The sequence below is a fragment of the Bufo gargarizans genome, chromosome 1 (assembly GCF_014858855.1).
Source record: "Bufo gargarizans isolate SCDJY-AF-19 chromosome 1, ASM1485885v1, whole genome shotgun sequence".
Lineage (NCBI taxonomy): Eukaryota > Metazoa > Chordata > Amphibia > Anura > Bufonidae > Bufo > Bufo gargarizans.
The window spans coordinates 667,778,866-667,850,954 of NC_058080.1; the positions used below are offsets into that span (position 1 = coordinate 667,778,866).

Below are 72,089 nucleotides of genomic sequence, written 5' to 3' on the forward strand. Positions count from 1 at the left end.
CGTGACGCCAGTGTCAATTAAACGGTGACACGCCGTGTATACTAATGTAGAAGAATGAAGCAACCACGGGTTAGCCAACCAAAACGGGAACTTTTTACTGAACGTCAGTGAGAATCATACATGGACGCAGTTGGAAGCGCAGTTCCAAGGAAGACAGTTGGTTTCTATTTGAATACAGCTGGTTCTTAGAAGTACAGAATGGCCGGTTTTAGCAATGTTCTTTACAGAGTGTTAATTACAGGAGATGCAGTACAGGCGGCTTGCACACTATTCCTGACTGGTCCTGAAACATGTGACTTATCCTCCAAGGTCCAATGCCCTATAGCTGGCGTACCCTTGAAGCTGTCTTTATCTAGTACCTCCTCTGTTATCTTGAGTACCTCTTGCTTTATCAGATTGGCCTCTGTGGTATTCTGTGTCTTCAGGCTGTTTAGCTATACCCTTCTGACTTCTATGCATACGGACTCAGGAGGGGAACCCTCTCTGCACTGAGTCTGGAAACTTCTCAACTTCCTGAGCTAGGCCCTAGCCTATTTATACTGAACTGGGGGCTCCCTCTGCTGGCTGTGATAAGGATTGCCGGTAACCGGCCTGACTGGCTTAAAGGGAACTACACACTCAAATCTAGCAGTGTCGGGTAGCCTACCCGTATGCTGCACAAACAGCTCTCCGCCTGGGGCCCAGCTGCCACTACATTTACCCAGTGTGCAGTTAGGGAGATATAGCGTCCCTGGCCGTGCTTACTGGTCCACGTATCTGTGGTTAGGTGGACCTTGCTACAGATGGCGTTGCGCAGTGCACACTTGATTTTATCGGATACTTGGTTGTGCAGGGAAGGCACGGCTCTCTTGGAGAAGTAGTGGCGGCTGGGAACAACATACTGTGGGACAGCAAGCGACATGAGCTGTTTGAAGCTGTCTGTGTCCACCAGCCTAAATGACAGCATTTCATAGGCCAGTAGTTTAGAAATGCTGGCATTCAGGGCCAGGGATCGAGGGTGGCTAGGTGGGAATTTACGCTTTCTCTCAAATGTTTGTGAGATGGAGAGCTGAACACTGCCGTGTGACATGGTTGAGACGCTTGGTGACGGAGGTGGTGGTGGTGTTGGTGGTACATCCCCTGTTTGCTGGGCGGCAGGTGCCAACGTTCCTCCAGAGGCAGAGGAAGAGGCCGAGGCGGCAGCAGCAGAAGAGGTAGCAGGGGGAGCCTGAGTGACTTCCTTGGTTTTAAGGTGTTTACTCCACTGCAGTTCATGCTTTGCATGCAGGTGCCTGGTCATGCAGGTTGTGCTCAGGTTCAGAACGTTAATGCCTTGCTTCAGGCTCTGATGGCACAGCGTGCAAACCACTCGGGTCTTGTCGTCAGCACATTGTTTGAAGAAGTGCCATGCCAGGGAACTCCTTGAAGCTGCCTTTGGGGTGCTCAGTCCCAGATGGCGGCGGTCAGTAGCAGGCGGAGTCTCTTGGCGGCGGGTGTTCTGCTTTTGCCCACTGCTCCCTCTTTTGCTACGCTGTTGGCTCGGTCTCACCACTGCCTCTTCCTCCGAACTGTGAAAAGTCAGTGGCACGACCTTCATTCCATGTGGGGTCTAGGACCTCATCGTCCCCTGCATCGTCTTCCACCCAGTCTTGATCCCTGACCTCCTGTTCAGTCTGCACACTGCAGAAAGACGCAGCAGTTGGCACCTGTGTTTTGTCATCATCAGAGACATGCTGAGGTGGTATTCCCATGTCCTCATCATCAGGAAACATAAGTGGTTGTGCGTCAGTGCAGTCTATGTCTTCCACCGCTGGGGAAGGGCTAGGTGGATGCCCTTAGGAAACCCTGCCAGCGGAGTCTTCAAACAGCATAAGAGACTGCTGCATAACTTGAGGCTCAGACAGTTTCCCTGATATGCATGGGGGTGATGTGACAGACTGATGGGGTTGGTTTTCAGGCGCCATCTGTGCGCTTTCTGCAGAAGACTGGGTGGGAGATAATGTGAACGTGCTGGATCCACTGTCGGCCACCCAATTGACTAATGCCTGTACCTGCTCAGGCCTTACCATCCTTAGAACGGCATTGGGCCCCACCATATATCGCAGTAAATTCTGGCGGCTACTGGGACCTGAGGTAGTTGGTACACTAGGACGTGTGGATGTGGCAGAACGGCCACGTCCTCTCCCAGCACCAGAGGATCCACTAACACCACCACGACCATGTCCACGTCCGCGTCCCTTCCTAGATGTTTTCCTCATTGTTATGGTTCACCACAACAACAAAAATATTATTTGGCCCAATGTATTGTATTCAAATTCAGCGGGATATAAATTTGAGGCCTAGTATTTAGGCGCTGGGTGACCGGTATGGATTTACTAACAGAATTAGACTTGGAAATGCACAGTAGCGTGTGTGTGAAGTTATTCTGAATGACCCTATGTGCACCTTGAATATTATATACCCTTTTAGGGATAGATTTCAAATAGCTCTGATACAGCAGAAACCACTAAATTATGAAATTGCTAAATTGGGAATTGTATTTCAACCCTGAACAAAAAATGTGCTTTGACGGACACTAAATAACTTGCCCAGCCACAACAGTACAGCGGTAATGACAGATTTAGCGGGATATAAATTTGAGGCCTAGTATTTAGGCGCTGGGTGACCGGTATGGATTTAGTGACAGAATTAGACTGGGATATGGCCAAAAAATAACCACACTATTGCTGGTTAAATGCACTTGGTGACGGGCGCAGCTTGCCCCTGATGTAGTATATGGCCAAAAAATGAACAGACTATTGCTGGTTAAATGCACTTGGTGACGGGCGCAGCTTGCCCCTGATTTAGTATATGGCCAAAAAATGAACAGACTATTGCTGGTTAAATGCACTTGGTGTGATAGCTTGACCAACCACACTACTGAGGGTTAAATGCACTTGGTGACGGGTGCAGCTTGCCCCTGATGTAGTATATGGCCAAAAAATAAACAGACTATTGCTGGTTAAATGCACTTGGTGTGACAGCTTCACCCTGATGTAGGCTTTAGCCAAAAAACAACCACACCATTGAGGGTTAAATGCACTTGGTCGCAGCTTGTGCTGGCGCACCACAAGACACAAAATGGTCGCCGATCACCCCAGAAAAATGTGACTGACAAACGGTCTGGGCAGCCTAAAAACAGTGAGCAATTGAGTATCAGCAGCTCAATGACCCACAGCTGCAGATCGATCAATAATGAAGTCCTTTGGAGGAGTTAATCTGCCTAATCTCGCCCTACTGTCGCAGCCGCAACCTCTCCCTACGCTAATCAGAGCAGAGTGACGGGCGGCGCTATGTGACTCCAGCTTAAATAGAGGCTGGGTCACATGGTGCTCTGGCCAATCACAGCCATGCCAATAGTAGGCATGGCTGTGATGGCCTCTTGGGGCAAGTAGTATGACGCTTGTTGATTGGCTACTTTGCAGCCTTTCAAAAAGTGCCAAGAAAGCGTCACAAAAGCGCCAAGAAAGCGACGAACACCGAACCCGGACTTTTACAAAAATGTCCGGGTTCGGGTCCGTGTCACGGACACCCCAAAATACCGTACGAACCCAAACTATACAGTTCGAGTTCGCTCATCCCTACATATAAGATATTTTTTAATAGTTCAGACTTTTTCAGATGTGCCGATACCTAATTAGAGTTGAGCGGACACCTGGAAGTTCGGGTTCGACGGCATGGCAAGTGCTCTGCAAATAAATGTGGATAGTGAAATGATTTAAAATAACATAAAATACGTAAAAATAAAAAAATTATAATCTTGATCTAGGAGGAGGAGGAGGAGGTCCATATGGAGTAGGTGGTTGAGGAGGCGGTGGATGTGGCGGTGTAGGTGGAAGCGGTGGTGGAGGAGGAGGTAGCCAACACTGTATTTTGTTTTTCATTTTATTATTATTATTATTATTATTATTATTATTATTGTTTAAATTTGGGTAGACCCCAAAACATTGGGAAATATAAAAAATAAAACAAAGAGAAAGTGCGCTGAAGTACAAAAATGGCTGGGTGAGACCGGTATACATGTCTATTCTGCACAAGGTACAAGTCCTGAGGGATCCATGCCTGGTTAATTTTAATGAACGTGAGCTTGTCCACATTGGCTATGGACAGGCGGCTGCTCTTGTCTGTGATGACGCCCCCTGTCGTGCTAAACAAATGTTCAGACAATACTTTGGCTGCAGGGCAGGCCAGCACCTTCAAGACGTATAGGGCAAGCTCAGGCCATGTGCCCAATTTGAAGACCCAGAAGTTGAAGGGGGCAGACCCGTCATTCAGTACGTGTGGGCGTGTGCACACATATTGCTCCACCATGTTGCTGAAATGTTGCCTCCTGCTAAGACGTTCCATATCAGCTGGTGGTGCTGGTTGTTATGGCGTGCTGACAAAACTTTTCCACATTTCGGCCATGCTAACCCTGCCTTCTGAGGTGCTGGTGGTGCCCCAGCTGCGTTGGCGACCTCTTCCTCCTCAGCCTTCGCCTTGTGCTTCCACTGTGCCCCCGCTGTCAGGTCGGAATGCCATCAGCAGCGCGTCGACCAGCGTGCGCTCGTAGTCGCGCATCTTCCGATCAGTAACAGATGTTTTTACTAAATTTAGTTCCCTGTCAGCAATGCAGAGCAGGGGTTTTTCAATGGCAAAAATGGGTTCACGTCACCCACCAACGGAACAGACGATTTTACAAAAATTAGGTCCCTGTCACCTATGCAGAGCAGGGGTTTGTATACGGCAAAAATTGTAAAATGTCACCCAAGAATGTAACAGATGCTTTTACACCCTGCTCCCTCTTTTGCTGTGCTGGTGCCTCTGTTCGACCACCGCCTCTACCTCCAAACTGCACAGGTCACTCGCATGACCTTGATTCCATTTGGGGTCTAGTACCTCATCATCCTCCACATCATCTATCCACCCAGTCTTTACCCCGCCCTCCTTGTCGGTCTGCACACTGCAGAAAGCCGCAGCAGTTGGCACCTGTGTTTCGTCATCAGAGACGTGCTGTGGTGGTCTTCCCATGTACTCATCCTGAAACATAAGTGGTTGGGCATCGGTGCACTCAATCTCTTCCACTTCTGGGGCAGGGCTATGTGGATGGCCCTGGGAAATCTTGCTAGCAGAGTCATCAAAAAGCAGAAGAGACTGCTGCATGACCTGGGGCTCAGACTGCTTAGATGATTTGCAAGGGGGTGAGGTGAAAGACTGATGGCCATGGGCTGCAGGTGCCAACTCTGATCTTTCAGCAGAGGACTGGGTGGGAGACAATGTGAAGGAACTGGATGCACTGTCAGCAACCCAATCTACTATCACCTGTACTTGTTCTAGCCTCACCATTTGTAGAGCTGCATTCGGCCCTACCAAATAACACTGAAGGTTCTGTCGCCTACTTGCACCTAAGGAAGGTGTTTCACTTGGGCATATAGCTGGCACAGATCGACCATGTCCTCTCCCTGCAACAGGAGCTCCACCAATACCAGCAGCACCACGACCAGGGCCACGTCCCTTGTTTGACTCTCTCCTCATTTTTTGCGGTTAGCCCCCGAAGTAAGACATTTTTACAAAATTAAGTTCCTTGTGAACAATGCAGAGCAGGGTTTTTTTGACAGCCAAAATGGGTTAATGTCAACCAACAATGGAGCAGACGAATTTTAGAAATTTAGGTTCTTGTCACCTAGGCAGAGCAGGGTTTTTTTGATGGGAAAAATGGGTTAATGTCACCCAACAATGGAACAGATGATTTTTTTAAACTTATTGCCCGTCTGCTATGCAGTGCAGGCAGCAAAGGTACTTTTTTGCCCCAAAAAGTTTTTTTTTCTCACACACAATGAAACAGATGGATTTAACTGTATTTATTTAACTACCAGAAATGCAGCTAAGGGCAAAAAGGTACTTTATTGCCCACATTTCTTTTAACCCTAAATGAAACAGATGCATTTAACTGCAATTATATTTCACTCTCACAAATGAAGCACAGGGGTTTTTAAAATACAAAAGGGTGGATATGTCACCCCTACAATGGAACTGATGGATTTCCTGAATTAATGTGCCTGCCTGTCACATGTGCAGGCCTCAGAGGTACTTTACATCCAAAAATGTGAATTTGAAGCCCAAAAATGTAACAGCGGTATTTAATGGTTTTATTTGACTGACAGGAACGTAGCATAGGCCGCAAATGTACTTTATAGCAACAAATTAGATTTTTTTCAGCAAAAAATGTAACTGCAGTATTTGGCGGTTTTATTGGACTGTCAGAAATGCACCCCTACAATGGAACAGATGGATTTGCTGAATTTATGTGCCTGCATGTCACATATTCAGTGCAGGCCTCAGAGGTACTTTACAACAAAAAATGCAAATATGTCACCCCACAATGGAACAGATGGATTTAACTGATTATATATTATTCTCAGAGATGCAGAACAGGGGTACTTTACAGAAAAATAGGGATATGTCACACCCTGGGTCCCTGAACTCACAGACAGTATTATTTTCCCTTCCCCTGGCACATATGCAGTGCAGGTGCACTTTAAAAATGGGTATATGCCGGCCACTGAACTACAAGAACAGGATTAAATGATTGTCTCTGGCACATATGCAGTGCTGGGGCACTGCTGTTGCACAAAATGGCCACCGACGCCCACCTAACTAACAGACAGATTAAAACTTTTTTTTCAGTCTCACTGGGCTCAGGGCAGGCTACTAAAATGTTGCATTGCACCCCCAAAACAAAAAAACACTGTAGATCGCTGACTTCACACCAAGTGCAGATATCAGAGTCTTTTCTAATCTCTCCCTCATAGCAGCAGCATCCTATCCCTACAACTAGTAATAGCTGAGTGACATGCGGCGCTACATGACTCCAGCTTACAGGGAGTGCAGAATTATTAGGCAAATGAGTATTTTGACCACATCATCCTCTTTATGCATGTTGTCTTACTCCAAGCTGTATAGGCTCGAAAGCCTACTACCAATTAAGCATATTAGGTGATGTGCATCTCTGTAATGAGAAGGGGTGTGGTCTAATGACATCAACACCCTATATCAGGTGTGCATAATTATTAGGCAACTTCCTTTCCTTTGGCAAAATGGGTCAAAAGAAGGACTTGACAGGCTCAGAAAAGTCAAAAATAGTGAGATATCTTGCAGAGGGATGCAGCACTCTTAAAATTGCAAAGCTTCTGAAGCGTGATCATCGAACAATCAAGCGTTTCATTCAAAATAGTCAACAGGGTCGCAAGAAGCGTGTGGAAAAACCAAGGCGCAAAATAACTGCCCATGAACTGAGAAAAGTCAAGCGTGCAGCTGCCAAGATGCCACTTGCCACCAGTTTGGCCATATTTCAGAGCTGCAACATCACTGGAGTGCCCAAAAGCACAAGGTGTGCAATACTCAGAGACATGGCCAAGGTAAGAAAGGCTGAAAGACGACCACCACTGAACAAGACACACAAGCTGAAACGTCAAGACTGGGCCAAGAAATATCTCAAGACTGATTTTTCTAAGGTTTTATGGACTGATGAAATGAGAGCGAGTCTTGATGGGCCAGATTGATGGGCCCGTGGCTGGATTGGTAAGGGGCAGAGAGCTCCAGTCCGACTCAGACGCCAGCAAGGTGGAGGTGGAGTACTGGTTTGGGCTGGTATCATCAAAGATGAGCTTGTGGGGCCTTTTCGGGTTGAGGATGGAGTCAAGCTCAACTCACAGTCCTACTGCCAGTTTCTGGAAGACACCTTCTTCAAGCAGTGGTACAGGAAGAAGTCTGCATCCTTCAAGAAAAACATGATTTTCATGCAGGACAATGCTCCATCACACGCGTCCAAGTACTCCACAGCGTGGCTGGCAAGAAAGGGTATACAAGAAGAAAATCTTATGACATGGCCTCCTTGTTCACCTGATCTGAACCCCATTGAGAACCTGTGGTCCATCATCAAATGTGAGATTTACAAGGAGGGAAAACAGTACACCTCTCTGAACAGTGTCTGGGAGGCTGTGGTTGCTGCTGCACGCAATGTTGATGGTGAACAGATCAAAACACTGACAGAATCCATGGATGGCAGGCTTTTGAGTGTCCTTGCAAAGAAAGGTGGCTATATTGGTCACTGATTTGTTTTTGTTTTGTTTTTGAATGTCAGAAATGTATATTTGTGAATGTTGAGATGTTATATTGGTTTCACTGGTAAAAATAAATAATTGAAATGGGTATATATTTGTTTTTTGTTAAGTTGTCTAATAATTATGCACAGTAATAGTCACCTGCACACACAGATATCCCCCTAAAATTGCTAAAACTAAAAACAAACTAAAAACTACTTCCAAAAATATTCAGCTTTGATATTAATGAGTTTTTGGGGTTCATTGAGAACAAGGTTGTTGTTCAATAATAAAATTAATCCTCAAAAATACAACTTGCCTAATAATTCTGCACTCCCTGTATATAGAGGATGGGTCACATGCTGCACTTGGCCAATCACAGCCATGCCATTAGTAGGCATGGCTGTGATGGCTTCTAAGGGCACACTAGTTAAACGCTTTTGTTGATTGGCTGCCCTGCAGCCTTTCAAAAAGCGCCATTAAATTGCTGAACACTGAACTTGAACCAAAACTTTTACAAAAATGTTCGGGTCCAGGTACAAAAAACCCTAGAGGAAGCAAGGCGAAACGCGTGTCAGGGTTGGTGTGTTCGCTCCTGGCCTCTGGTCTGTATTGTTCTCTCATGCTACTTTTTGCACTTATTATTCATTGATGTTTGTTTTGTCCTTACGAGGGTATACTGGATAGTATTCCAACTTATCAGGATAATTCCTGTAGGGATTTCTATCTGTAAGATTACAGTAGCTACTGGTATGGCTACTTATGGGACTTGTGCAATATTATTTGTAGCTAGATGGGTACATAGGTGCACTTTAAGATTTTAAATGATATGTGTATAATAATACTGGCACAGCATACCCTATGTAGATGTGACAATGCGGCCTTAAATGTCCAAGGTAAACTAATACTAGTACCTTCATGTACTGCTGCTATATATTTTATTTTATGATTTGTTCTACTAATAAATTCTTGTGTAATATCATATGTGCGCTTTTGAATTGTTGTTTTGTTATACATTCCCCCCTGATCCTAACTCATAAGTAGGGAAGAGCAAACTCGTGGAAGTCAATGGGGACCCAAGCTTCACTTTATTATTTTCCGTTGTAACATGGTTATAACGGAAAATAATAGCATTCTTAAGACAGAATGCAAAATAAAATGGCCATTTAGGGATAAAAAAAAAAAAAAAACCTCATCCACTTGATCGCGCAGCCGGTATACTCTTCTTTCTTCTTTCTGCAGGACCTGCAAAAGGACCTGCAATGACGTCACCGCGCTCACCATATTGAGCGCGGTGATGTCATTGCAGGTCCTTTTTCAGGTCCTGCAGGAAGAAGAAAGAAGAGGATACCGGCTGCGCGATCAAGTGGATGAGGTTTTTTTTTTTTTTTATCCCTAAATGGCCATTTTATTTAGCATTCTGTCTTAAGAATGCTATTATTTTCTGTTATAGCCATGTCATAATGGAAAATAATAAAATCAGCCGAACGCAGTCTTCAGTGAAAAAGTCAGAGTTCGGGTCCGGGTTTGGGTTCGCTCAACCCTACTCATAAGTTTGGTACATCTTGATGGTGGATGTCTGAATACAGATGATAAAATCTATGAGCTGGTGTACATTTGTGCTAAAATTGCATCATTTTTCTTAATAATTAACCACTTCCCGTCACACTAACGCCGATAGGCAACAGGACGGCGGCGATCTCAGGTCTCAGCAACGCCCATTGGCATCATCTTGTGAGACCCGAGATTTCGCGTGAACGCGCGCATACTCGTGCGTTCACAGCAGCGCGCAGCTCTGAAGTTAAACTACAGCCTGCTGATCATTCGCTGGCAGGCTGTAGATGTTTAAAAAAATAAAATAAAAAAATTGCATCAGAAAGGTATATTAGACGCTGTTTTGTTAACAGCATCTGATATACCTGCTACCTGGTCCTCTGGTGGTTCCTTTTGCTTGGATCCACCACCAGAGGACACAGGAAGCTCTGTAAGTAGCACCAAGCACCACACTACACCCTCCCCTGTCACTTATTAACCCCTGATCACCCAATATACACTCACCTAAAGAATTATTAGGAACACCTGTTCTATTTCTCATTAATGCGATTATCTAATCAGCCAATCACATGGCAGTTGCTTCAATGCATGTAGGGTTGTGGTCCTGGTCAAGACAATCTCCTGAACTCCAAACTGAATGTGAGAATGGGAAAGAAAGGTGATTTAAGCAATTTTGAGAGTGGCATGGTTGTTGGTGCCAGACGAGCCGGTCTGAGTATTTCACAATCTGCTCAGTTACTGGGATTTTCACGCACAACCATTTCTAGGGTTTACAAAGAATGGTGTGAAAAGGGAAAAACATCCAGTATGCAGCAGTCCTGTGGGCGAAAATGCCTTGTTGATGCTAGAGGTCAGAGGAGAATGGGCCGACTGATTCAAGCTGATAGAAGAGCAACGTTGACTGAAATAACCACTCGTTACAACTGAGGTATGCAGCAAAGCATTTGTGAAGCCACAATATGCACAACCTTGAGGCGGATGGGCTACAACAGCAGAAGACCACACGGGTACCACTCATCTCCACTACAAATAGGATAAAGAGGCTACAATTTGCACGAGCTCAACAAAATTGGACTGTTAAAGACTGGAAAAATGTTGCCCGGTCTGATGAGTCTCAATTTCTGTTGAGACATTCAAATGGTAGAGTCCGAATTTGGCGTAAACAGAATGAGAACATGTATCCATCATGCCTTGTTACCACTGTGCAGGCTGGTGGTGGTGGTGGTGTAATGGTGTGGGGGATGTTTTCTGGGCACACTTTAGGCCCCTTAGTGCCAATTGGCCATCGTTTAAATGCCACAGGCTACCTGAGCATTGTTTCTGACCATGTCCATCCCTTCATGGCCACCATGTACCTATCCTCTGATGGCTACTTCCAGCAGGATAATGCACCATGTCACAAAGCTCGAATCATTTCAAATTGGTTTCTTGAACATGACAATGAGTTTACTGTACTAAAATAGCCCCCACAGTCACCAGATCTCAACCCAATAGAGCATCTTTGGGATGTGGTGGAACGGGAGCTTCGTGCCCTGGATGTGCATCCCTCAAATCTCCATCAACTGCAAGATGCTATCCTATCAATATGGGCCAACATTTCTAAAGAATGCTATCAGCACCTTGTTAAATCAATGCCACATAGAATTAAGGCAGTTCTGAAGGCAAAAGGGGGTCCAACACCGTATTAGTATGGTGTTCCTAATAATTCTTTAGGTGAGTGTAGACTCCCTGATCACCCCCCTGTCAGGCTCCATTCAGACGTCCATATGTGTTTTGCGGATCCATGGATCCGCAAAACACGGACACCAGCAATGTGCTTTCCCCATTTTGCGGATCCGCACATTGCCAGAACTTTGCAATTGCGGACAAGAATAGGACATGTTCTATATTTTTGCGGAACGGAAGTGCGGACCCGGAAGTGCAGATCCGCAATTCCGGATCCGAGCGGGACAAAGTCTGCCCCCATAGAAATGAATGGGTCCGCAATTCTGTTCCGCAAAATGCGGAACAGAATTGCGGACGTGTGAATGGGGCCTAAGGGTCCCTTATCACCGCCAGTTAGCTACTTGTTAAGTAGTTAGTGCCCAGCCCACCGCACCGCAGTCACTGATTCGGCATCGCTGTCGCTAATCAGCACTAGTACTATATAGTATCTGTAAGTGATCAAGACTGATCGCAATCAGATCTATATCAGGCCCGTTCAGGCCTGATCTTATGCTCACACTTGCGTTCAGTCTGCCCCACCGCAGTGACATTTTTTGGCAGAGATTTTTTCATCCACATTGATCGATGCGGATGAAGAAATCTGTGCCATTCATTTTTTCTTTCAGCCCAGAGGCTGAACGGAAAAAATAAAATCTGATTACCCGTATGCTCAATATAAGGAGAATAGCAGAAACTCCTAATGCTGTCCATACATGTAATGATTGCGGAGACCCTCAAATGACCCCATTTTAGAAAGAAGACACCCCAAGGTATTCACTGAGAGGCATATTGAGTCCATGAAAAATTTAACTTTTTGTCACAAGTTAGCGGAAAGGGAGACTTTGTGAGAAAAAAAAAAAAATCAATTTCCGCTAACTTGTGCCAAAAAGAATTTATATTATGAACTCGCCATGCCCCTCACGGAATACCTTGGGGTGTCTTCTTTCCAAAATGGGGTCACATGTGGGGTATTTATACTGCCCTGACATTTTAGGGGCCCTAAAGCGTGAGAAGAACCTTGTAAGTTGTCTCTATATATGTAATTTCTCCTAGCTACCAGCCATGTATTGAAATAATAATGTTTCCACTTATCTTGTTGTCATGTGCCAATTAGGGAGATCAAATCCATCATTTTTTCATCTTAGCATGCTAACACTACCCTTTCCTCGTGGGAGGAGATACTGCATGACATTTATATATGTAATTGACCCTAGCAACCAGCCATGTGTGAGAAACATATGGGGTCATTTATCAAACTGGTGTAAAGTAGAACTGGCTTATTTGCCCATAGCAACCAATCAGATTCCAGAATTCATTTTTCAGTGCTCCTTTGGAAAATGAAAGGTGGAATCTGATTGGTTGCTATGGGCCACCAAGTCCCTACTTTACACTAGTTTGATAAATGACTAGAGTTGAGCGAACCCGAACTGTAAAGTTCGGGTTCATACCGAACTTTAGGTTTTTCGGCACCCGGACCCAAACATTTACGTAAAAAATTTCGGGTTCGGTGTTTGGCGATTTTTATGGCGCTTTTTGAAAGGCTGCAAAGCAGCCAATCAACAAGCGTCATAATACTTGCCCCAAAAGGCCATCACAGCCATGCCTACTATTGGCATGGCTGGGATTTGCCAACTGCAGCATGTGACCCAGCCTCTATTTAAGCTGGAGTCACGTAGCTCCGCCCGTCACTCTGCTCGGATTAGTGTAGGGAGAGGATGCAGCTGCTGTGAGGGAGAGATCAGGGAGAAATCTTATGAAGAACTGCTTCTTTACTCAGCGATCTACAGCAAATGTGTTTTGTGGGTGTAGTGCACAATTTTTGTAAGCCTGCCCTGAGCCAACTACTACTGAAAACGATTTTTTTTCCCCTTCAGTTAGTCAATATCAATACATAATCGGCAGCCATTTTATGCAACGATAGTGCACCAGCACAGGATATCTGCATGTCTGCAAGTCCAGAAATACTACTTTGAGACACTGGGGTTAAAAAAAACATTTTTTTTTCATATAGTGCACATCTAGGATTATCGCTGCATAAGTGACTGAAATTTAGGCCACAAATACGGCGTTTTGCTTACTGGAGCATACTGGGGTGAAAAAAAACATCTGTTTCATATAGTGCACATCTAGGATTATAGGTGCATAAGTGAGTGTCACATTTAGGCCAGAAATTCAGCTTTTTGCTTACTGGGGTTAAAAAACCCTCTGATATACTGCACATCTGGGATTAGACATGCATAAGTGACTGTGAAATTTAGGCCACAAACACGGCTTTTTGCTTACTGGGGTTAAAAAACCCTCTGATATACTGCACATCTGGGATTAGACGTGCATAAGTGACTGTGAAATTTAGGCCACAAATACCGCTGTGGAATAGAGTAAAAAAAAAAAATGGAGTGCAATAACCTACATCAGGGTTTTTATTGGAGGTTAATTATTTTTAACAGACTTAACCACTTTTTACTTTGCTTGGTGAACGCTAACTATGAGGCAAACATCTAATAAGGGACGCGGTCGTGGTGGTGGTGTTGGTGGAGCCTCTGGTGCAGGGAGAGGACGTGGCCGTTCTGCCACAGCTACATGTCCTACTGGACATACTACCTCAGGTCCCAGTAGCCGCCAGAATCTACAGCGATATTTGGTCGGGCCTAATGCCGTTCTAAGGATGGCAAGGCCTGAGCAAGTACAGGCGCTAGTCAATTGGGTGTCCGACACGTTCACATTATCTCCCACCCAGTCTTCTGCAGAAAGTGCACAGGTGGCGCCTGAAACCCATGCCTATCAGTCTGTCACATCACCCCCGTGCATATCAGGGAACCTGTCTGAGCCTCAAGTCATTCAGCAGTCTCTTATGCTGTTTGAAGACTCTGGTGGCAGGGTTTCCCAAGGGCATCCACCTAGCCCTTCCCCAGGTGTGGAAGACATAGAATGCACTGACGCACAACCCCTTATGTTTCCTGATGAGGACATGGGAATACCACCTCAGCATGTCTCTGATGATGACGAAACACAGGTGCCAACTGCTGCGTCTTTCTGCAGTGTGCAGACCGAAAAGGAGGTCAGGGAGGAAGACTGGGTGGAAGACGATGCAGGGGACGATGAGGTCCTAGACCCCACATGGAATGAAGGTCGTGCCACTGACTTTCAGAGTTCGGAGGAAGAGGCAGTGGTGAGACCAAGCCAACAGCGTAGCAAAAGAGGGAGCAGGGTGCAAAAGCAGAGCAGCAGTCGCCGAAACAGTTCGCCTGCTACTGGCCACCGTCAACAGGGACCGATCACACCAAAGGCAGCTTCAAGGAGTTCCCTGGCATGGCACTTCTTCACACAATGTGCTGGCGACAAGACCCGAGTGGTTTGCAGGCTGTGCCATCAGAGCCTGAAGCGAGGCATTATGTTCTGAACCTTAGCACAACCTGCATGACCAGGCATACATGCGAGACACGGGCTGCAGTGGAGTAAGCACCTTCAAAACCAAGAAAGGGCTCAGGCCCCTCCTGCTCCCTCTTCTGCTGCTGCCTCGGCCTCTTCCTCCACCTCTGGAGGAACGTTGGCACCTGCCGCCCAGCAAACAGAGGATGTGCCACCAACAACACCACCTCCGTCACTAAGCATCTCCACCATGTCACACGGAAGCGTTCAGCTCTCCATCTCACAAACCTTTGAGAGAAAGCGTAAATTCCCACCTAGCCACCCTCGATCCCTGGCCCTGAATGCCAGCATTTCTAAACTACTGGCCTTTGACATGCTTTCATTCAGGCTGGTGGAGACGGACAGCTTCAAACAGCTCATGTCGCTTGCTGTCCCACAGTACGTCGTTCCCAGCCACCACTACTTCTCCAAAAGAGCCGTGCCCTCCCTGCACAACCAATTATCAGATAAAATCAAGTGTGCACTGCGCAACGCCATCTGTGGCAAGGTCCACCAAACCACACATATGTGGACCAGTAAGCACTGGCAGGGACGCTATATCTCCCTAACTGCACTACTGGGTAAATGTAGTGGCGGCTGGGCCCCAGGCGGAGAGCTGTTTGGCACACGTCCTTCCGACGCCAGGGATCACAGGGCATCATTCTTTGTCTCCTCTTCCTACTCGGCTTCCTCCTCCTCTTCTACCACCTCCTCATCCGGTCAGTGACAGACCTTCACCACCAACTTCAGCACAGCCAGGGGTAAACTTCAGCAGGCCGTTCTGAAACGGATGTGTTTGGGGGACAGGCCCCACGCCGCACAGGAGTTGTGGCGGGGTATAGAACAACAGACCGACAGGTGGTTGCTGCCAGTGAGCCTCAAGCCCGGCCTGGTGGTGTGCGATAATGTGCGAAATCTCGTTGCAGCTCTGAGACTAGACGGTTTGATGCACATCTCTTGCCTGGCGCATGTGCTGAATTTGGTGGTGCAGAAATTCATTCACAACTACCCCGACATGTCAGAGCTGCTGCATAAAGTGCGGGCCGTCTGTGCGCGCTTCCGGCGTTCTCATCCTGCCGCCGCTCGGCTGTCTGCTCTACAGCGTAACTTCAGCCTTCCCGCTCACAGCCTCATATACGAAGTGCCCACCAGGTGGAACTCCACCTTGCACATGCTGGAGAGACTGTGCGAGCAGCAGCAGCCCATAGTGGAGTTTCATCTGCAGCACGCTCGGGTGAGTTGCACTGCGGAACAGCACCACTTCACCACCAATGACTGGGCCTCCATGCGAGACCTGTGTGCCCTGTTGCGCTGTTTCGAGTACTCCACCAACATGGCCAATGGAGATGACGCAGTTATCAGCGTTACAATACCACTTCTATGTCTCATTGAGAAAACACTTAGGGCGATGATGGAAGAGGATGTTGCCCAGGACGAGGAGGAGGAAGAGGGGTCATCTCTAACACTTTCAGGCCAGTCTTTTAGAAGTGTCTCAGAGGGAGGTTTTTTGCAACAGCAGAGGCCAGGTACAAATTTGGCCAGCCAGGGCCCACTACTGGAGGATGAGGAGGAGGAGGATGGGGATGAAGCATGTTCACAGCGAGGTGGCACCCAACGCAGCTCGGGCCCATCACTGGTGCGTGGCTGGGGGATACGGAGGACGCAGACGATACGCCTCCCACAGAGGACAGCTTGTCCTTACCTCTGGGCAGCCTGGCACACATGAGCGACTACATGCTGCAGTGCCCGGCAACGACAGCAGAGTTGCCCACATTTTAACATGTGCTGACTACTGGGTGGCCACCCTGCTGGATCCCCTTTACAAAGACAATGTGCCGTCCTTAATTACCTCACTGGAGCGTGATCGGAGAATGTCCGACTACAGGCGCACGCTGGTAGACGCGCTCCTGAGAGCATTCCCGACTGATGCCGGGGGACAAGTGGAAGCACAAGGCGAAGGCAGGGGAGGAGGAAGAGGTCGCCAACGCAGCTGTGTCAGCGCCAGCACCTCAGAAGGCAGGGTTTGCATGGCCGACATGTGGAAAATCTTTGTCACCTCGCCGCAACAACCGGCCCCAACTGCTGATCTGGAACGTCTTAGCAGGAGGCAGCATTTGAACAACATGGTGGAACAGTACTTGTGCACACGCTTACACGTACTGACTGATGGTTCTGCCCCATTCAACTTCTGAGTCTTCAAATTGTCCACATGGCCAGAGCTTGCCCTGTATGCCTTGGAGGTGCTGGCCTGCCCTGCAGCCAGTGTACTCTCTGAACGTGTATTTAGCATGGCAGGAGGCGTCATCACAGACAGACGCAGCCGCCTGTCCACAGCCAACGTAGACAAGCTCACGTTCATTAAAATGAACCAGGCCTGGGGGGGCGGAGCTATCGCCGGACTGAGTTGGACGCTTAGTTCACTGCTCTGCACAGAAGATCGTCCTTAGCATCAGCTATAATCAGCCCTAACCAGCGAGGATGGTGAAAATTGGGAACCCCAAGCTAGGAGAACTCCCTGCGAACCCCAAAGGCCAGATTCCAAGCGGCGACATGGAAAAATTCCTTAAAAAAGCAGCCGCATTGATCGCGCCACGGGAACCAAAGATGGCGCCGGCTCAACAGCCCAAGGCCCTGAAGCGCGGCCCTGCACAGTCCGAGGGAGACAGCGACTCAGAAAAACACCAACCCAGCTCTGACTTACCGCTCACCAGACGATATTTGGATCAAGCCCATAGCAGAGTCATGGAGCCAATTCTCGCCAAATTCTCTGCCTTCAGACAAGAGGTGAGGCAAATTGGGGAATGGGTGGAAACCCTGGAAACCCACTAGACTGCAGCCTTGAACCATCAATCAGCTGTGTCAGTCTCCCTCCGTCGCTGCACAGCGCACCTAAACGAGCAGCAAAATGCCCTGGAAGACCAGGAGAATAGAGGGCGCCGCAACAATTTAAGGTTCAGGGGGATCCCAGAATCAGTTCCACCGGGTGAGATTACCGCAGCTATCCTCACCATATGCGGCTCTCTGTTGGGGGAAATCGGGCCCCAACAAATCATCATTGAACGCGCTCACAGGGCGTTATGCCCCAAACCTAAGCCGATTGAGCCACCCCGCAATGTCATCTGCAAGTTTCTAAATTTCCCAGTTAAAGCGGCCATCTTGGATGCAGCACGTAATCACTCTGACCTCTCCTATAAGATCTACCAGGATCTGGCCCCTTCTACTCAAGAAACACAGAGCTTTAAAACCACTGACCGATTGGCTCCGGTCCAATAAGGTTCTTTACCGCTGGTCCTACCCATTTGGACTCTCATTCTCATATGCAGGCAAGCGGATTAGTGTCTCGACCTATTCTAAACTAGCGCCTATTTTTGAACATCTGGACGTTTCCCCTATGCAGATAGAAAATTTACCATGACTTAGGAGAATTACCAGACCTACCCAAAGTGGCTCCATTTGAAATCCAGCTAAACCCAAAATCATCGAGATCCAAGAAAAGGGGCCATCAGCTAACTCCCAGGCGCCTTTCTCAGGATCCTTAATTGAAAGTTCCATGCCTCAGTCATCTACTGGTGCTTCCGGACTTGACATATGTGTTTAGCCTATTGGTTTCCCTAACCATAGATTACAAATTGCTAGACCCATCCTTGCTCTTTACCCTATAGCCCTCATTAGGGTGCTATACAGGGACTTGACCCCCATCTCAGTACAATGTGAGATCCCTTGTACTTCGGCCCACATCCAGACTCCGACAGTGGCGTTCCCTACTGTTAGTGCACTCTCCTGGAGGACACTTCAATGGCCACAAGGTACCCCCACACACACCGCTTGCAATGGCTGATTTACACGTAGCCTCTTACAATGTAAAAGGCTTCCACTCTCCTTTAAAACTGAGTCAAATCTTTACAGTCCTAATGAAAATTGGAGCCGATGTTGTGTTTCTCCAGGAGACGCACTTTCGTTTCAATCACTGCCCCAATATGCAATTTTCCCACTACTCCCATTGGTATCACTGTGGGGGAAGTACTTCAGCCTCAGGTGGAGTTAGTATAGGATTTCAGAGGAAAATTCCCTTTAAATATGTAGACCACACTCAAGACCCAGATGGAAGATTTATTTTGGTCAAAAGTACCATAGGCCCACAAACCTACATCTTCATAAATGTATATGCCCCCAACTCTAACTAATCCCTTTGGTTTTCAAAGATTTACCCACTCATCGACTTCTTCAAAGAAGGGATAGTGATTCTGGGAGGAGATTTGAACATTGCCTTAAAGCCGCTAGTAGACACGTCATCCCATAAATCATCCCATTCCTGCAAGTCTCTTAAAGCCATATGTGACAGTTTTTGGAACCTACAGTTGATAGATGTTTGGCGATCTTATCATCCCAATACATTAGACTATACGTTTTATTCCTCAGTGCATGGTACCTATCATCGCCTAGATTATTTGTTTATCTCCAAAGAACACCTACATCTTTGTAGAGAGGCCTCGATTGGTTCCATACACCTCTCTGACCATTCCCCAATTTTCCTTTCAGTAACCCCTCACGCTATAAATGGCGACTAAATGAATTCCTACTGGGACACCAAACCACGATTGATTTAGTCACCAAACACATTAAGGAATATTTCTCCCTGAACGAGTCCCCCGATCTCTCTGCCAACACACTATGGGATGCACACAAACCCTTCCTCAGAGGCCAATTCATTAATATTGGATCTTACCCCCAAAAAGTTGAGGGAAAAAGCAATAGATGAAGCCCTCAAAAACATTCAAAGACTAGAATCCAGCCATAAAAAGAACCCCACCGATTCCCACTTGCAGGAACTCTCGAACCTTAGAGCAGAACTTAAGGTCCTTTTATTAGCTAAAACTGCTAAATACTATATGAACTCCCAGCACAAATTTTTCACCCATGGCGACAAGGCCACCAAATTTCTAATGCACAGGATAAAGGGGAGAAGAGCCGCAAACTACATACATCAGCTGACCTCACCTGAAGGTGAACCAGTTTTCTCTGCCCTCCAGATTGCAGCTCAGTTGCCGCTCCTTTTATGAAAACCTCTACAACCTTCCCTCCAACACAACTCCAGAAACGCGTGCCCCCATTATTTCAGCCTTTCTATACTCATCCAATATACCTTCCATCTCTCCTGACCAAAAGACAAAATTGGAAGCCCCCTTCTCCTTAACAAAGCCTTACGCCAAATGCCCCAAGGGAAGAGCCCAGGTCCAGACGGCCTCCCGGTCTCATGTTATAAAACCTTTCATGAACTCCTCCTCCCACATCTTCTTAAAGTCTGTAACCTTGCTCTTCAAGGAGTCCCGCTATCTAGAGACATGACAGCGGCCCATATCATACTCATCCCTAAAGAAGGGAAAGATTCCAAACAATGCTCCAACTATAGGCCCATATCCCTCCTAAACATAGACCTCAAACTCCTGGCCAAAATGCTGGCTAACAGGCTGGCAAATCTTCCCCCCATCTTGTTCACAGAGATCAGGTTGGCTTTATCTGCAACAGAGAGGGCAAAGATAACACAACTAGAGTGATTAATGCACTTTGTCATGCCAGACATATCTCCTCCCCTCTACTCCTCCTCAGCACAGATGCTGAGAAAGCATTCGATAGGGTCAATTGGACTTATCTGAAACATGTCTTGTTGGGGTTTGGCCTTCCTGGTCCCTTTGTGCAAGCTACCTTTGCCATGTATGAGCAGGCAACAGCCCTGGTTCTAGTCAACGGGAACCTTTTCTCCCCATTTGCTGTAAGCAATGGAACTTGCCAGGGCTGTCCCCTCTCCCCACTTCTATTCATATTAGCTTTGGAACCGCTTTTATCAATTATAAGGATGGATCAAAAGATTGAGGGTCTATGTTTGGGAGGTAGGGAACAGAAAATTGCAGCATTTGCGGATGACATCCTGATGATGACTGTGAACCCGACAGTCTCCCTGCCCCGCATTGAGACTCACCTTGACCTTTACAGCACAGACATTAAAGGGATTCTGTCACCTCCCCTAACCCAAAAAACGATTTTAAAGCAGCCATGCAGCACAGCTTACCTTGATTAGGCTGTGCTCTTTTATCTTGTAATCCGTCCAGCAGTTTCTGCAAAAAACGACTTTTATTGATATGCAAATGTGTCCTGAAGGTGCCCAGAGGGGCGTTTTGTTCCTCTTAGTGAGCCCAGTACCACCCCTCTTACAGTGCCCAGCCCGCCTTCCTTGCACTGTATAACCGCCCCCAGCCTGCCACAGCCTCTCATCCCCCCTCCCTCACGCCGAACGAACTCTCGCACAGGCGCAGTACCCACTGAGGGCTGCGCCTGTGCGATCAGCAGGAGACTGAGGGCAGGAGCTTCATCCTCGTCACTGGGCATGCGCCGAGCCCAGTGACGTCCGATGCTCACTCTTCCTTGCTGACTGAGGGAAGAGCGAGCATCGGACATCACTGGGCTCGGCGCATGCCCAGTGACGAGGATGAAGCTCCTGCCCTCAGTCTCCTGCTGATCGCACAGGCGCAGCCCGCAGTGGGTACTGCGCCTGTGCGAGAGTTCGTTCGGCGTGAGGGAGGGGGAGGAGAGGGGGGAGAGGCTGTGGCAGGCTGGGGGCGGTTAGACAGTGCAAGGAAGGCGGGCTGGGCACTGTGAGGGGCGGTACTGGGCTCTCTAAGAGGAACAAAACGCCCCTCTGGGCAGCTTCAGGACTCATTTGCATAACCATAAAAGTCGTTTTTTGCAGAAACTGCTGGACGGATTACAAGATAAAAGAGCACAGCCAAATCAAGGTAAGCTGTGCTTCATGGCTGCTTTAAAATCGTTTTTTGGGTTAGGGGAGGTGACAGAATCCCTTTAAGATCAATGCCAACAAATCCCTAGTTCTATGCTCCAGAATTTCCCTCTCCACCAAGCGACAGTTAATGGAGAACTCACCCATCATCACCTACCTGGGAGTTAAAATAAGCCCCAAAATAACAGACCTCTTTTCTCTTAACTACATCCCACTAAGATCCTCAATTTTTAATGCTATAGACAACCTTGCCCGATCCAATCCCACATTGTCTTGGTTTGGCCGCAAAAACTTGCTTTCATCTCTAATCCTCCCCCGCCTCACTTACTTACAGCAAGTTCTCCCTATCCCCATACCCAAGCACTATTATGCCTCAATGCAAAAAAAGTTCAGAACCTTTGTCTGGAATGGGAAGAAAGCGAGACTCTCACTCTCTCTTCTCACTAAACCTCAACAAGCTGGGAGTATAGGTCTTCTGAACCCAGAACTTTATGGCAAGGCTATACTCCTTTCCCGAGCTGTAGCCTGGCTACGCCCCTTTCCGCAATATACTGCAGTAGAAATTGAACTGGATATACTTGTAACGGTCACGTACACGCACACACAGGGGGGAGGATTGTGACCACTGCGCTCCACCCTCACCCCTGGCCCTGCCTACTTGCCTCACGAGTCGCGATTACAGGGGACAACTGGACGGCAGTCCCTAACCTAGAATACGTGCGGGAAGGACAGACAAGACAAATAACGGATAGTGAACGGACCGGGTCAAAACCAAGAGGACAACGCAGTACAGAGGGATAAGCAAAGAAAGGTCAAGAGAAGCCGGGGTCATAAATACCAGGAGAGTTGAGAAGTACCAAAGGAGTCCGCAAAGAATAGTCAGGTGGAAGCCAAGGTCAATATACCAGGAAGGATGCGCAGTACAGGAGGAGCAGGCAAAGGATCGTCAGGGAACAGGATCAGGTAAGTACACAGGTATCCAACAACTGCCAGGAACCTAAATTAACAGACAACCTGTGGCCAGCAGGCTGCCTGTATTTGTAGTGGGGAGTGAGGGTCATATGACGTGGCCAGCGTCACATGACCGACAGACCGACCAGTCAAGCACCGAGTGATCAGCTCGGCGCTCAAGGCAGACCTAGGAGCAGGGAGCCTCCCAGCTAGCAAAGCCACCCTGGGAACGAGGTCAAACACAGATCCTCGCTCCCGAAGCTAAGCAGCAGGTCTGCGGCTGATGGGAGACCAAGTGCGCCTTCGGAACCCCGTTACAATACTAAACAGACCAGCCAGAGCACTTTTGCTGGGTCATAAAAACGTTCTGCCTGGTCCGTTAACCCACTATCCAATTGTCAAAGCCACCCTAGATGCATGGAAGTGGCTATCCACGTCTCACTGTTCCACCCCCTTTACTAACAGTAAAAGACGTAATAGGCCCCCCTTACCTTAAGAGCGTCTGCTTCTCAGGGGCTAAAATCCTCATTAACTTCCTCGCTGACGAGCCCTACTGGAGATATCATAGAGTTAGAAGCTACAAACGCTCTACTCAGCCCTAACCAGTGTGACCTCTTTGCAGTTTTTATACCTCAGTGCCTACATAAGACAACATGTCCAACTAGGTGACCTCCAACGTCCCCTGGTTTGGCCCGAGTCCATAATATCCCATCCCACAACCCCTAAAAGACTCATCTCACAAATATATAGCAGTCTACGCCTTCCACCTATTCTAGCCAAACTATCTTTCATAAAACAATGGGAACTTGACTTAAATATTAAAATTCCCTTTGCCTCCTTCCACAGACTCCTTGAATCCCCTCATAGGGCCTCCCGCTGTGTCCGAATCCAAGAGAAGGGATACAAAATCCTCACTCGATGGTATAACACACCGGATAAGACATCTCTTTTCTCTGAGACAGCTTCGGACATTTGCTGGAGGTGCCTAGGGGAGAAAGGGACCTTCCTCCACATCTGGTGGACCTGTCCTCTTATCTCTAAATGGTGGTCCGAGATATTTTTCCTCACTAACAAGATTTGTCACACATCCATCCAACCGTCCCCACAATTGGATCTGTTGTCTCTCACTTCAGAAAAGGGCCATACCCAACCACCCTATATCTTCTCACAGATGCTGATAGCTGCTCGCCTCTTGTTTCCTAGATTCTGGTTGTAGATCCTAACCCCCCCCCCAATGGAACAATGGCTTCAGAAAATAGACCAACTCCATAGGTTCGAGGAGCTGTCCTCATGGGAGACTCGCACACACGTTACATTCCTTAAAAAATGGCTCCCGTTGTCAACCTATAGAGCCCCCAAAAACCACACCTAGCCTTCATATATCATGAGTTAGCTGTTGGACAGCAGCAGTCCAGATTAGCTCCATTATTAAAACATGACATCCCGTCCTCTCAAGGACATTATCAACTAGCAGATTGAAAGTTTCTCACCCTACTTCTCCATTATTGATAATTGGCATCTCTACATGAAGATGGCCCCCACTAAGATGTTAATATGTACCCCCCTTGTACTACATTCCCTCAATATTGCTACCTATGGATGCCTTACTTACTTACTCATTTATTCATCTATTCGCATACTTATTTCCTTGTACCTACCTTGTATGAGCCATGTATTTGAAATGTACTCACAATGTGCTTACCAGTATAACACCATGGCCTGTGTGCCTGTACCTTGGTGCCATGTTATCCCCTTGTTCTCTAAAGAAAATAACAATAAAAATATAATACAAATAAAAAAAATGAACCAGGCCTGGATCCCACAAGACTTGTCTGTACCTTGTGCAGAATAGACAGTTCTAACAGCCTCAACCATCCTTCCTTGTACTCAAGTGCACTTTTTGGGGGATATGTAAAAATGCAAAATAACACACATCTGTGTTGGCTACCTATTCCTCTTTCGCCGCCGCTTCCACCTAGACCGCAACGTGAACCTACACGGCCACATCCACCCATTCACCGCCTCCTCAACCTCTTCCTCCTACATCATTCCAAACTTTTATGTTTTTTTTATTCATTTCCCTGTCCACATTTGTTTGCAGAGCATTTGTCATGCTCTTAAGCACATTTTGCTGCCTTTTGCAGCCTTCTAGCTCTTTCCAGGGCTATTTTAGAGCCATTTTAGTGGCCAAAAGTTCGGGTCCCCATTGACTTCAATGGGGTTCGGGTTCGGGGTCAAGTTCGGGTCCCGAACCCGAACTTTTTTTTCAAGTTCGGCCGAACCTGCTGAATCCGAACATCCAGGTGTCCGTTCAACTCTATAAATGACCCCAATACAGTTTTCTACTTGCTGTGCTGCCATGTGCTAATTAGGGAGATGACCTCCATGATTTTATTCACCTGAGCAAGTCAACACCACTCCCTGTAGGAGGAGATACCACATGACTTTCATGTATATACACTAGGCATTCACACTTGGATAGTGGATAAGCCATGAGGAAGGATGATGTGTTTCATCCAAAACGCGTAGCTTTTTTTTTGTATTGCATGATGTTGCTTTTATGCAGTTGAAATACAAATTCTGAGTTTTTAACCTCAAGTGTCAGAAGATTTGTCCAGGATTCACAGCATTCACAGCATAAAGGGTGGACTGAACTGACACAGCCAAGCCTGGGTTCCTCTATGGCACTTTGGAGATCCAAGAGGTGCGGTACTGCTGCAAAATGGTGAGCGATTACACGAGTATCTACACAAGTTGTTTGATAAATTTGTCTTATCTTTAAACCTAACACTTTTGTCTAGAGAAGCTGCTCCAGTTTTCCAACCTCACCCTCTCTGGAGTGAGATTGCGACTTTTTGACACCAGAATACTGGAGTGAAGGTATGATAAATCAGGGCCTATGACTGTGCAATGAGCAGGACACTGGGTCAGTGGGTCAGTATATATGTGTAAGAGTTCGTGACGCCAATTGCAGCTTGCGCAGGTACTATAGCAGGGCCCTTTAAGATGTTATAGCTCATATACCAGGTGAGGAATGCCAGAGGGGGATAATGTCTCTGTGTAGTGTCAACGGTGTCTCCTACCTTGGTACGGCTGGACTCCTGGATCCTGGCTCACTTGCAATAAAATTGAGTGTGGTTAGCAGGAGTTTTGATTAAATAATTGAGAACCAGACAGATAATAAAGTCCAACTTGAGTTTAATGCATGGCAGCTTTGATCCTTGCAAGTTACAACATAAGTCTTGGGTCCCAGCAGGTTTTAGCAATATGTGGCAGGTATCTAGCTTCTGCTCTGTCTTTAGTCTGCTTAATTTGGGCCTGACTAGCTGAGGAGGAATTTAGCTTCTCCTGGTCTTGGGATCTGTACTCACAGGACTGCTTGCAGGATATGATGTCTTCTTTCTGGAGATCTATAGTTCTGTGGGTGGCTGCTTCTCTGGTCGACCAGCTGAGACTGATAGCTCAGGCTGGGAAGATGGATCCCTGCCTCAGCCGAGGCAGAATCCAGGGTTGGGATCCCTGATTCTAGGAGCTCCTACTAACACAACCTACCCAAGCAGGGGTGGCTGGTACACACTGCCTAGAACTTTCCTTCCTCCCCATGAGGTAGGAAATGGGAAATTCCACTCCTCCTCAGAATGGGGGGGGCTAACCTGGAATGGACTATTCCAGGCTAGATACTAACTATAGTCTGCTACACACTGCTGCCACCTGCTGGTGTACATGGAAAAATACAGCAGTAATATAAAACAGGCATGGCAAATGCATATAATAGAAAATGCAAAGCAAGATTACGCAGGATAATAATAAATATACATTTAAGATTATGAAGTTTAGTGACATACTTAGGATGCTACATACCTGCTTACTTTAAGTGAAGCTGTCCTCGGCGTATGCTAGGCGCCTTACCTTAGGCAAAAGGCTCAGAACAGGAGGTATTTATCATCTCCGTGTCTTCTGGCTAGTCACAGGAGAAGGGTCTTTAATCCCGTGCGCTCCTGGAAATGAGACACCTCCGGATGGGAACAATCCGGAACATATAACAAGCGGGAAGGAGCAGCCTAGGGCTTCTAACGATTCCCAAAGCAGCAGGGGTACCTGTGTAACTGGATCTGTCTGGACATACCACTTGGTCCTACCCTGGGTACCTATGCGTATATATCACCGGGTGTAGGCCATTAGTATTCAACATCCCTATATAGACAATCCGTATGGGGGAAGAGAACAGGAGCTGTAAAAAGGCATACTTTAAGTAAGTTGCTACATTTTTGTTAAGTGCAATGGTAAGTGCAATCATGACAAACTGTGCATAAATTCACATTGTGGCATATGAAAGGATAATACACACAATGGGCATGTTATCTTGAACGTTGCATAACATTGGTAAACTGGTTACTAGTGCAAAATATTAAATAGCATAAGATCACAAAGAGCTCAGGTATCACGTTTGAGTCCTTTCTTTGGGTGCAAGCTTTTACGTTGCAATAAAACATTTTATAAAATAGTGCAAATGTCAATGCCAGGTGAGGCTCAACAATAACTTGAGTTCTGTTTCCTGGAAGTGCTTAAAGTTGTAGAATCCTCTGGAAACTGATAAAAGTTCTTTGCTATCCACAGGGCAAAGGAGTAAATTGTAATCCAAAGGGTTAAAATGTCATAAGAGCAACAACAGGCTATTAAGTAACCTGAGAAAGGGGATAAAACGGTTAACTTGGACAAGAGGGGGTTAAGTGCTGTTGGGGGGAGTCCTAACTGAGCATGACCATCTGTATGAGGACTAACACTGGCAACCTGGAACAAAACGGTTAAAACAGCACACAAACGCCAAACAGGTCCTCACCCATCAAGCAATCAGTCCATGGATTGGCTCCCAAATGTCACTGTAGAATATTTATTTTTCTTTATGGGGGGACACTTTACAGGTAGGTGTCCAGCTCCTCATCACTACTGGAGCTGCTGAACCTCATCAGAGGATGTTCTAGCCTCTGCTGGTAGCTTAGAGTGGCGTTGGTAGTGGCGATCTCCATACCAGCAGGCACGTCTTCTTCCGCGGGTGCACTGAACGAGGCGAGGGATCCACAGCCTCCGGGAACTCGATCATCAGGTCCGGGCTCTTTGCAGCAGGAACCGGGATTTCATCAGTAGCCTTTTCCATCACTTCCGGTATACTGGACAAGGTAGGTGGTGCAGCTTTCTTGCCTAGGGAGGAATCCACGGCCTCCGGCATAGTGGCAAAAACAGAGGGCCCAGTTTTCTTCACGATCTGGGATACTTGGATCCTCATACACAGGTTCGCCTCCGATCGCCATCTGGTTCCACTTAGGCTGAGGGCACGCCATCTTTACGACCTCCTCAATCCAGCTTGCAGCAAGTTCTAAGGGCGTAACCCAGAGGGAGGCGTCTTTATCTCCTCGTACACAATAGGAGGTTCACAGTGGGCAGTCTCTATTTTTCCCGCTCCTGAAGGGGCGTATTCTCTATATTCGTGCCTTTGAGGGCGTGTTACTGTGTTTTCCCGCTTCTGAGGGGGCGTGTATTTGACATCTTCGCCATTTTGGAAATCCTGTATGAGCTGCTGCGCCATGAGGGAAACATGGCCGATTAACCCTTGTAGTGCCAATGTGTACAATGTGGCTTTTTCTGGTCCAGCAATAAAAGTAAGAAAGCCCATTTTCAACAGTTTTCTTGGCACAATTTTCAGCCCTTATTATTATACTGTGAAACATGCGATTTAAGTCAGTTTTTGCGCACAATTAGATCCAGTTCTGTTGTTAGGGATGGACACACAATTCAATCCGATCCTGTTCGTGACGCGACTTAATGCAATGAGCAGGACACTGGGTCAGTGGGGTTGCTATGCAGTGGGTCAGTATATATGTGTAAGAGTTTGTGATGCCAATTGCAGCTTGCGCAGGTATTATAGCAGGGCCCTTTAAGAGGTTATAGCTCATATACCAGGTGAGGAATGCCAGAGGGGGATAATGTCTCTGTGTAGTGTCAACGGTGTCTCCTACCTTGGTACGGCTGGACTCCTGGATCCTGGCTCACTTGCAATAAAATTGAGTGTGGTTAGCAGGAGTTTTGATTAAATAATTGAGATCCAGACAGATAATAAAGTCCAACTTGAGTTTACTGAATGGCAGCTTTGATCCTTGCAAGTTACAGCATAAGTCTTGGGTCCCAGCAGGTTTTGGCAATATGTTGCAGGAATTTATCTATTCTGCTTCTTGCACATACGCCTAGTAGAATCTGGCAGGTATCTATCCTCTGCTCTGTCTTTAGTCTGCTTAATTTGGGCCTGCCTAGCTGAGGAGGAATTTAGCTTCTCCTGGTCTTGGGATCTGTACTCACAGGACTGCTCGCAGGGTATGATGTCTTCTTCCTGGAGATCTATAGTTCTGTGGATGGCTGCTTCTCTGGTCGACCAGCTGAGACTGATAGCTCAGGCTGGGAAGATGGATCCCTGCCTCAGCTGAGGCAGAATCCAGGGTTGGGATCCCTGATTCTGGGAGCTCCTACTAACACAACCTACCCCAGCAGGGGTGGCTGGTACACACTGCCTAGAACTTTCCTTCCTCCCCATGAGGTAGGAAATAGGAAAATTCCACTCCTCCTCAGAATGGGGGGGGGGGGGGGCTAACCTGGAATGGACTATTCCAGGCTAGATACTAACTATAGTCTGCTACACGCTGCTGCCACCTGCTGGTGTACATGGAAAATTACTGCAGTAATATAAAACAGGCATGGCAAATGCACAAATGCATATAATAGAAAATGCAAAGCAAGATTACACAGGATAATAATAAATATACACTTAAGATTATGAAGCCGGGTGACAGTAGTTTAGTGACATACTTCAAGATGTTACAACTGTGTTATGAGAAGCTGAGTAAAAATTTCCTTGAGAGGCTCCCTCTCACCCTGGGCTCCATGGCAGCTGCGTGGTCTGCCTCAGTGGTCTGTACGCAACTGGATAGATGGATGTGTTCAGTATATGTGGGTTAGAAAACTTTGTACTCAATAATTCATAATATCATGTATATATTATTTTATTCACAAAGAAAAAAAAATGTAAGAATATAAATCACATTACAGGTTAGCTATAAGTTTATATTACTAACCATAGAATACTTTTAACATCTTGATGTCTGAATCCAAGTTTGGACTACAAAATTGTAAACTGTGCAAGCAACCAACTGAAAAGGACAAGAAGGAAGAGACTTCTGAGGATAGTAATGTCTGCTAACAACTCTCAGCCAATCAGAATAACTGAGAACCCCTCTAAGTTGTTCATTGGCTAGGAGTAGCTGATAGGGTTCTTCTTTCAATGCCCCTCCCTTATGTCCTTTTCAGTTAGTTGCACGCCCATTACATGATATAACAGCTACCTTTTACATTCTCCTCTATATTAAGTAGTATATTCTCAAAAAGAACAGCCATGCAGTATTTTGTGGGCATGCACTTGGGCACTAAAAGTACAGCAATTATTCCAGTACCACATTTAAGGCTACTTTCACACTAGCGGCAGGACGGATCCAACAGGCTGTTCACCCTGTCGGATCCATCCTGCCACTATTTTGCCGTGCCACAGGACTACCGCTCCGTCCCCATTGACTATAATGGGGACAGGGGCGGAACTCCGGCGCAGCACGGCAGTGCACGAAGAAAGGCCACCGAACTAAAAGTACTGCATGTCCGACTTTTTAGTCCGGCGCCTTTGCACCGCGAACTGCCGTGCTACGCCGGCGCTCCGCCCCTGTCCCCATTAAATTCAAAATAGCGGCAGGACGGATCCGACAGGGTGAACAGCTTGTCGAATCCGTCCTGCCGCTAGTGTGAAAGTACCCTAAATCCATATATTCATGAAATATGCATAGCAAAAACTTGTAGCCCAGTATTAAACTTTAAGAAATGAACTTTCTGTAGATGAATCTTTGATTGCATGGGACTGACCAGTCTGCAGTTTATCGGACATCTTACAGCATAATAGGCTATATACATATTTCCGACACCTCGATGACGCATAGTAATACATTAAAGGATCCAGACAAGTACTTATGCTGCTGATACAAACACACAGAATGTAGGCGAAATATAGAGAGTCAGAATGTCCAGAATGAAAGTGCAGATAATGCATTAAAAAGATGATATTTGATGGGCCAAAGCAAATCATGAACACAGAAAGGACTATTATGGATAAGAGAATAGCTCTCTTCTTCTTAGAAGAAGAATTTTTAATGTTTTGTGGGTTTTCACTCAAGGCCCGGATAACCTCAGCATAACAGAAGATTGTAATGATTAATGGAAAGAAGAAAAATATAGAAGAAAAGGCAGTGAAGTAGTACATGTAAAAGCCCTGCTGCTCTTTTAAGTCCAGCACATCGTGGCAAGTTGTAATGTCCAATCTGGCAACGTAAAGAGTTTGATTGGTGAGAAGAAGAGGCACAGTGCTAGCAATAGATACAAGCCAGATGAAGACACACACCAACCAAGATCGTTTTTTTGTACGCCAGTTACGAGAGTGAATTGGAAACACCACGGCCAAGTATCTGTCCGCACTTATACTTGTCATGAGCAGGATGGAGCAGTACATGTTCCAGTAAAATGCCGCAGTGGCAAAGCGGCACATTCCTTCTCCAATTTGCCAGTTGTTCCCTGAGAATCTATAAACGATGTTGAAAGGCAAGACGGCAACAAAAAGCACGTCTGCTATCGCCAAGTTCAGCATATATACTTCCGCTGGCGTCTTGATTTTTATCTTCAATAGAAACATTACAATTGCCATCAAATTTAGAGGCAGAGCCACAGTGAACAGCATGGTGTAGAATGATGGTACAAACTTGGTCAACCACTGACTGTAGAGGAAGAATTTGGTTTTGTCATTTAAAATGTGAAAATCTAGAAAGAAAAAAAAAGAAAGAAAAAAATTAATTTTGTTTAAAAAGTTACAATGTTTAGGACATGTAAAGATACATTTCTATCTTAAAGGGGTTATCCAGCTTATTAAGTGGTAGCCTATGCTCAGGATAGGCCATCACTAGCTGATTGACAGAGGTCTGACATGGCCCACACCCACCAATCACCCTAACCTCAGCTGTTCGGGTGTAGCTGCATGGCCAGAAGTCAGCACTGGAACCACAAAGCACCTTCAACATTGTAGTGGAGGGAGCTAAATGCTACGGTGCTGCTCTCACTGTAGTCAAGTACACAACTGACGGATTTCTGGCACTGATATCTGGCGACGGAGCTAGACCTGAATAAGATAAGATAGACCTGATAAGAAGGGGTGCAGCGTGTCAAACCCCAACAATTAGCTACTGGTGACCTACCCTAGGGATAGGCTATCATTTAATAAATGCTGGATAACGCCTTCAATTTTCTTAGTATAAGGCTCACAGTGGTTTCAAAATGAAAAATAAGCTTTGTTGTCATCAATTCTTTATCGCTGCTGTTCTGATGCTGCTTTGGTACCTGCTGCTCTCCACTTCCTGGTGCTGGCTCAACAAAAAGTGCCAGGAAAAAGCCACTTAGCCATAGACTTGCTTAGGTGGGTCTCCCCTATTGGCTGAGAAGGCATTGCCTGCCATTCTGGTTGTTGAGCTGGGACCACAAAGTGGATGTCACCGCCAGCTCTGTGAGAAGATCTGGCAGACGTTCTTCTCTACCTGTTGTATGATGTTCTTTGTTTTGGTTTCACTTTCTCATCTCTTTTCCTTCTCCCAGCTGTCACCTATTTGCACTGATTGTCTCCCTTTATATTCCCTCCCATACTGCCTCACTTTGCGGTTTATACTTCTTCCTGGATTGTGTTCACTGCTGGAGGCTGCCTCTCCTGATTCCTCAGATAAGTCTGTTTCCTTTATTTGTGTTTCCTTCCTGGCTTGATTGTAGGTGACCCTGACTCCGTCCGTATTAAGTGCAGGGAGCCGGTGGTCGTGTCCCCTCACTATTATAGGGTTTTCAGGTGTCACATAGTAAAAGGTACGAGGGCATGCAATCGTCTACCATTAAGACCTTTGCATGGGCATAGCAGTCAGGGAGAGCTCTAGGGGTTTTATAGGGCTCACCCATATGCTCCTTAGTTTGGGATCAAGCCAGTCGGATGTTTATTTATAAGTTCCTTGCTTTCTGCAACACCATCCGTGACAGCGGAGAGGAGCAGCAGTAAGGGCGTTGGTAAGGGTGAGTATGGCTTTTTCATTTTTAGCCCACTGTGAGCCATAATGTATACAAAAAAAATGCACCACCATTATTTACAGCGAATCTCTACCTTTTAACCCCATGAAAACTGTGACATTGTTTAGTGTTTTCTTTTTTTTTTCTTCCTGACATCTTGAATTAGGATCAGATCAAAGAAGGGGCATAAGGATAAAGAATTTATTAGGGTAAGACGTGCAGCGGATCAGGCCAAAATCTTCAGTGGTAAAATCTGCATGAAATCATGGGAATTTTACTGTGAATTTAACCTACATCCATGTCAGATATCCGCAAACTTAAATTCACATGATGATGAAAAATTCACACAGTATGTATAGTTATGTGCAGATTTCAATGCTGATAGGCATAGAACAAAGGGGAAAATGCTTTTTGAGTAATGATGATTTTTAAAGGGGTTTTCTGGGATTTCTATAGTTTTTAACAGACATGATGCTCATGTAGTTTCCTACCTCATGTATATCTTCCCCATGCTTTTTCTTTTTCAGTTTGGACTCTGTTTTTTCCATGTAAACCAATCACTCTGGTTTGTTTCCATCCCATATATTGTACGTCCTGTTGCTGTATCCAACCAAACCCATTATGCACTTCTCATTTCTCTACCACGGCTCCAGCACTGTCCCCGACAACGCCCATCTAGTTTATAGCTACTCCCACCCAGCTAGTTATATAGACAATCACCTATCGCTGCCCTTTTGCTGCTTTGAAAAACCCATGGACATAACATTACAGGAAATAAGAAAGATATATACAGACTTGGTCATGTGACTAGAGCCCAGAACGGAATGAAATCAGGGGTGCATCACCAATGAGGCGAGGTGAGGCGATTGCCTCAGGCAGCACCAGGTAGGGGCAAGAGGGAGACAGCGGAAGGGGGATTATCTGTTTCTGCACTATAGTATTAGGAAGCACAGTATGTGTTGCTGTATTACGCTGTATGTTTTGTAGCATTTTTGTAATTTTTTCCAAGTATGTCTTTAACAGTAGGGCTGGAGGGAAGGGGTTAGATTAAGAAAATGGCATTGGGGGGTTAGGGCGCCGTTTCAGTTTTCGCCTCAGGAAGCAGAAAGGCTCGGTGAACCCCTGAATGAAATAATCACAAAATTACAGCTTTTTTTTTTTTTAACAAACTTTATAAAACTTCCAACAATAACAATTATATAAAAGATATCGTTATTTTTTTCTTTTTTATCCCCCCCCTTCACCACCACTCCTCAGTCCCCAGAACGAGGGGTGGTGGTGGAGAGTGGAGGAGCAGTGGAAGCTCTATGAATTCCAGTCTCCCTAGATTCCACTCCACTTTTTCTCCGTATTTCTCTGCTTATACAAAATATATTCATATCTCTTAGTAATATTCACCAGATTTAACCATGTGTTCATAGTGGGACTGTTTCACGAAAACCAAGAACGTGCTAACAAAAGTCTTGCCAAAAACATTATCTTAAATAAAAGATTTTTTTTATATTGCTGACAGCTCACCTCGGCAAGCTCACCCAGTACCCAACATTCAGCAGAAAAAGGGATCCTCACCTTTAATTTTTCCTCAATATTTTTATGAATTGCCCCCCAGTATTGTTTCAACTCGGCACAGGACCAGAACATATGCAAATAATACGCTTCAGGAACATCACACCTAGGACATTTGGAATCATTCCTAATCCCACATTTATTAAGCCAAAGAAGTGTAACATAAAGTCTATGTAAAATATTAAACTGTACCAACACGTGATTAAAATTATGTGAAACCAATTTTAAGTTCAAAGTTACATTCTCCTGATCGTCCAGATGGATCATTGGACATTAATTTTGCCAAGTCCTCTGGCCAGAGGAAAGAAACACCTCCAAATCGTGCTTTAAGTAAATTTTCATAAAGTTGGGAAATCTTCATCTTCTGATCCAGATTCCCTATCCACTCATTAGATTGTATTGAAGTGTGTATTTGGAGCCAAATTTTTTTCTTTATACTCAAGTGACGATTTTAGCTGTAGATACCGAAACCATAATAACTTCTGTGCATTTTCTCTCTGTGATAATTCTGTGAATTTTTTGCCAATATTGATCCTTAGCTAATTCATCTAAGGTTTGTAAGTGCTGATTATACCACAAAGGCGTGCATAATTCCTATCCCAAAAATAAGTAATCTCATTTTCTATCTGAGTGTGATTATCAATTATTAATAGCCAATGGGGATTCAATATAAATGGGGGTTTCACTCTAGAATCATTCCCAACCATACATAACTCTATTAAGAAGGGAACATGATCTGAGACGGATCTAGCCTCATATTTCATCCATTTAACACAATTTAAATAGCCTTTATTTATCAAGGTCAGATCAATTCTAGACATAGAACTTCCAGAATTACTAACACAGGAGAAAGCTCTTTTTTCTTTAAATAGATATTCCCAAACATCCTCGAGGCCCACCTCTTGGCAAAACCGAGCCAGGGGGGGACCTCTGGGTCATGGAGCACCTATTCCCTTCAGCGGAAAACCTATCTACCTCTGGATTCATCACACAATTGAAATCTCCATTGATTTGATTATCACCAATCAGGCCACTGAGAAAATTGGGGGGGGGGGGGGGGGGGAATATAAATAAAAGCCAAGATACATAACTTTCCATCAAGCCTACCATGAAGAAAAACATATCTCCCCTGTTTGTCCACAGAGGATACCAAACAAAAAAAGGGAATCTGTTTGTTAATTAGTACTGTAACTTCTCTGGAATAAGTAGTATATGTAGAATTATAAACCTGTGTAGCCCACCTCCCCCCAAGTTGGTGGATCATCTCCTGTGAAAAATGAGTTTCAACCAAACGAACGATAGCTGGCAGATGTCTCCTTATCAAATCTAACACCACCTGTCTTTTTACCTTCTCCCCCAGACCCCGAACATTCCATGTAAGTATTCTTATAATCATTAATTAATCCTAAAGTGCCCGTGTATCACCCTCCTCAAGCCTCACTCTGTTCCCCACGTTGGACGCTTTGCAGCCCACCCTCCCCTCGAATCCCCCAACCCTCGCCCTCCCCCACCCAACCACTCCATATCCCACTTGATCTGTAGATACAAAAAAACAGCCCTCTTAACTAGGACCATCCCTCCCATACTCCCCCCGCCGGACTTCCATCAACCATAAAAAAGAAGAACAAAAAGAAACAGAACAGGAAAGCACAAAGTATCAAGGAAGAGAAAAAAATAAATAAAATGTTTTAAACATTATTCCTATCTAACCAATCGGTGGCCATATCAGGAGTGTCACAGAAGAGTACTGTTTCATTAAATACCACCCTTAACTGTGGTATAAAAAGAGTACTTAAAGGGGTTATCCCATCTTAGACAATGGGGGCATATCGCAAGGATATGCCCCCATTGTCTGATAGGTGCGGGTCCCACCGCTGGGACCCGCACCTACAAGGAGAACGGAGCAGAGAAAGTGGAGGAGGGCGCACTGCGCATGCGCAGCCGCCCTCCGTTCATTTCTATGGAGCCGCCGAAAATAGCCGAGCGCTGGCTCGGCTATTTCCGTCGGCCCCATAGAAATGAATGGGAGCGTTGGCAGCGCATGTGCGGTGCGCTCCCATTCAATTCAATGGGACAGGCGGGGAGCTGTGCCTGGTGGTGGTCGGACCCTGGGAAACCCGGGGTTCTCCAGCCACAACTCTCCCCGGCTCCGTTCTCGTTGTAGGTGCGGGTCCCAGAGGTGGGACCCGCACCTATCAGACAATGGGGGCATATCCTTGCGATATGCCCCCATTGTCTAAGATGGGATAACTCCTTTAATGTCTTTGCCCTGAAGGCATTTTTTAACATCCAAAAAGGTACGTCTTTTATTTGAACTTCTTTTGAAAAATCCGGAAAAAAAAGAAAATTTACATCCATTATAAACAATCGAAGGTACATTCCGTGCATGCCTCAAGATCATATCTCTATCATAAGAGGCTAACATCTTGATGATTACAGTCCTTGGCGGCCTACCCAGGATCAATTTGCCCCCAGGGATTCGACGGGCCCTTTCGATTAGAAACAGTGTTAAAAAATGTTCCTTCCCAAAGTTTTCAAAGATTATAGCTTGGATCGTTTCTGCTTGTTTTTTTCATCAGGAGTTTCTATTAAGCCAATAATTCGTACATTATATCTTCTTGACCTATCCTCTAGGTCCACCGTATTTTTTTTCAGTTATAATCCTTTTTTTACTATACTATTCTCAGCCGTTTAATACTTTTACTTCCTGCTCCAGATTGTTCACTCTATTTTCTAGTTCCTTAATTCTGCTCTAAATCTTTATCAAATTGCCCTTTATGATAAGCATGTCTGACTGGACTGACCCCAATTGAATCGCAATATCTTGTATCACTTTTCCATTGTTTTTAACAATCGATAGAATCTCTTATAATGGAGAGGAATTTTTCCCTTGCGTCTCCTCATCTCCGTTATAAGGATCTCCCTCAGGTGGCTCTTCCGATCTAGATTCAGAAGCGTTTTTGCTTATATTAATATCCTGCTTTCCTTTTTGTCCAGACCTGGTACTTAAATTGGGTGATCTCAAAAATTGGTCAATTTTAGCATACTCTATTGGTTTCTGTCCTGTTTTTAGCGACGTCAAATCCGTTAATTGTCTATTCTGTTTGGGGGCCATCTTGTATAGTCCTTGTATAGTCCTTTTTTTCCCTTTTCCTTTCCCCTTTATTTTCCTCTATTTCCCCTGTATTTTAGAATTAGTCTCCTTGATGTTTCTCCTTACCCTTTCTTCCTCTTTCCTCCCTCCTGTTTACTTTTTTTTTTCCTTCTCTTTTCCCCTATGTATCTTTGTTTCCTTGTCAGTATAGTTTTTTTTTTTTTTAACTGATCGCTATATATATATATATATATATATATATATATATATACTGTATATATTTTTTCTATAACCCCCTTTTTCCTTTTTTTTTCACTCCCAATCAGAAACAGTAAGAGGGATAATAGTTAGTTAACAGAAGATAGGGGATGAGGATTAATTCTGGGGTTAGGTGAGGAGACAAAAAAAGAAAAAAAAACACTAACACCAAGGAGCCAAAAAAAAGGGGGAAAAATAAAATGCCCAAACAGGGGAGGAGGACAAGGATGGATCTCACCAAACCAGGATCTCCACAACTTGAGTCCAAACCATCAATGCAGGACATCCATAGAAGCAGAGAAGCAAGACCACAAGAAGGGACACCCACGGAGACTGGAACCAGGAAAAGCAGAGTCCACTCAGCAATGGGGAGACAGCTGGACAACACAGCGGCCGGGAAACAGCCGGACAGACAGACAGACAGCTGGTGTTATGGTTACCTGCACAAATGCTTGTAGAGGTTACTCGAAGAGGGGAAGGAGTCCAATGGCAGCGACACAGGAACAGAGGAGGAGCACGGAAACGGAATGGATGAACGATCCCGATATGCAGGAATGGCGGTGGCTCAATGGACCCGATAAGGTCCACGTGGTAGATGAGTGCCGAAGAACGAGGAAGGCAAGAGAGTAGTCAGGCAGTCCTGGGTCGGTACACGAGATGGCAGGTACAAGGATTCAGGATGAGGCAGGAGAGTAGTCGATGGAGGCAGAGTTCGGTACAAGAGCAGGTTAGCAGACAAATACTGAGAGGCTGAAGCAAGCCTACTGCTGAGATAGCTCAATAATCTGGCAAGGGAGGAAGTGACATGGTCTTCCTTAAATAGGGTGTACACAGGTCTCATTGGTCAAACCAAAAGCAGGAAAATTCAGGTCAAGGAGGTGGTTCAAAAAAGTAACAGAAACTGTCCAGTCAGGCCGAACAACACATGGCAGGAGACGCCACAGGAGATTAAACGAAACCAACCGAAAGAGCAGCGATCTATCCACGATACAGCTCGGCGTCCAAAAAAAGGGGTCAGCGCCATTCTAAAGCCGCGATCCAGGAGGTAATTCAATGCGATGTATGGTTCGGAGGAGCGCCGGTGTTGAGGGAGGAGGGAGAGCGAGACCTTACCACTCACGTCATCGCATCCTTACCCTTCATAAATAAAGCTGCCTTCATAAATAATTATTTTAGGATGTTGGTGCAAACCACAAACTGGAAAACCCGTTTAAAAGCCCATATGGAATGCAGGCAGCATGGCCTCTTCAGTGCTACATTACCAGGAGAAGGAGGTGTGGTCCCTGAGATCTGGCCACTGGATGTACTTCTCTATGGACAGATCAGTGAAGGAAAATATGCAAGAAGGGAATAGAGGCCATGATAAAAAATTTTAAAAAAGGCTCAGAGAGAGAGAAAGCATTAATGCTGTTGGACTTAACCCCTTAAGGACTCAGCCCTATTTCACCTTAAGGACTTGGCCATTTTTTGCAAATCTGACCAGTGTCACTTTAAGTGCTGATAACTTTAAAACGCTTTGACTTACCCAGGCCGTTCTGAGATTGTTTTTTCGTTTTTGGGGATGTTACATAGCTTAGAGGTTTAGAAGCAAATTTTGAAATTTTTCAGAAATTTTCCAAATTCCCATTTTTATGGACCAGTCCAGGTCTGAAGTCACTTTGAGAGGCTTACGTAATAGAAATAACCCAAAAATGACCCCATTTTAGAAACTACACCCCTCAAGGTAATCAAAACTGATTTTACAAACTTTTTTAACCCTTTAGGTCTTCTACAAGACTTCATGGTAAATGGACATAACATTTTAGAATTTCAATTTTTTGTTGTGAAAATTTTCCAATATAATCCATTTTTTCCAGGAACAAAGCAAGGGTTAACTGTCAAACAAAACTCAATATGGGTTGCCCTGATTCTCTAGTCTGCAGAAACACCCCATATGTGGTCGTAAACTACTGTTTGGCCAAACGGGAGGACATAGAAGGAGGGGAACGCCATATGGTTTTTGCAAGGCATATTTTGCAATAGTGGTTTTGTTTATACCATGTCCCATTTCAAGCCCTCTGTTGCACCCCTAGAATAGAAATTTCTAAAAAGTGACTCCATCTAAGAAAGTACACCCCTCAAGGTATTCAAAACGGGGTTTACAAACTTTGTTAACCCTTTAGGTGTTCCACAAGAGTTAATGGCAGATGGAGAAACAATTTTGGAATTTCTATTTTTTGGAAAATTTTCCATTTTAACCCTTACTTTATGACTGGAAAAAATGGGTTAACAGCCAAACAAAACTCAATATGGGTTGCCCTGATTCTGTTTGCAGAAACACCCCATATGTGGTCGTAAACTACTATTTGGCTAAATGGCAGGACGTAGAAGAAGGGAAATGCCATATGGTTTTTGGAAGGCAGATTTTGCTGGACTGGTTTATTTACACCATGTACCCTTTCAAGCCCCCTGATGCACCCCTAGAGTAGAAACTCCATAAAAGTGACCCCATCTAGAAAACTACGGGATAAGGTGGTTGTTGTTTTGGGATTATTTTAGGGTAAATATGATTTTTAGTTGCTATATATCACACTTTTTTGAGGCAAGGCAACAAAAAATTAAAATTCTAAAATTGTTTCTACATTCGCTATTTAGCTTTGTGGAACACCTAAAGGGTTAACAAAGTTTGTAAAGTAGCTTTTGAATACCTTGAGGGGTGTAGTTTCTTAGATGGGGTCACTTTTTGGGAGTTTCTAGCCTAGACTACATCAGGGGGGCTTCTAATGGGACATGGTGTAAATAAACCAGTCCATCAAAATCTGCCTTCCAGAAACCATATGGCGTTCCCTTCCTTCTATGCCCTGCCGTGCGGCTATATAGCCATTTATGACCACATATTGGGTGTTTCTGAAAACTACAGAATCAGGGCAATAAATATTTAGTTTTGTTTGGCTGTTAACCCTTGCTTTATTGCCGGAAAAAAAGGATTGAAATGGAAATTTTGCCCAAAAATTGGTGTTTTGGCACCGTTTTTATTTTATATTTTTAACGCTTTTCATCAGAGGGCTTGGTCAAATGTTATTTTTATAGGGCAGATTCTTACGGACGCAGCGATACCTAATATGTCTACATTTTAAAATGTATTTAGATTTTACACTATATTATCATTTTAGGAACCCCAAAAAAATATTTTAGTATCTCCATAGCCTGGGAGCCTGTTGGGCTACTATCTAATGTAGGGGCTCATTTTCTGCGGATGAGATGGCGGTTTTATTGGCACTAATTTGGGGTGCATATGACATTTTGATCGCTCGCTATTACATTTTTTGTGATGTTAGGTGACAAAAAATGCCTTTTTTTTTTTTTTTTACGCTGTTCATCCGGGGGGGTTGAGGGGGGTTGAGTAAAATGTTATTTTTATAGAGAAGATTTTTATGGACGTGGTGATGCCCAATATGTATGGCTCTCAGACTTTGGAGACACTAAGCAGGCATCCTCAAACTGCGGCCCTCCAGATGTTGTAAAACTACAATTCCCACCATGCCCTGCTGATGGCTGTAGGTTGTCTGGGCATGCTGGGAGTTATAGTTTTACAACATCTGGAGGGCCGCAGTTTGAGGATGCCTGCATTAAAACTCATATTTCTTGGAAACAAAATTGTTCCCGTGTCTCCAAAGTCTGAGAGCCATAGTTTTTTATGTTCTCTAGGGGATTATAAAAATGTTGTACTCCATGGAAGTGTGATACTCCCTGAAGCAATCGATAAAGCAGAGGCCCGGATGATCGGGGCAAGTGTCACATTGAGTGGTGGTGTCCTTCCGTATCCCCCTCCTGTGACACACTCTGCACTTTTTTTTGGGTCGTCCCTTCTTTCCAGTATGGGGGACCACACCCCAAAAATGTTGGCCAGGGACGATCCGGGCGCCTCCAATTCCCAAGGTACTCTGGCCTGCTCTTTCCCGGTCTGAAAAGATCAGGTCCTTGAGGACTTCCTCATAGAATTGGAGGAATGTCCCTGTGCTGCCAGCGCTTCGGGATAGTACAAAAGCGCTGTACAAGGCAACCTGTACCAAGTAGACCACAACTTTTTTGTACCATGCCCGGGTTTTGCGCATGGCATTATATGGCTTGAGGACTTGATCAGAGAGATCAACTCCTCCCATATATCGATTGTAGTCGACGATACAATCGTGCTTGAGGACCGTTGCCGCGGTACCTCGCACAGGGACAGGGGTGATGCTGTTACCGTGGATTGTGGACAGTATAAGGACATCCAGGGGCGTAGCTAACGGCTCATGGGCCCTGGTGCAAGAGTTCAGCTTGGGCCCCCCTTCCCTCAGTGCATTGTGTGTCTTCTTATGTGGCACAAGGGTCTTTGGGCCCCCTCAGGCTCCTGGGCCCAGTAGCGACTGCTACCTCTGCACCCCCTGTAGCTACGCCCATGGCTCTGGCGTCCACATGTCTGTTCCGATTAGCTAGGCCTGATGAAGGGCTACAAATAGCCCGAAACGTTGCCTAAATTTATGTCCGGCTGAAAAAAAATCACCGATTACTTCACCTTCAATTTCAGAGTCCTGTCAATTTGTATATATATGGATGAAAGTGTTCATGAGGTGGAGCTGGGAACGAAATTAGACGAGCACCCAGGAAAAGCCAGTGAATGCATGAGTGCTGTGATCATTTGAATTGTATTATCAACCATATAGACCTGATGCAGCATTTTGATCATATATCTACCTGTGCATCTGGGATAAACATTGTTTATGGTGAAACTCCTATAATGTCTCATGAAAACCACTTTTGCTTGTATACTCTATTATTGCTTATGGATATCACATGGGGGTCCCCTACTTGGGACCCCCTTCCTTTGTGATCAAGCCATTCTACTGTACAGAAGGATCTCCCATTCTTGCTGATTCATGTCCACATCTAATTACATGGTCTGTCGTTCATTTGAAAGCATGTCCTGTAATACTACATTCTTGCAGGTAATACACAGGGCTGGCTCGCCAAATCCCATCATCAAGCTGGGCTAGCCAGCGCCTCTGCTCTGCTCACTGCGCTGCCGCCACCTGTCACTAGTCTCAGACTCAGAGTCAGAGAGAGTAGAGAGAGAGAGTAGAGACTGTAGAGCCGAGGGCCGGGCCGAGCCGAGGCTAGTCAAGAAAACTCACCTCGCGCGCCGCACAGTCACTGCCGCCTGCTGATTCTTCTGACAGTATCTGACTGACTGGGAGCCGGAGATGCGCGCAAACCACGCCTCCGGCTCCCAGTCACTCAGACCTCACGCTGCTTCAGCCGCCGCCGCCCCCTCTGACACACGTGGTGAGCTGAGCTGCCTAGTGCCTGCCTACTACAGCCTGCGCTGCGCCGTGCGCACTGCCCCGGCACTATTAGATAACATTTTGAATAGGAGGCGGTGGGGGGGGCCGTGGGCCCCCCTGGCTCAGGGGCCCGGTCGCAATTGCGACCGCTGCGACCCCTGTAGCTACGCCACTGAGGACATCCCTCTTGTCCTTATACCTGACCAGCAACAGTTTCCAGTGGTAAGGGCATGGGTCTCACCCCTGGGGATAGGTACCTGGAGGGGGTAGGTAGGGAGGCCGCGTTGATTTTTCCACACGGTCCCACAAGCGGACATGGATCTGGCGGCAAGGGACCTGAACAAGGAAATGCTAGTATAAAAGTTATCCACGTACAAGTGGTAACCCTTATCTAGCAGTGGGTACATAAGGTCCCACACGAGTTTCCCACTAACACACAGAGTGGGGGGACATTCTGGGGGTTCAATACGGGAATCTCGCCCCTCGTACACACGAAATTTGTAAGTGTACCCTGAGGTACTCACAAATTTTGTACATTTTCACGCCATACCTCGCCCGCTTAGTGGGAATGTATTGGCGGAAACTGAGCCTCCCCTTGAACGCAACGAGAGACTCATCAACCGCGACCTCCCTTCCAGGTACGTAGGCCTATGCAAATTTGGCCCGAAATGATCCATGACCGGCCGTATCTTATAAAGACAGTCATGGGCAGGATAACCTCGGGGGGGACATGCTGCATTATCTGAATAATGCAGACATTTTAGGATGGCCTCAAACCGGGGCATGTGTCAGGGGGTGTCTAGGGTCTCACAGCTAGAAAACAATAAATCAGATAAAGTGTTTTTTTTTTCCCTAACTTTTCCCTTCTATCCCTGTCTAATGGTGCCTCTCCCTCACTGACCCTAACCTACCTGGAGGGTGATGGGTGCAGGAGGGTGATGGGTGCAGATGACGGGGGGGATCGCAGGAGCTGGTGAGGACGGTGCTGGATGGTGCAGCAACAGGAAGAGGAGGGGAGAGAGGAGCGCCGGGAGTTTGAATCTCCCGCCTCTCTCCAGGACCAATCAGCACCATGGACAACAGCCATCAGCACCACGGCCAGCACCGCTTCTCCCAAATGCTCGGATTGTTATTGGTGGTGTGCAATCACACCACCGATCACAGTCCTTTTCCGGTTCATCGGGTCACCGGAGACCCGAATGGACCGGAAACTCAGCAAACCGCAGGTCTGAATTGACCTGCAGTTTGCTGCGATCGCCGATGTGGGGGGGTCAGGATGCCCGCTGAATGACAGGATTTGACAGGATGCCCGCTGAATGATTTCAGCGGACATCCTGTTGCGATTAATCCGCACCACAATCGCGTTTTAAAGTTAGGACGTACCGGTGCGTCCTGAGTCCTTAAGGACTCGGCAAACGTGGCATACCGGTACGTCCTAAGTCCCTAAGGGTATAAAAGGAGCCAATGCCCTGGACACAGTTGGCCCGGATGGGTCAAGTTGAGTAAGATGACACTCTGCCAATGCGGCGGACGCGAGACATGGTGCGCCAGGGGGTCCCTTTAAGTGAAGGTTTTATGTTGTGAACCTAGTTGCATTTCAGCAACGAGGGACAGTAAACCATACTGAATACCAGTAAAATACTTATCTGGTGATGAGCTACAGTTTCAACTCAGAGACCGGTGGTGCTTGGCTTGTGGTGCTCCAGGGGGCAGAAAAATGTAGCTCCAATTAGTCCATTTTCCCACACTTACTTTTAAACCCCAGAGGGGGGCGGACCTATGTCGTCCTAAGCCAATCCTCGACTAGACATATCATCATGTGATCAGATGTGTGGGTGGGTTCAATCGCATTTAGGATTCAATTTATATAATATTTGTAAATCCTGCATAAAAGGATCGCAGGAAATGCGGTACAAATGTGTACTAAGATATTAGCATGTTTCCTGTATAATTTATAAAACCTAGCACACCTCTATCATACTTGCGGGGGGGCGTGTCAAGATGGCCGTGCGTTTCATTGGACGGCCGTGCGTTTCACAGCGCATTTCCAGCTAAGGACAATAATAGACGCACACATGAGGCATATTCCAAACGGCCATGTCAACACAGAGGTGCTGTGTCCTCGCATCAAGACATATATCTCTCGCTCGGGACTAAAGAGGGGGCGTGACAAGATGGCCGTGTGTTCCAGGGAAGCAGCCAAGGCTATGCGCTCCATTCTGGTTCAGCGCATGCCCAGAACGCCGGTAGGTGGAGACCTGTGTAGTATGCACAGAGCCCCGGAACGCACAGTGAAGATTGCCGTGCGTTCCATTATATTGCAGCGCATGCCCAAAGCGCTGGAAAGTGGTGGCTTGTGTTCCATATACGTATATACGTAGCCCCGAAGCGCATGTAGTGGAACTGATGCTTACATGTTAATACATGGGGATCGCATCAAAAAGAGGACCATATTCCGCCCTACCCAGTAATGAGATAGAGCTGATGCGTAGACCGGATCATTATTTAACCCTAATTATGCCGATATCTCTGCTCCTAAACAAAGGTGGTTGTGTAATTAGAACAACATAGAAGTGTAGTGTTGTGGGTGTGTATGAACAACACTCTGTCTTTGCCATGAAAGGATACATATACGATATAAATAGGTACTCAGATGTAGAGATAACCTTCTGATAATAAATTGACACTTCATGTGTCGATATCCATTTCTATCATTTAGTGAGGTCGAAGCTTATGGGTCAAGAAACTAGCCCATAGGACAGAGCCTTCATTGAACTACAGGAAACTAAAGGAACCAATATATCCATTCAGTTTCTTTCTGAAGGATCCTACAGTCCCAGTCACCTTTTCTGGGAGAAGGTCTTACCACTTCTAGGGCTGAGAAATTCAGGGACTTGGGGTCACCGTTATGGAATTCCCACATATGATTTGCTATGGGAGCGTCTTTCCTCTTTTTGATGTCATTGACATGTTCCAAGATACGTCTCCGGAACTCCCTGTAGGTTTTTCCCACATAGTCCTTGGGGCAGGTGCACTGTGCAAGGTACACCACCCCCTTACTCCTACAATTGACAAAATCCCTGATACTGTAATTCATTTTGGTAACCAAACAAATATTAATTTTTGTATTTTTCAAGTAGCTGCACGCCATACAAGATCCGCTGTGATTAAGTCTGTATATCTATATATTTATATCCAACATACACTTAGTGTATACTGAGACCCAGGTTAATCTTCATTGATATACCTTGTATATAATTTTTTAACAAGGGCGTTACAAGGACAGGTAGTCTAGGTACGTGGACAGAGTGCCCCTACCATCCAGGTGCATCTCTGGGCAGAGGATTATTTGAGAGACATTTAGGGACAGACACTAGGGATATTTAGATGTTGCCCCCCCCCCCCCCCTATCCATAAGTAATTACACTGGTTCATGCCCTGTGAGATACCCCCTCTACATACAGGGGTTTGATTCAGGCATTTGAAATACAGCCATTTGAAATACATCAATTTTGGGCAAAGAAATATTTAATTTAGGTCTACACTGGTTCATGCCCTGTGAGATACCCCCTCTACATACAGGAGTTTGATTCAGGCATTTGAAATACAGCCATTTTGGGCAAAGAAATATTTAACCTCTTCAGGACACAGGGCGTACCTGTACACCCTGTGTATTTTCGATCACCGCCGCGCGGCGGTCAGTGATCGGAACCCGGTGCCTGGGGCAAATGCGCTGGTAGGTCCTGTGACCCCCCCCCCCCATGTATGCGATCGCAGAAAACCGCAGGTCAATTCAGACCTGCGGTTTTCTGCGTTTCCGGGTTATTCGGGTCTCTGAGGACCCTTTAACCCGGAACAGGATGGTGATGGTGGTGTAATTTTACCCCACCAATCACCATCCTGCAATCCTCAGTGGTGATGGTGACATCACCTCTCAGGGTCGCCTCTGATTGGTTGGTGGGCGGGACGGCGGCAGATTCAAATGTTACAAGCTCTCCTCTCCTCCTCCTTCTGTGTTCCGGAGCTGCCTGCACGTCATCGATCTGTGCCAGCATCACCCCATCTGTGCCCCCCAGGACCCGATCTGTGCCCCAGCACCCCCTATCTATACAGCAGGTACATAGGGAAAGTATAGGGAAAGTTTGGGCTAGGCAGGGAAAATAAAGGGAAAGTTAGTTTGAAAAACTTTTATAGCATCACCCTAAGTTAAAATGTCTGGGGTCCACAGCACAGCTGTGTGACCCTAGACCCCCCCAGGGGTGCTGCCGCTTGCCCCCCCATCCCCCCCCCAACTTTTTTGGGGTGCACTCTTAGCGTCCGGCCACTGTTAGCGCATCACACACCCCACCTCTGATCAACTTTGGGTTGATCAGCGGTAGGGATGAGCGAACCCGAACTGTACAGTTCGGGTTCGTACCGAATTTTGGGGTGTCCGTGACACGGACCCGAACCCGGACATTTTCGTAAAAGTCCGGGTTCGGGTTCGGTGTTCGTCGCTTTCTTGGCGCTTTTTGAAAGGCTGCAAAGCAGCCAATCAACAAGCATCATACTACTTGCCCCAAGAGGCCGTCACAGCCATGCCTACTATTGGCATGGCTGTGATTGGCCAGAGCACCATGTGACCCAGCCTCTATTTAAGCTGGAGTCACATAGCGCCGCCCGTCACTCTGCTCTGATTAGCGTAGGGAGAGGTTGCGGCTGCGACAGTAGGGCGAGATTAGGCAGATTAACTCCTCCAAAGGACTTGATTAATTGATCGATCTGCAGCTGTGGGTCATTGAGCTGCTGATACTCAATTGCTCACTGTTTTTAGGCTGCCCAGACCGTTTGTCAGTCACTTTTTTCGGGGGTGATCGGCGGCCATTTTGTGTCTTGTGGTGTGCCAGCACAAGCTGCGACCAAGTGCATTTAACCCTTAATGGTGTGGTTGTTTTTTTGGCTAATTCCTACATCAGTGTGAAGCTGTCACACCAAGTGCATTTAACCAACAATAGTCTGGTTATTTTTTGGCCATATACTACATCAGGGGCAAGCTGCGCCTGTCACCAAGTGCATTTAACCCTCAATGGTGTGGTTGTTTTTTGGCTAAAGCCTACATCAGGGTGAAGCTGTCACACCAAGTGCATTTAACCAGCAATAGTCTGTTTATTTTTTGGCCATATACTACATCAGGGGCAAGCTGCGCCTGTCACCAAGTGCATTTAACCCTCAATGGTGTGGTTGTTTTTTGGCTAAAGCCTACATCAGGGTGAAGCTGTCACACCAAGTGCATTTAACCAGCAATAGTCTGTTTATTTTTTGGCCATATACTACATCAGGGGCAAGCTGCGCCTGTCACCAAGTGCATTTAACCCTCAGTAGTGTGGTTGGTCAAGCTGTCACACCAAGTGCATTTAACCAGCAATAGTCTGTTTATTTTTTGGCCATATAGTACATCAGGGGCAAGCTGCGCCTGTCACCAAGTACATTTAACCCTCAGTAGTGTGGTTGGTCAAGCTGTCACACCAAGTGCATTTAACCATCAATAGTGTGGTTATTTTTTGGCCATATCCCAGTCTAATTCTGTCAGTAAACGTATACCTGTCACCCAGCGCCTAAATACTAGGCCTCAAGTTTATATCCAGCTAAATCTGTCGTTACTGGTGTGGCTGGTCAAGTTATTTAGTGTCCGTCAAAGCACATTTTTTGTTCTGGGTTAAAATACAATTCCCAATTTAGCAATTTCCTAATTTAGTGGTTTCTGCTGTATCAGGCCTACTTTAACTAAATCCCTAAAAGGGTATATCAGATTCAAGGTGCACATAGGGTCATTCTGAATAACTTCACACACACGCTACTGTGCATATCCCAGTCTAATTCTGTCCGTAAAACGTATACCTGTCACCCAGCGCCTAAATACTAGGCCTCAAATTTATATCCTGCTAAATCTGTCGTTACTGCTGTACTGTTGTGGCTGGGCAAGATATTTAGTGTCCGTCAAAGCACATTTTTTGTTCTGGGTTGAAATACAATTCCCAATTTAGCAATTTCCTAATTTAGTGGTTTCTGCTGTATCAGAGCTATTTGAAATCTATCCCTAAAAGGGTATATAATATTCAAGGTGCACATAGGGTCATTCTGAATAACTTCACACACACGCTACTGTGCATTTCCAAGTCTAATTCTGTCAGTAAACCTATACCTGTCACCCAGCGCCTAAATACTAGGCCTCAAATTTATATCCTGCTAAATCTGTCGTTACTGCTGTACTGTTGTGGCTGGGCAAGTTATTTAGTGTCCGTCAAAGCACAGTTTTTGTTCTGGGTTGAAATACAATTCCCAATTTAGCAATTTCCTAATTTAGTGGTTTCTGCTGTATCAGAGCTATTTGAAATCTATCCCTAAAAGGGTATATAATATTCAAGGCACATAGGGTCATTCTGAATAACTTCACACACACGCTACTGTGCATTTCCAAGTCTAATTCTGTCAGTAAACCTATACCTGTCACCCAGCGCCTAAATACTAGGCCTCAAATTTATATCCTGCTAAATCTGTCGTTACTGCTGTACTGTTCTGGCTGGGCAAGATATTTAGTGTCTGTCAAAGCACATTTTTTGTTCTGGGTTGAAATACAATTCCCAATTTAGCAATTTCCTAATTTAGTGGTTTCTGCTGTATCAGAGCTATTTGAAATCTATCCCTAAAAGGGTATATAATATTCAAGGTGCACATAGGGTCATTCTGAATAACTTCACACACACGCTACTGTGCATTTCCAAGTCTAATTCTGTCAGTAAACCTATACCTGTCACCCAGCGCCTAAATACTAGGCCTCAAATTTATATCCTGCTAAATCTGTCGTTACTGCTGTACTGTTGTGGCTGGGCAAGTTATTTAGTGTCCGTCAAAGCACAGTTTTTGTTCTGGGTTGAAATACAATTCCCAATTTAGCAATTTCCTAATTTAGTGGTTTCTGCTGTATCAGAGCTATTTGAAATCTATCCCTAAAAGGGTATATAATATTCAAGGTGCACATAGGGTCATTCTGAATAACTTCACACACACGCTACTGTGCATTTCCAAGTCTAATTCTGTCAGTAAACCTATACCTGTCACCCAGCGCCTAAATACTAGGCCTCAAATTTATATCCTGCTAAATCTGTCGTTACTGCTGTACTGTTGTGGCTGGGCAAGTTATTTAGTGTCCGTCAAAGCACAGTTTTTGTTCTGGGTTGAAATACAATTCCCAATTTAGCAATTTCCTAATTTAGTGGTTTCTGCTGTATCAGAGCTATTTGAAATCTATCCCTAAAAGGGTATATAATATTCAAGGTGCACATAGGGTTATTCTGAATAACTTCACACACACGCTACTGTGCATTTCCAAGTCTAATTCTGTCAATAAACCTATACCTGTCACCCAGAGCCTAAATACTAGGCCTCAAATTTATATCCTGCTAAATCTGTCGTTACTGCTGTACTGTTCTGGCTGGTCAAGTTATTTAGTGTCCGTCAAAGCACATTTTTTGTTCTGGGTTGAAATACAATTCCCAATTTAGCAATTTCCTAATTTAGTGGTTTCTGCTGTATCAGAGCTATTTTAAATCTATCCCTAAAAGGGTATATCAGATTCAAGGTGCACATAGGGTCATTCTGAATAACTTCACACACACGCTACTGTGCATATCCCAGTCTAATTCTGTCCGTAAAACGTATACCTGTCACCCAGCGCCTAAATACTAGGCCTCAAATTTATATCCTGCTAAATCTGTTGTTACTGCTGTACTGTTGTGGCTGGGCAAGTTATTTAGTGTCCGTCAAAGCACATTTTTTGTTCTGGGTTGAAATACAATTCCCAATTTAGCAATTTCCTAATTTAGTGGTTTCTGCTGTATCAGGCCTACTTTAAATACATCCCTAAAAGGGTATATCAGATTCAAGGTGCACATAGGGTCATTCTGAATAACTTCACACACACGCTACTGTGCATTTCCAAGTCTAATTCTGTCAGTAAACCTATACCTGTCACCCAGCGCCTAAATACTAGGCCTCAAATTTACATTCAGCTAAATCTGTGGTTACTGCTGTGCCTGTATTAGTGTAATACGGTACCTAAATAGATAGCCAGATAGTGTTAGGTGTCTGTAAAAAAAGTCCTGAATTTGAATTCAATACATTGGGCCAAATAATATTTTTGTTGTTGTGGTGAACGATAACAATGAGGAAAACATCTAGTAAAGGACGCGGACATAGTCGTGGTGGTGTTAGTGGACCCTCTGGTGCTGGGAGAGGACGTGGCCGTTCTGCCACAGCCACACGTCCTAGTGTACCAACTACCTCACGTCCCAGTAGCCGCCATAATTTACAGCGATATTTGGTGGGGCCCAATGCCGTTCTAAGGATGGTAAGGCCTGAGCAGGTACAGGCATTAGTCAATTGGGTGGCCGACAGTGGTTCCAGCACGTTCACATTATCTCCCACCCAGTCTTCTGCAGAAAGCGCACAGATGGCGCCTGAAAACCAAGCCCATCAGTCTGTCACATCACCCCCATGCATACCAGGGAAACTGTCTGAGCCTCAAGTTATGCAGCAGTCAATTATGCTGTTTGAAGACTCCGCTGGCAGGGTTTCCCAAGGGCATCCACCCAGCCCTTCCCCAGCGGTGGAAGACATAGAATGCACTGACGCACAACCACTTATGTTTCCTGATGATGAGGACATGGGAATACCCCCTCAGCATGTCTCTGATGATGACGAAACACAGGTGCCAACTGCTGCGTCTTTCTGCAGTGTGCAGACTGAACAGGAGGTCAGGGATCAAGACTGGGTGGAAGACGATGCAGGGGACGATGAGGTCCTAGACCCCACATGGAATGAAGGTCGTGCCACTGACTTTCACAGTTCGGAGGAAGAGGCAGTGGTGAGACCGAGCCAACAGCGTAGCAAAAGAGGGAGCAGTGGGCAAAAGCAGAACACCCGCCGCCAAGAGACTCCGCCTGCTACTGACCGCCACCATCTGGGACCGAGCACCCCAAAGGCAGCTTCAAGGAGTTCCCTGGCATGGCACTTCTTCAAACAATGTGCTGACGACAAGACCCGAGTGGTTTGCACGCTATGCCATCAGAGCCTGAAGCGAGGCATTAACGTTCTGAACCTTAGCACAACCTGCATGACCAGGCACCTGCATGCAAAGCATGGACTGCAGTGGAGTAAACACCTTAAAACCAAGGAAGTCACTTAGGCTCCCCCTGCTACCTCTTCTGCAGCTGCCGCCTCTGCCTCTTCTGCTGCTGCCGCCTCGGCCTCTTCCTCCGCCTCTGGAGGAACGTTGGCACCTGCCGCCCAGCAAACAGGGGATGTACCACCAACACCACCACCACCTCCGTCACCAAGCATCTCAACCATGTCACACGGCAGCGTTCAGCTCTCCATCTCACAAACATTTGAGAGAAAGCGTAAATTCCCACCTAGCCACCCTCGATACCTGGCCCTGAATGCCAGCATTTCTAAACTACTGGCCTATGAAATGCTGTCATTTAGGCTGGTGGACACAGACAGCTTCAAACAGCTCATGTCGCTTGCTGTCCCACAGTATGTTGTTCCCAGCCGGCACTACTTCTCCAAGAGAACCGTGCCTTCCCTGCACAACCAAGTATCCGATAAAATGAAGTGTGCACTGCGCAACGCCATCTGTGGCAAGGTCCACCTAACCACAGATACGTGGACCAGTAAGCACAGCCAGGGACGCTATATCTCCCTAACTGCACACTGGGTAAATGTAGTGGCAGCTGGGCCCCAGGCGGAGAGCTGTTTGGTGCACGTCCTTCCGCCGCCAAGGATCACAGGGCAACATTCTTTGCCTCCTGTTGCCACCTCCTCCTACTCGGCTTCCTCCTCCTCTTCTTCCACCTGCTCATCCAGTCAGCCACACACCTTCACCACCAACTTCAGCACAGCCCGGGGTAAACGTCAGCAGGCCATTCTGAAACTCATATGTTTGGGGGACAGGCCCCACACCGCACAGGAGTTGTGGCGGGGTATAAAACAACAGACCGATGAGTGGTTGCTGCCGGTGAGCCTCAAGCCCGGCCTGGTGGTGTGCGATAATGGGCGAAATCTCGTTGCAGCTCTGGGACTAGCCGGTTTGATGCACATCCCTTGCTTGGCGCATGTGCTGAATTTGGTGGTGCAGAAGTTCATTCACAACTACCCCGACATGTCAGAGCTGCTGCATAAAGTGCGGGCCGTCTGTTCGCGCTTCAGGCGTTCACATCCTGCTGCTGCTCGCCTGTCTGCACTACAGCGTAACTTCGGCCTTCCCGCTCACCGCCTCATATGCGACGTGCCCACCAGGTGAAACTCCACCTTGCACATGCTGGACAGACTGTGCGAGTAGCAGCAGGCCATAGTGGAGTTTCAGCTGCAGCACGCACGGGTCAGTCGCACTACAGAACAGCACCACTTCACCACCAATGACTGGGCCTCCATGCGAGACCTGTGTGCCCTGTTGCGCTGTTTCGAGTACTCCACCAACATGGCCAGTGGCGATGACGCCGTTATCAGCGTTACAATACCACTTCTATGTCTCCTTGAGAAAACACTTAGAAGATGATGGAAGAGGAGGTGGCCCAGGAGGAGGAGGAGGAGGAGGAAGAGGGGTCATTTTTAGCACTTTCAGGCCAGTCTCTTCGAAGTGACTCAGAGGGAGGTTTTTTGCAACAGCAGAGGCCAGGTACAAATGTGGCCAGCCAGGGCCCACTACTGGAGGACGATGAGGACGAGGATGAGGAGGAGGAGGTGGAGGATGAAGCATGGTCACAGCGGGGTGGCACCCAACGCAGCTCGGGCCCATCACTGGTGCGTGGCTGGGGTGAAAGGCAGGACGATGACGATACGCCTCCCACAGAGGACAGCTTGTCCTTACCCCTGGGCAGCCTGGCACACATGAGCGACTACATGCTGCAGTGCCTGCGCAACGACAGCAGAGTTGCCCACATTTGAACGTGTGCGGACTACTGGGTTGCCACCCTGATGGATCCACGGTACAAAGACAATGTGCCGACCTTACTTCCTTCACTGGAGCGTGATAGGAAGATGCGCGAGTACAAGCGCACGTTGGTAGACGCGCTACTGAGAGCATTCCCAAATGTCACAGGGGAACAAGTGGAAGCCCAAGGCCAAGGCAGAGGAGGAGCAAGAGGTCGCCAAGGCAGCTGTGTCACGGCCAGCTCCTCTGAGGGCAGGGTTAGCATGGCAGAGATGTGGAAAAGTTTTGTCAACACGCCACAGCTAACTGCACCACCACCTGATACGCAACGTGTTAGCAGGAGGCAACATTTCACTAACATGGTGGAACAGTACGTGTGCACACCCCTCCACGTACTGACTGATGGTTCGGCCCCATTCAACTTCTGGGTCTCCAAATTGTCCACGTGGCCAGAGCTAGCCTTTTATGCCTTGGAGGTGCTGGCCTGCCCGGCGGCCAGCGTTTTGTCTGAACGTGTATTCAGCACGGCAGGGGGCGTCATTACAGACAAACGCAGCCGCCTGTCTACAGCCAATGTGGACAAGCTGACGTTCATAAAAATGAACCAGTCATGGATCCCAACGGACCTGTCCATCCCTTGTGCAGATTAGACATTAACTACCTCCCCTTAACCATATATTATTGTACTCCAGGGCACTTCCTCATTCAATCCTATTTTTATTTTCATTTATATTTATATTCATTTCATTATATTGCGAGGCTACCCAAAGTTGAATGAACCTCTCCTCTGTCTGGGTGCCGGGGCCTAAATATATGCCAATGGACTGTTCCAATGTTGGGTGATGTGAAGCCTGATTCTCTGCTATGACATGCAGACTGATTCTCTGCTGACATGAAGCCAGATTCCTTGTTACGGGACCTCTCTCCTCTGCCTGGGTGCCTGGGCCTAAATTATGACAATGGACTGTTGCAATTGGTGGCTGACGTGAAGCCTGATTCTCTGCTATGATATGCAGACTGATTCTCTGCTGACATGAAGCCAGATTCCTCTGTTACGGGACCTCTCTCCTCTGCCTGGGTGCTGGGCCTAAATATCTGCCAATGGACTGTTGCAGTGGTGGCTGACGTGAAGCCTGATTCTCTGCTGTGACATGCAGACTGATTCTCTGCTGACATGAAGCCAGATCCTCTGTTACGGGACCTCTCTCCTCTGCCTGGGTGCTGGGCCTAAATTTATGAAAATGGACTGTTGCATTGGTGGCTGACGTGAAGCCTGATTCTCTGCTATGATATGAAGACTGATTCTCTGCTGACATGAAGCCAGATTGTCTGTTACGGGACCTCTCTCCTCTGCCTGGGTGCTGGGCCTAAATATGTGCCAATGGACTGTTGCAGTGGTGGCTACCGTGAAGCCTGATTCTCTGCTATGACATGCAGACTGATTCTCTGCTGACATGAAGACAGATTCTCTGTTACGGGACCTCTCTCCTCTGCCTGGGTGCTGGGCCTAAATATATGCCAATGGACTGTTGCAGTGGTGGCTGACGTGAAGCCTGATTCTCTGCTATGACATGCAGACTAATTCTCTGCTGACATGAAGCCATATTCTCTGTTACGGGAGCTCTCTCCTCTGCCTGGGTGCTGGGCCTAAATATATGCCAATGGACTGTTGCAGTGGTGGCTGACGTGAAGCCTGATTCTCTGCTATGACATGCAGACTGATTCTCTGCTGACATGAAGCCAGATTCTCTGTTACGGGACCTCTCTCCTCTGCCTGGGTGCCGGGGCCTAAATATCTGAGAATGGACTGTTCCAGTGGTGGGTGACGTGAAGCCAGATTCTCTGCTATGGGACCTCTCTCCAATTGATATTGGTTAATTTATTTATTTTTAATTCGCTTTATTGAACACACAAAGCAAATGATAATGACAGTCACATTACAAAATCCACTGCAGAATATACATCAGTGACATCTTTAAGAGTATACATGACACGTGCATTACAATGTAAACAAAACAGTAAACACCTGTGCTGTATCTGCATATTTATGACGTTACCTCAAGCAAAAAAAGGGTCCATTCAAACATAAATGAGACTGTACCGGTGTCATACACCAGTCCTAGCTGATCCAATTCACTACTTCCATACTCCCGATACCCGTTTCTCCGACTCAACCCTGCTCAGCCTGTTCTGCCCTCAGAGCTTCAGTCAGTCTGTTGGATGAGTAAGCAGTCAGTGATGATGCACACCACCCCCCCCCCCCCATACCTTCTGAAATTTTGTCACGCAGCCCCTATTTTTAAAAACTATGTTCTCATAAGGTATTATTGAGTTAACCAGAAGTTTCCACTGGGCTAGGGTGGGAGATCTGTCGCCCATCCACCTTATGGCTATTGCCTTCCTTGCCAGGAATAATACTTCCCTCAGAAATACCCTCACATAATGAGAATAAACATTCTCATCTAATATTCCAAAAACACAAACCTTTGGGTGCAGAGGTACTGCACAGCCCAGAAGGTCAGTGAGTAGCTTAGTCACTCCCTCCCAGAATGTATGTACAGTCATGTGAAAAAATTAGGACACCCTTTGAAAGCATGTGGTTTTTTGTAACATTTTTAATAAAAGGTTATTTCATCTCCGTTTCAACAATACAGAGAGATTAAAGTAATCCAACTAAACAAAGAAAACTGAAGAAAAGTCTTTTCAAGATCTTCTGTAAATGTCATTCTACAAAAATGCCTATTCTAACTGAGGAAAAAGATAGGACACCCTCACATGTATTCCCTCTTAAATTGGCTCAGATCTCACACAGGTATATCACACCAGGTGCACATAATTAGTAGATCGTTACTCTGCATGTTGAATGAGGCTTGCCCTATTTAAACCTCAGACATTTAGTTTGGTGTGCTCCTGACTGTTGAAGTGAGAGTGAGCACCATGGTGAGAGCAAAAGAGCTGTCAGAGGACTTCAGAAAAAAGATTGTAGCAGCCTATGAGTCTGGGAAGGGATTTAAAAAGATCTCAAAAGATTTTGAAATCAGCCATTCCACTGTCCGGAAGATAGTCTACAAGTGGAGGGCTTTCAAAACAACTGCCAACATGCCCAGGACTGGTCGCCCCAGCAAGTTCACCCCAAGAGCAGACCGCAAGATGCTAAAAGAGGTCTCCAAAAACCCTAAAGTGTCATCTCGAGAACTACAGCAGGCTCTGGCTACTGTTGATGTAGAAGTACATGCCTCTACAATCAGAAAGAGACTGTACAAGTTTAACTTGCATGGGAGGTGTGCAAGGAGGAAACCTTTGCTTTCCAAGAGAAACATCGAGGCCAGACTGACATTTGCCAGAGATAAAGTTGACAAAGACTAGGACTTCTGGAATAATGTTCTTTGGACAGATGAGTCCAAAATTGAATTATTTGGACACAACAGCAGAGGACATGTTTGGCGTAAACCAAACACAGCATTCCAAGAAAAGAACCTCATACCAACTGTGAAGCATGGAGGTGGAAGTGTCATGGTTTGGGGCTGCTTTGCTGCAGCAGGACCTGGTCAGCTCACCATCATAGAATCCACGATGAATTCTACTGTGTATCAGAAGGTGCTTGAAGAACATGTGAGACCATCAGTTAGAAAATTAAAGCTGAAGCGGAACTGGACCATGCAACATGACAATGACCCAAAACATACTAGTAAATCAACCAAAGATTGGCTGAAAAAGAAGAAATGGAGAGTCCTGGAATGGCCAAGTCAAAGTCCAGATTTGAATCCCATTGAGATGCTGTGGGGTGACTTGAAAAGGGCTGTACGTGCAAGAAACCCCTCAAACATCTCACAGCTGAAAAAGTTCTGCATTGAGGAGTGGGGTAAAATTTCCTCAGACCGATGTCGAAGACTGGTAGATGGCTACAAGAACCGTCTCACTGCAGTTATTTCAGCCAAAGGAGGTAACACTCGCTATTAGGGGCAAGGGTGTCCTATCTTTTTCCTCAGTTAGAATAGGCATTTTTGTAGAATGACATTTACAGAAGATCTTGAAAAGACTTTTCTTCAGTTTTCTTTGTTTAGTTGGATTACTTTAATCTCTCTGTATTGTTGAAACGGAGATGAAATAACCTTTTATTAAAAATGTTACAAAAAACCACATGCTTTCAAAGGGTGTCCTAATTTTTTCACATGACTGTATATATGAACAAGCCCATATAAGATGCCAAAAGTCAGCATCCTCAGACGCACACCTATGACACTCCGTGTGAGTAGGTCTGCCCATCCTATACAACCTTAGCGGGGTCAGGTAACTCTGATGCAAAATGCAAACTTGAATAAACTTATTGTTTATGGCCGGTGATACTAGGATATTGGTTAATTTTTATTTATTTTATTTTTATTTTTATTCATTTCCCTATCCACATTTGTTTGCATGGGATTTACCTACATGTTGCTGCCTTTTGCAGCCCTCTAGCCCTTTCCTGGGCTGTTTTACAGCCTTTTTAGTGCCGAAAAGTTCGGGTCCCCATTGACTTCAATGGGGTTCGGGTTCGGGACGAAGTTCGGATCGGGTTCGGATCCCGAACCCGAACATTTCCGGGAAGTTCGGCCGAACTTCTCGAACCCGAACATCCAGATGTCCGCTCAACTCTAATCAGCGGTTTTGAATTTTTATTTTTCGAATTTTTTGCCCTTTTTTTATTTTATTTTTTATTTTTTTCTGTTTAGTTTAAGGGTGAGTTCGTGAACACCTGTGCCCCCACACACACGCACACCAAATAAAGATTTACACACACGCAAATACACACGCTGACACACACTCCCCTATGGCCCGTCGGACGTTCTCAGCCGAGGAGGCATACGCCCAGCTTGCCTCAGAGTCTGAGAGTTCCAGTGAGGACGAGGATGACCCCACTTTCCTGTTGTCATCCGCGTCCTCCTCATCATCTAGCGATGATGATGAGCCCCCAATGCGGCGGAGACGCCGCCAGGCGGAGCAAGGGGACCGCCATGCTAGGGACCCTGTGGCCCAGCCTAGTACAAGCAGCTCTGGGGCTCATACTAGTTTTCCGGCCCACCAGTTAAATCCACCGGAGCACCATGCCGGTGAACCTGTCTGGTGTATTCCAGAGCGATACGAGCCTGTGATTCCTGATTTTGTAGGCCAATCAGGAATCCAGATTTCCACAGTGGGCTACACTGAATATGACTTTTTTTGTCATTTTTTCAGTGACCCACTGGTAAATCTGATGGTGGAGCAGACGAATCTGTACGCCCAACAGTTCGTTGCTCAACTCCTGAGCTCCTTTTTGGCCAGGCCCGGTGGCTGGACACCGGTCAGTGCAGCCGAAATGAGGACATTTTGGGGCCTCGTGCTGCATATGAGCCTGGTCAAGAAACCTAGTGTCAGGCATTACTGGAGTGGGGACGTCCTCTACCAGGCCCCACTTTACCGTACGACCATGACACGCTCCCGGTTTGAGGCCATCCTGAAATGTCTGCATTATTCAGATAATGCAGCATGTCCCCCCCAAGGTGATCCTGCCTATGACCGTCTGTATAAGATACGGCCGGTCATCGATCATTTTGGGGACAAATTTGTACAGGCCTATGTACCTGGAAGGGAGGTCGCGGTTGATGAGGTTCTCATTGCGTTCAAGGAGAGACTTATTTTCCGCCAGTATGTGCCCTCCAAGTGGGCGAGGTATGGCGTGAAGCTATACAAACTTTGTGAGAGTACCTCAGGGTACCGCTACAAGTTTCGTATATACGAGGGGCGAGATTCCCGTATTCAACCCCCAGAATGTCCCCCCACTCTGGGTGTTAGCGGGAAACTTGTGTGGAACCTTATGTACCCACTGCTAGATAAGGGTTACCACCTTTACATGGATAACTTTTATACCAGTATCCCCTTGTTCCAGTCCCTTGCCGCCAGATCCACGTCCGCTTGTGGGACCGTGCGGAAAAATCAACGCGGGCTCTCTGCCCACCCCCTCCAGGTACCTATCCCCAGGGGTGCGACCCGTGTGCTTACCACTGAAAACCTGTTGCTGGTCAGATATAAGGACAAGAGGGATGTTCTTGTACGGTCCACAATTCATGGTAACGGCATCACCCCTGTCCCGGTGCGAGGTACCGCGGCAACGGTCCTCAAGCCCGATTGTATCATCGACCACAATCTCGGTATATGGGAGGAGTTGATGTCTCTGATCAAGTCCTCAAGCCATATAACGCCATGCGCAAAACCCAGCATGGTACAAAAAAGTTGCCATCTACTTGGTACAGGTTGCCTTGTTCAACGCTTTTGTACTATCCCGAAGCGCTGGCAGCACAGGGACATTCCTCCAATTCTATGAGGCAGTCCTCAAGGCCCTGATCTTTTCGGACCAGGAAAGAGCAGGCCGGAGTACCTCGGGAACTGGAGGCGCCCGGATCGTCCCTGGCCAACACTTTCCAGGTGTGGTTCCCCCATACTGGAAAGAAGGGACGAACCCCCAAAAAGTGCAGAGTGTGTCACAGGAGGGGGATACGGCAGGACACCACTACTCAGTGCGACACGTGCCCCGATCATCCGGGCCTCTGCATTGACGGTTGCTTCAGGGAGTACCACACTTCCATGGAGTACTACTAAAATTATATACCAATTTAGACTTCTCAGACTTGAGACACTCAAAAAAACTAAAATAATTTTAAAAAAGTATACAAATTAGGTATCGCCGCGTCCGTAAGAATCTCCTCTATAAAAATGCCCCATGACCTAACCCTCCAGATTAACACGGTCAAAAAAAAACGGTGCAAAAAAAGATCTTTTTGGTCACCTTACCCAACAAAAATTTTAATAGCAAGTGATCAAAAAGTCCTATAGCCCCCAAAATAGTGCCAATAAAACCGTCCTTTCATCCCGCAAAAAATAAGCCCTTACATAAGATAATCGGCTTAAAAAAAAATTAGTCTTAGACTTTAGAGATACAAAAACATTTTTCTGTATCAAAAAGGATAATATAGTCTAAAACCTAAATAATTGTAAAAAATAGTAGACTCTCCTATAAAAATACCCCATGACCTAACTCCCCAGATTAACACGGTAAAAAAAAAAAAAACGGTGCCAAAACATCTAGTTTTGGCACTTTTCCATTTCAATCCGTTTTTTTCCGGTATTAAAGCAAGGGTTAACAACCAAACAAAACTTAATATTTATTACCTTGATATTGCAGTTTACAGAAACGCCACATTTGTGGTCGTAAACTGGTGTATCAGTAAAAGGGAGGCCGCCAAAGGAAAGGACCAACATGGTTTCTGGAAGGCCGATTTTTATGGCCATTTTTAATGACACCATGTCCCTTTTGAAGCCCCCTGATGCCCCCCTAGAGTAAAAACTCCACAAAAGTGACCCATCTAAGAAACTACACCCCTCAAGGTATTCAAAACTGATTTTACAAACTTTATTAACCCTTTTGGTGTTCCTCAACAGTTAATAGCAAATGGAGATGACATTTCAGAATTTACATTTTTGGTAACCTTGCCTCACAAAAATGTAATATAAAGCAACCAAAATCATATGTACCCTAAAAATAATCCCAACAAAAACGCCACCTTATCCCGTAGTTTCCAAAATGGGCTCACTTTTAGGGAGTTTCTACTCCAGGGGTGCATCAGGGGGGTTGAAACAGGACACGGTGTAAATAAACCGGTCCATAAAAATCAGCCCTACAAAAACCAAACGACGCACCTTTCACTCTACGCCCCGCTGTGTGGCCCTACAGTAGTTTATGGCTACATATGGGGTGTTTCTGTAAACGGCAGAGTCAGGGCAATAAAGATACAGTCTTGTTTGGCTGTTAACCCTTGCTTTGTTAGTGGGAAAAAATGGGTTAAAATGGAAAATTAGGCAAGAAAAATAAACTTTCTAATTTCATCCCCATTTGCCAATAACTCTTGTGCAACACCTGAAGGGTTAACAAAGTTTGTAAAATCAGTTTTGAATACCTTGAGGGGTGTAGTTTCTAGAATGGGGTCATTTTTGGGTGGTTTATATTATATAAGCCTCACAAAGTGACTTCAGACCTGAACTGGTCCCTACAAATTGGGTTTTTGAAAATTTCTGAAAAAAGATTTGCTTCCAAACTTCTAAGCCTTGTAACATCCCCAAAATATAGAATATAATTCCCAAAATGATGCAAACATGAAGTAGACATATGGGGAATGTAAAGTGATAACTATGTTTGGAGGTATTACTATGTATTATAGAAGTAGAGAAATTGAAACTTGGAAATTAGCAATTTTTTGCAAATTTTTGGTAAATTTGGTATTTTTTTTATAAATAAAAATGATTTATTTTTACTTCATTTTACCAGTGTCATGAAGTACAATATGTGACGAAAAAACAATCTCAGAACGGCCTGGATAAGTCAAAGCGTTTTAAAGTTATCACCACTTAAAGTGACACTGGTCAGATTTGCAAAATAAGGTGAAATAAGGCTGTGCCCTTAAGGAGTTAAAGGGAGTCTGTCACCTCCATATACAGTGCTTACATGGCTCTGTAGCACATTTATACAGGATTGTAACAGTACAATCTGCCTTTGCCCGCCCTCCAAGTCTCTTGCCTCATCGATAGGTCCGGACTTGGAGGGCGGGCAAAGGAGGCTGGGGAGGAGTAAAGTGAAAAAAAAGGCAGAGCAGCCTGGGCACTTACACACTGAACTCCTCCCCTGGGCACTTGCGAGTGCTCATTTGCATATGAATTAAACTTTGTTTTTCCTACTGGTGCAAGTCTAAAGACAAAGACAAAGGTACCATTACAATCCTGTATAGGTGTGCTACAGAGCCATGTAAGCACTGTATATGGCCATATGGAGGTGACAGACTCACTTTAAATTAGGCATACACTGGTTTAGGCCCTGTGAGATACCCCCTCTACATACAGTAGTTTGATTCAGGCATTTGAAATACAGCTATTTGAAATACAGCCATTTTGGGCAAAGCAATATTTAATTCAGGCCTACACTGGTTCAGACCGTGTGAGATACACCCTCTACATACAGGGGTTTGATTCAGGCATTTGAAATACAGCCTTTTTGGGCAAATAAATATTTAATTTAGGCCTACACTGGTTCAGGTCCTGTGAGATACACCCTCTACATACAGGGGTATGATTCAGGGATTTGAAATACAGCCATTTGAAATACATCAATTTTGGGCAAAGAAATATTTAATTCAGGCCTACACTGGTTCAGACTGTGTGAGATACACCCTCTACATACAGGGGTTTGATTCGGGCATTTGAAATACAGCCATTTGAAATACATCCATTTTGGGCAAATAAATATTAAATTTAGGCCTAAACTGGTTCATGCCCTGTGAGATACACCCTCTACATACAGGGGTTTGATTCAGGCATTTGAAATATAGCCATTTGAAATACAGTTATTTTGTGCAAAGAAATATTTTTTATTTTGTAATTTTTTATTTTAAATATGGAACGCTTCACGGATTTGCGTGTCATCCTTGCGCTGGGGCCATGCTAATCTTCTCTGTATCGTTCCAATTTTAGTATATGTGCTGCCGAAGCAAGCACGCAAAGAAATATTTAATTCAGGCCTACACTGGTTCAGACCGTGTGAGATACACCCTCTACATACAGGGGTTTAATTAAGGAATTTGAAATACCACCATTTGGTGCACCAATATTGAATTCAGGCCTACACTGGTTCAGGCCGTGTGAGATACACCCTTTACATACAGGGGTTTGATTCAGGCATTTGAAATACAGCCATTTTTGGCAAAAAAATATTTTATTGAAGCCTAGTCTAGTTCTGGCCATGTGAGATACACCGTTTACATACTGTCATTCTATTCTACTATTAATTAAACACATATTTAGGGCAAGATGCTAAATTCCAAAAATATGAGGAGAGCGTCAAATAAGGGAAGTGGCCCAGGTTGTGGTGCTGCTGGTGGAGCTCCTGTTGCAGGGTGAGGACGTGGTCGATCTGTGCCAGCTACACGCAAAAGTGAAACCCCTTCCTCAGGTGCGAGTAGGCAACAAAGCCTGCAGCGCTATTTGGTCGGGCCTAATGCTGCTCTACGACTGGTAAAGCCTAAACAAGTACAAGCGATAGTAGATTGGGTCGCTGACAGTGGATCCAGTTTCTTCACATTGTCTCCCACCCAGTCTCCTGCTGAAAGACCACAGTTGGTACCTGAAGGCAATGTCCATCAGTCTTTCACCTCAGCCCCTTGTAAATCAGCCAAGCAATCTGAGCCTCAAGTCATGCAGCAGTCTCTTCTGCTTTTTGATGACTCTGTTAGCAGAGTTTCCCAGGGCCATCCACCTAGCCCTGCCCAAGAAGTGGAAGAGATTGAGTGCACCGATGCCCAACCGCTTATCTTTCAAGATGAGTACATGGGAGGACCATCGGATGATGACGAAACACAGGTGCCAACTACTGGGGCTTTCGAAAGTGTGCAGACCGACAAGGAAGGCAGGGGTGAAGACTGGGTGGAAGATGATGTGGAGGACGATGAGATCCTTGACCCCACATGGAATCAAGGTCATGCCAGTTACCTATGTACAGTGGTTCGGAGGAAGAGGCAGTGGTCACACAGAGCCACCAGCACAGCAGAAGAGGGAGCAGGGTGCAAAACAGGAGCGGCCGTCCTCTAGACAGTACTCCTCCTACTGCCCACTGCAGCAAGGAACCGAGCACACCAAAGCCAGCTCCAAGGAGTTTCCTGGCGTGGCAGTTCTTCAGACAATGTGCTGACAACAAGACACGAGTGGTTTGCACGCTGTGCAATCAGAGCCTGAAGCGAGGCATAAACGTTCTCAACCTGAGCACAACCAGCATTTAAAGGTCTCTGGCTCCTCCTGCTTCCTGCTCTGCTGCATTCGGGGCCTCTTCATCCACCTCTGGAGTGACAGCCTGCTGCCACCTGCCACCCCCCAAACAGAGGATCTGCCAGCAACACCAGGGTCACCAAGCATCTCCACAATGTCCAACGGAAGAGTTCAGCTCTCCATATCCCAAACGCTGGAGAGGAAGAGGAAGTACCTCCCTACCCACCCGTGATCCCTAAACCTGAATGCCAGCATTTCTAAATTACTGGCCTTTGAAATGCTCTCATTCCATCTGGTGGAGACGGATAGTTTTAAAGGCCTTATGGCGGTGGCTGTCCCACAGTACGTCGTGCCCAGTCGCCACTACTTTTCAAGGCGAGCCATCCCTTCCCTGCACAACCAAGTAGGGGACAAAATCAGGTGTGCACTGCGCAACGCCATCTGTGGCAAGGTGCTCCTGGCGACGGATACATGGACCAGTAAGTACGGTCAGTGACGTTATATCTCCATAACAGCACACTGGTTAAATGCAGTGGCGGCTGGGCCTGAGGCAGATAGCAGTTTGGTGCGTGTCCGTCCACCACAGAGGATTGCAGGGTGCTTTAGTTTGCCTCCGGTTGCTTCCTCCTCCTACTCTGCTTCCTCATCCTCTACCAGCTCCTCATCCGGTCAGCGTAACACCTTCACCACCAACTTTAGCACAGCCAGGGGTAAACGACAGCAGGCAGTTTTAAAACTTATCTGTTTGGGGGACAAACCCCACACCACGCAGGAGCTGTGGACGGGCCTTGAACAACAGACCGATGAGTGGTTTGTGCCAGTCAGATTCAAGCCCGGCCTGGTGGTGTGCGATAATGGGCAAAATCTCGTAGCAGCTCAGGGACTAGCCGGTTTGACACACATCCCTTGCCTGGCGCATGTGCTGAATTTGGTGTTGCAGAGATTCCTTAAAAATTACCCTGATATGTCAGAGCTGCTGCATAAAGTGCGGCGTTTCGGCATTCTCATCCTGCTGCTGCTCTCCTAGCAGCGAGGCATCGTAACTTCGGCCTTCCCGCTCACCCCCTCATATGCGACATGCCCACAAGGTGGAACTCCACCTTGCACATGCTGGGCAGACTGTGCAAGCAGCAGCAGGTGATAGTGGAGTTTCAGCTGCAGCACTCACGGGTGAGTCGCTCGGCAGAACAGCACCACTTCACCACCAATGACTGGGCCTCCATGCGAGACCTGTGTTCCTTGTTGCGCTGTTTCGAGTACTCCACCAACATGGCCAGTGCCGATAACGCCGTACTAAGCGTTACTATCCCACTTCTATGCCTCCTTGAAAAAACGCTCCTGGCGATGATGGAAGAGGATGTGGCACAGGAGAAGGAGCAAGAGGGATCATTTTGTAGGGTTTCCGGCCAGTCATTACCAAGTGGCTCTGAGGGTGGGTTCCTGCACCCACAAACCCAAGGTACAGAATTGTCCAGCCAGGGCACAGTTCTGGAGGATGCGGGGGAGGAGATGGAGGAGGAGGATCCATGTTTACAGCAGGGTGGCACCCAGACCAGCTCATGGCCATCACTGGTGCATGGATGGGGGATACAGAGTACACAGACGATACACCTCACACAGAGGACAGCTTTTCGTTGCCTCTGGGCAGCCTGGAACACATAAGCGATTACATGCTGCAGTGACTCCGCAACGACCGCCGAGTTGCCCACATTCTAACTTGTGCTGATTACTGGGTGGCCACGCTGCTGGATCCCTGCTACAAGGACAACGTACCGTCCTAAATTCCGTCACTGGAGTGTGATCGTAAGATGCACGAGTACAAGCGCACGCTGGTAGACGCACTGCTGGTGGCATTCCCACCTGACAGCAGGGGCACAGTGGAAGCACAAAGCAAAGGCAGAGGACGAGGAAAAGGTCACCAACGCAGCTGGTGCACCGCCAGCACCTCAGAAGGCAGGGTTAGCATGGCTGAAATGTGAAAAATAGTGGCGTCGCTAGAGGGGGGCGAGGGGGGGCAACCCCCCCTATGTTGTTCTTTGCCCCCTCTGGTGCCCCCCCACTGATTCCCCCAGGTGGAAGCGCTCATTAGTACCGAAGGCCCAGGAAGTGGTGAACGCTCTGTACTCACCACTTCCTGGTCTTTGGCTGTAGGCTGTGCAGGTCGCTCTGTGACCTCACGCTGTGCGCGCCAGTTTAGAGCACAGTCGACTAAGGAGACGCCGTCCATCCAGGAGCAGGAGAGGTAAGTGTTTTATTTTATTTTATAAAAAATGTGGCTGCTGGGGACATAATGGGGGCTAATTGGAGGCATATGGGGGCTATGGGGGCTAATTGGAGGCATATGGGGGCTAATTGGAGGCATATGGGGGCTAATTGGAGGCCTATGGGGGCTAATTGGAGGCATATGGGGGCTAATTGGAGGCATATGGGGCTAATTGGAGGCATATGGGGCTAATTGGAGGCATATGGGGGCCAATTAGACCATTAGAGGCATATGGGGCTAATGAGGCATATGGGGGCTAATAAGAGGCATATAGGGGCTAATGAGGCATATGGGGGCTAATAAGAGACATAATGGGGGCTAATGAGGCATATGGGGGCTAATAAGAGGCATAATGGGGTTTAATTAGGCATATGGGAGCTAATTTGGCATATGGGGGCTAATAAGAGGCATAATGTGGGCTAATGAGGCATAATGGCTTATAATGGGGGCTAATGAGGCATAATGGGGGCTAATGAGGCATTATGGGGCTAATGAGGCATAATGGGGGATAATAAGAGGAATAATGGGGGCTAATGAGGCATATGGGCTTATAATGGGGGCTAATGAGGCATAAGGGCTGATATGGGGGCTAATGAGAGGCATGGGGGCTGATATGGGGGTGATAAGAGGCATAATGGGGGCTATTAAAAGGAATAATTGGGGCTAATGAGGCATAAGGGCTTATAATGGGGGCTGACAAGTGACAGAAAGAAGGGAAAAGAATCCGCGGAAGCAAGCAGAGGACGGCACAGCAGACGACTAAATAGCTTCTTTTGTAAGTAAATTGTTTTATTATAAATGTATCCCTGCATACCGCAATTCTCTTGTATTTTGTAATCTTATTTATATATACTTATTTTGTTTTTGCCCCCCCCATTTTTGACTGTGGTATCTTTGTGCCCCCCCCCCCCCTTCCCTATATATTGTTCCTAGAGTCGCCACTGGTGGAAAAGGTTTGTCAGCACGCCACAACAACCAGCACCACCAGCTGATATGGAATGTCTTGGCAGGAGGCAGCATTTCACCAACATGGTAGAGCAGTATGTGTGCACACGCCTACATGTACTGAATGACGGGTCTGCCCCCTTCAACTTTTGGGTCTCCAAATTGGACACATGGCCTGAGCTTACCTTTTACGCCTTGGAGGTGCTGGCCTGCCCTGCAGCCAGTGTATTATCTGAACGTGTGTTTAGCACGGCAGGGGGCGTCATCACAGACAAGCGCAGCCGGCTGTCCACAGCCAATGTGGACAAGCTCGCGTTCATTAAAATGAACCAGGCATGGATCCCACAGGACCTGTCCGTACCTTGTGCAGAATAGACATTTATACCGGTACTAAGCAGCTATTGTTATACTGCAGCACAATTGCTCATGTTTGGATTTTGGATATTTCGCACTCTTTTGGAGTGTACCTTAATTTAAAAACAATTAAATTAAATCCAAAAACCTGTGTTGGCAATCTCGTCCTCCTCCACCGCCGCTTCCACCTACTCCGCTACGTCCACCGCCTCCTCAAACTCCTTCTCCATATGGAACTCCACCTCCTTAATACATTTTTGTACGTGTTTTATTTTATATTATTTCACTACTTTGTCATTTACATTTTCGGGTGAAATTCACCAAATTTTCGGGTGTATAGTTCCACTGCTATACTTAGTATGCTGGTTAAAAATAAAATTGTCATTAACATTTTCTAGTGAAATTAACCAATTTTTTGGTGTATAGTACCACTGCTATACCTAGTAGACCGGTTAAAAAAAAAATAATTAACATTTTCTGGTAAAATTAACCAATTTGTGGGTGTATAGTACCACTGGGGGGGAGGGTAATTATGTTATAGAATGGGAAGATAGTGCAGATGGAGACCGGGGGCAAGGTAGTGAGACGGGGGGAGGAATGGAAGGAGGGACTAGAACAGTTCAGAAGGAAAGGTGTAGAGTAAAAAATATACATAAACCTCTCAAATGTATGTATACTAATGCCAGAAGCCTGAATAATAAAACTGGTGAACTGGAATTAGTGATGTGTGAGGAGGACTATGACATAGTGGGAATACCTGAGACATGGCTGGATGATAGCTATGACTGGGCAGTTAATGTACAGGGTTACAGCCTGTTTAGAAAGGATCGTCAAAACCGGAGAGGGGGAGGGGTCTGCCTTTATGTAAAGTCCTGTCTAAAGCCCACACTCCGGGAAGATATAAGTGAGGGACATGAACATGTGGAGTCACTGTGGGTAGAGATACATGGCGCTAAAAACAATAATAAATTACTAATAGGATTTTACTATAAACCACCTAACATAACAGAGTCCACAGAAAATCTACTATTAAATGAGATAGACAAGGCGGCAAATCATAATGAGGTGGTTATTATGGGGGACTTCAACTACCCAGATATAGACTGGGAAACTGAAACTTGTATATCTCATAAAGGAAACAGGTTCTTGGCAATAACCAAAGACAATTACCTCTCCCAACTGGTCCAGGACCCGACTAGAGGGACGGCCATACTGGACTTAGTATTAACCAATAGGCCTGACAGAACAACAGACGTGCAGGTTGGGGGACACCTGGGAAATAGTGACCACAAAGTAATAACCTTCCAATTATCATTCAAAAGAGCGTTTCTACAGGGAGGAACAAAAATACCAAACTTCAAAAAAGCTAAATTTAGCCAACTAAGAGAAGCCATAGGCCTAACTAAATGGGATAAAGTCCTCACAAATAAAAATACAGCCACAAAATGGGATATCTTTAAAAGCATCCTAAAATCTCATTGTGAGAGGTACATACCGTATGGGAATAAAAGGTTAAGGAACAAAAAGAAACCAATGTGGATAAACAGAACTGTAAAGAAAGCAATAAATGACAAAAAGAAAGCATATAGAACACTAAAACAGGAAGGTAGCACGGAAGCACTAAAAAACTATAAGGAAAAAAATAGAACATGTAAAAAACTAATAAAAGCGGCCAAACTAGAGACCGAGAGATTAATTGCCAAAGAGAGTAAAACTAACCCTAAAATGTTCTTCAATTATATAAATGCTAAAAAGTATAAATCTGAAGGTGTCGGCCCGTTAAAGAGTAATGAGGGGGGAGTCGCAGAGAGCGACGAGGAGAAAGCAAAGCTGTTAAATATTTTTTTCTCCAATGTATTCACTGAGGAAAATAAACTGTCAGATGACATGCCGAATGTTGAAATAAATTCCCCATTAAAAGTGGCCTGTCTGACCCAGGAAGAAGTACAACAGCGACTTAAAAAGATTAAAATAGACAAATTGCCAGGACCGGGTGGCATACACCCCCGTATCCTAAGGGAATTAAGTAATGTCATAGCCAGACCCTTATTTCTGATATTTGCAGAGTCTATATTGACAGGGAATGTCCCACAGGATTGGCACATGGCAAATGTGGTGCCAATATACAAAAAGGGTCCAAAAACAGAGCCTGGAAACTATAGGCCGGTAAGTTTAACATCTGTTGTGGGTAAACTGTTTGAAGGTTTTCTGAGAGATGCTATGTTAGAGCATCTCAACAGAAATAAGCAAATAACGCCATATCAGCATGGCTTTGTGAGGGATCGATCATGTCAAACAAATTTAATCAGTTTCTATGAAGAGGTAAGTTCTAGACTTGACAGCGGCGAATCAATGGATGTCGTGTATCTGGACTTCTCCAAAGCATTTGACACTGTACCACATAAAAGGTTAGTATATAAAATGAGAATGCTCGGACTGGGAGAAAATGTCTGTAAGTGGGTAAGTAACTGGCTCAATGATAGAAAACAGAGGGTGGTTATTAATGGTAAATACTCAGATTGGGTCACTGTCACTAGTGGAGTACCTCAGGGGTCAGTATTGGGCCCTATTCTCTTCAATATATTTATTAATGATCTTGTAGAAGGCTTGCATAGTAAAATGAATTTTCGCAGATGACACTAAACTGTGTAAAGTAATTAACACTGATGAGGACAGTATACTGCTACAGAGCGATCTGGATAGATTGGAGGCTTGGGCAGATAAATGGCAGATGAGGTTTAACACTGACAAATGTAAAGTTATGCACATGGGAAGGAATAATGCAAGTCACCCGTACTTATTAAATGGTAAAACACTCAGTAACACTGACATGGAAAAAGATCTAGGAATTTTAATAAACAGCAAACTAAGCTGCAGAAAACAGTGTCAGGCAGCTGCTGCCAAGGCCAATAAGATAATGGGTTGCATCAAAAGGAGCATAGATGCCCGTGATGAGAACATAGTCCTACCACTTTACAAATCGCTAGTCAGACCACACATGGAGTACTGTGTACAGTTCTGGGCTCCTGTAAACAAGGCAGACATAGCAGAGCTGGAGAGGGTCCAGAGGAGGGCAACTAAAGTAATAACTGTAATGGGGCAACTACAGTACCCTGAAAGATTATCAAAATTAGGGTTATTCACTTTAGAAAAAAGACGACTGAGAGGAGATCTAATTAATATGTATAAATATATCAGGGGTCAGTACAGAGATCTATCCCATCATCTATTCATTCCCAGGACGGTGACTGTGACGAGGGGACATCCTCTGCGTCTGGAGGAAAGAAGGTTTGTACACAAACATAGAAGAGGATTCTTTACTGTAAGAGTAGTGAGACTATGGAACTCTCTGCCTGAGGAGGTGGTGATGGTGAGTACAATAAAGGAATTCAAAAGGGGCCTGGACGTATTTCTGGAGTGTAATAATATTACAGGCTATAGCTACTAGAGATGGGTCGTTGATCCAGGGATTTATTCTGATTGCCTGATTGGAGTCGGGAAGGAATTTTTATTCCCCTAAAGTGAGGAAAATTGGCTTCTACCTCACAGGGGTTTTTTTGCCTACCTCTGGATCAACTTGCAGGATGACAGGCCGAACTGGATGGACAAATGTCTTTTTTCGGCCTTATGTACTATGTTACTATGTTACTATGATATACCTAGTAGGCTGTTTAAAAAAAATACAATTGTCATTAATATTTTGGGGGGAAATTCACAAATGTTTGGGTGTATAGTACCATTGCTATACCTAATAGGCCGTTTAAAAAAAACAAAATTGTCATTAACATTTTCAGGTGAAATTTACCAGTTTTTGGGTGTATAGTACCACTG

General features: G+C 46.0%; 1 protein-coding gene and 1 non-coding gene across 2 annotated transcripts; both read right to left on the bottom strand.

Annotated features, from left to right (window-relative positions):
- Window positions 1–30,391: 30,391 nt before the first annotated feature.
- Window positions 30,392–31,369, bottom strand: LOC122936061 (proteinase-activated receptor 1-like). Its single transcript, XM_044292066.1, has one exon. The coding sequence runs from the start codon at window positions 31,325–31,327 to the stop codon at window positions 30,407–30,409; it is 921 nt and encodes a 306-aa protein (XP_044148001.1). The 5' UTR covers window positions 31,328–31,369; the 3' UTR covers window positions 30,392–30,406.
- Window positions 31,370–63,326: 31,957 nt separating this feature from the next.
- LOC122925262 lies at window positions 63,327–63,433 on the bottom strand. Its single transcript, XR_006387578.1, has one exon. It is a non-coding gene; the product is annotated as a U6 spliceosomal RNA (small nuclear RNA).
- Window positions 63,434–72,089: the final 8,656 nt, after the last annotated feature.

Bases quoted from the DNA above. Each gene is read 5' to 3' on its own strand.
- LOC122936061 (XM_044292066.1), bottom strand. From the start codon at position 31,327: ATGCTGTTCACTGTGGCTCTGCCTCTAAATTTGATGGCAATTGTAATG.